General features: G+C 39.0%; 1 protein-coding gene across 3 annotated transcripts; it reads left to right on the top strand.

Annotated features, from left to right (window-relative positions):
* The first annotated feature begins 4,864 nt into the window (after positions 1 to 4,864).
* Positions 4,865 to 42,115, top strand: LOC121312966 (protein FAM83H-like). 3 transcript variants are annotated; one of them, XM_041244999.1, is made up of 6 exons: positions 4,865 to 4,953; positions 16,241 to 16,359; positions 23,666 to 24,159; positions 27,653 to 27,817; positions 31,750 to 31,874; positions 36,118 to 42,115. In XM_041244999.1, the coding sequence occupies exons 3-6, from the start codon at positions 23,707 to 23,709 to the stop codon at positions 38,918 to 38,920; spliced, it is 3,546 nt and encodes a 1,181-aa protein (XP_041100933.1). In that variant the 5' UTR covers positions 4,865 to 4,953; positions 16,241 to 16,359; positions 23,666 to 23,706; the 3' UTR covers positions 38,921 to 42,115. The 3 variants fall into 3 exon arrangements, with proteins under 3 accessions (XP_041100933.1, XP_041100934.1, XP_041100932.1); XM_041245000.1 differs by having other exon boundaries at positions 4,867 to 4,953; positions 16,202 to 16,359; XM_041244998.1 differs by lacking the exon at positions 16,241 to 16,359 and having other exon boundaries at positions 4,873 to 4,953.
* Positions 42,116 to 60,948: the final 18,833 nt, after the last annotated feature.

Raw genomic sequence — 60,948 nt, 5'->3', positions numbered from 1 at the left:
GGGGTTTCTAAGTCAGTTCAGAGGAGTCATCTATTCGGATGATGATATCATGTTTTTGAAAGCTATAGGAAAGCACACCAAGCTGATCAAAAGGACAACAAACTGGCTGTTCAGAGATTCTTGGGCACAACCTTTTTTTTTTTTTTTTTTTTTGCTGGTGGGAAATAACTTGTGCGTTCAGTGGGCAGACTACAGGGAGAGAAAGGCAGCATGACGTTAAAGAACTCACATGTTCAAACAACCAGGAGCGCAAAGAAACCCAGGCCAGTATGCTACCTTACTAATTAGATGAAATCATTTTATTCTGCATTTGCCATTCTGGATTAAGACGTGTGTACAACACAGTGCACTGAAGCTTGTTGTGGTTTCAACACTTTGTGCATTAAAATAGCGCAACACAACAATAGAAAGGGCTGTATAATGAGACGAAAGTATTTGGAAATAAAAGGATCTATTGAAATAAGTTTATATTCCCTTTCAGTTCACCACAGGTACCCTCTAAGAAACGTATGTTCATACAGAATAATTTATTATCTAGTTATTTTCACATTTGTGAAATTCATACTGTAAAAATATTTTACAAGTTTCAGAACATTTTAATTTTTTTTTTTTTTTTTTTTAAGTATACATGTTGTGTGTTTTGTTTTTTTTTTTTTTTTTTTAGCAATAATGAAATAATGAAATACAAGTGTTTCAGCTCTCCTGGTGCCAATTTCATTTCTTTATATATATTTACATTGATAGTTGAGCACTGTATGATATTTTAGTTTAAAACAATTACAAAAAAAGAACCATGTCCTCTTTCTTTAAAAAATATGAAAATATGCTGTCTTAGAGCATCCCTTTAATTTGGTAACCCCTTGTTTTTATTTCTGTATTAAATGTATCATTTATCCTGCAAAGTGTAAAGAAAATAGAGACAATGGAGTACTAATATTTAAGATTAATACTGTTGCATAAGTGTGATAGCTCTAAAAGGTATTTTATAAGAACATAAGAAAGTTTACAAACGAGAGGAGGCCATTCGGCCCATCTTGCTCGTTTGGTTGTTAGTAGCTTATTGATCCCGGAATCTCATTAAGCAGCTTCTTGAAGGATCCCAGGGTGTCAGCTTCAACAACATTACTGGGGAGTTGATTCCAGACCCTCACAATTCTCTGTGTAAAAAAGTGTCTCCTATTTTCTGTTCTGAATGCCCCTTTGTCTAATCTCCATTTGGGACCCCTGGTCCTTGTTTCTTTTTTCAGGCTGAAAAGGTCCCTTGGGTCGACACTGTCAATACCTTTTAGAATTTTGAATGCTTGAATCAGGTCGCCGCGTAGTCTTCTTTGTTCAAGACTGAACAGATTCAATTATTTTACCCTGTCTGCATATGACATGCCTTTTAAGCCCGGAATAATTCTGGTCGCTCTTCTTTGCACTCTTTCTAGAGCAGCAATATCTTTTTTATAGCGAGGTGACCAGAACTGCACACAATATTCAAGATGAGGTCTTACTAGTGCATTGTACAGTTTTAACATTACTTCCCTTGATTTAAATTCAACACTTTTCACAATGTATCCAAGCATCTTGTTAGCCTTTTTTATAGCTTCCCCACATTGTCTAGATGAAGACATTTCTGAGTCAACAAAAACTCCTAGGTCTTTTTCATAGATTCCTTCTCCAATTTCAGTATCTCCCATATGATATTTATAATGTACATTTTTATTTCCTGCGTGCAGTACCTTACACTTTTCTCTATTAAATGTCATTTGCCATGTGTCTGCCCAGTTCTGAATCTTGTCTAGATCATTTTAAATGACCTTTGCTGCTACAACAGTGTTTGCCACTCCTCCTACTTTTGTGTCATCTGCAAATGTAACAAGTTTGCTTACTATACCAGAATCTAAATCATTAATGTAGATTAGGAACAGCAGAGGACTTAATACTGATCCCTGTGGTACACCACTGGTTACCACACTCCATTCTGACTTTTTTTCCCTGCTTCTGCCTACCTGAACCTAGCTGTTCTGACCTTCTATCTCCCTGGTGGCTATCAGAAAAAGACTGAAAAAGAATGGTGTTCATGGAAGGATAGCCAGGAGGAAACCACTGCTCTCTAAAACGAACATTGCTGCCCATCTGAAGTTCGCCAAAGAGCACATAGATGATCCACAAGACTTCTGGAACAATGTTCTCTGGATAGATGAGTCAAAGGTAGAACTTTTTGGCCTCAATGAGAAACATTGTGTTTGGCGAAAACCAAACACTATGTTCGAACAAAAGAATCTCATCCCAACCATCAAGCATGACGGTGGGAGTGTGATGGTTTGGGGCTGCTTTGCTGCCTCAGGACCTGGACGGCTTGCCATCATTGACACAACCATGAATTCTGCATTGTATCAGAAGATTCTAGAGGAGAATGTCAGGCCATCTGTCCGTGAGCTGAAGCTGAACCGAAAGTGGGTCATGCAGCAAGACAATGATCCTAAACATGCAAACAGATCTAGAGAAGAATGGCTGCAGAAGAAGAAATTCCGCGTTTAAGAATGGCCTAGTCAAAGTCCGGACCTAAACCCCATCGAAATGTTGTGGCAGGACCTGAAGCGAGCTGTCCATGCAAGGAAGCCCTCAAATGTCACTGAGTTGAAGCAGTTCTGTAAGGAGGAATGGGCCAAAATTTCTCAAAACCGATGTGAGACACTGACTGTATGCTCATACTCCCCCTGTCTGGGTGCTGAATGCTTGTGCTCCACCCCTCTGGGCGCTGGATGCTCATACTCCCCCCGTCTGGGCGCTGGAGACAGCTGGACTTTGCCCCCTTTTGCACTAGAGATCCTGCTACCTGGGCTGCTGTTCTCTTTATGGCTGCCTCCAGGTAGCAGAGAACCAACTCTACACCTTCCTCCATGGTGTTTGGGATGTGTTCCCTCTCATAGGCCTCCCATCACTCCCTGTCCATCAGCCACAGAACCCTGGTGGATATGGGCATAGACTGGGCCTCCAGCCCAGCATTGTCCTGGATCCAGTCCCGCAGCCTGATGGAGTCTTCTTCCATTGCCTTTTTTTTTTTTTTTTTTTCAAAAAAAAAAAAAAAAAAAACCTTCCTTCAAAAATCCACACACAACAAACAAAACAAAAAAGTTCTTCAAAATATTCACCCACAGTACTCTTCCTGGCGTGAGTCTTGGAGGCGCTGTTATCCCAGTCCTGACACCACATGTGAACAGGCTGGCTGTAGGGTGACCTCAGGTCAGAAAGGAACACACAGACAGGCAGTACTGGCGGGTGAAACTGAGACACTGGCGCTCAGTGTTTTATTAACACACAGAAAAATCAAAGGTTGAACAAAACAGCACACTGCACTTGAGGCCAAAATAAAGTGACAGATAACCAAGACTAACAGACACTAACACACAGGGACAACACTAAACAAACAAGTACCGTGCTGGTTGTTGCTTACATGTTGCTCTGGGAAGGTCTGATAATGTATTATGTATTTTTTTTAATATCAGCACTATATGAACATGCCCCAGTAAGAGCTTACCACGGTAACTCAAAAATGTATAAAATGAAGATAACACAAAGGTTGTAGCTTACAATGAAGACGTGGCCTGTGGTCTGCAGAGACACGCTTTCTGGAATAAAAATGACAGGACTCCATGGCGAGTCGTTTTAATATTTAATCCTCAATTGCTGATATCAACAAGTCTATTTTGGATTTCAAAACTACAATTTTGGACATCAGTAATTGTGTGGCATTTTTTGATATCGGAAATAGAATTGTTGACATCAGAAATAAAATTACTGATATCAAAATTATATCGTTGATATCAGAAATGCAATTGTTTATTCGGAAATGCAATTACTGATATCAAAAATAGAACTGCTGATATCAGCAAAACATTACAGAGATCAGCATTAAAACTGCTGATATTAGCAGTTGAGGATCAAATGTTAAAACAGCTGCACGGCACCGACAATGATTCAAGTGCTTTCATTACTTAACTTTAATGCTGGTTGCGTTGTAACTTTTCAAAAACAAAGACGGTACAAGTGAATGCCAAAATTTTACACAAAAATAAAGGAAATCAGATGTCCACATTACATTAATAGTTTTAATAAAATTAAGAATAGCATGTAATTTTAATAGCATTACAGTCGTACATTTGTATATTTATTATTGAATGGCAATCAGAAATCTGTATCATTGTAAAAGGAAGTTATTTTTCATTCCTCACTGCTTTAACAACTGTATCAGACAAATGGAATTAGATTTATATATATTTTTTTAAACTTAGACATTTCTGGATAATTTAATTGTACATTAAATGTTCAATACATTTCCCCCTGGACCTGCCACACTGAATCTCATCAGATAAGAAACATCGGCGCTTGTACTGTAAATTGCGAGAATTCTTCAAAAAAAAACCAAAAAAAAAAAACCAGATAAATAAATATATGGTTATAGCATTACTTACATGTATTATTTTTTATATTAAATAAATACTTAAATGTATTTAAGCCTTAAATGTAAGTAGTGTTTTTTGTCTGGTTTCAAAAACAGAATTTAGCTACTTTTTGGCTTGTTACTTAAAAATTTTGGCGGGGCTTTGCAAAATAAATCTGGCAGCGCTAGAGGTCAGTACGTACGTAGCCTGTCTGTTCAGGAAGCTGAAAGGCTGATCCGAGTGGAAAAAAAGCACAAGGTTGCCAGGCGAGCAGGCTCTCTCGTTTCACTGGTCGGGCGAGGACAGACACACACACACACACAAAGACAAACAGGTTTCTCTGAAGTTGATCTCCGACCCACAGTCCAGTCGTGGGTGGAGTCTGCTCCGTGAGACTCAATAAGGCATGCAACTCCAACTTGACACCGGAGAGAAACGGATGTAGAACTAGAGGAAAAGGACGGAAAAAAAGGACTTATAAATGATATAAAAGAGAGGTCAGGAACGCTCACATACCTGAAAGGTAAAAAAATTTTTTATTCATATTGTTTATTAAATATAAACCTCTAGTATACATTTGCATTGTTTTACTAACACTGAAGTACCGTGTCGAAGCAACTGTTTTTTTCCGATCAAAAGTCAAACTGACACAGTCTGGCTTTGGGAGGACGGATCTTAAAGTTTACTTTCACAGTATTCTTAACTGAGTGCACGATGTCTTAAGTAAAAGCAAACTCTAAAATGACTCAACTTAACATTTAAAATATTCTGCACTTACCGGCCGTACTTTGTCAGTAGGCTTAAATTGAGCTGGATCGGCGTATGTTTCATTTATTCTGTCCAGTTTTGTCGACTGGTTGTATTAGTTTAATGGTGGGGGTGGGGGTGGGGTGAGAGTGAGTAAGTGAGGAAACCGTGCTACCTGTGTTTATAATATTAATGCGTCTCCTGATCTGCTGTCATTATTTCTGATTCGTGTGTGTGTGTGTAAATGTATAAAATGACTTTTATACATTCATATTTGTATTATGTTGTTTTTAAGAGCATTATATTTGCTGTCATTTAAATCGTGACACGTTCTGTTGTAGATATGAATGAATCTGAGTAAACATGTCTACCGCTTCTCGTACACTTGCAGCTGGTCTGTGGCGGAGAGTCTGTGCCCTACCTGTTTCCTGTCATAGCTCGTAGCGGGGCGTGTGCGGTCTGCCAGGAATTTAGATACCGTGCGTTGTAATTATAACTAGCACTATGAATCTGCTAGGATTCATTCTTTCATTTCAGTTTTTGCAATCATTGTATCATTAAAGTGATTAAAAACAAAAGCAGCTGTTGTAGTAGTACTACTAATAATGAAATATGTTTGTTACAAATTACTTAACTCTGTGCACCCTATCAATAGGAATATATCATTTTTTTTTTAAAACATTTTTTTAGACATGTTGAAGCCATACCCACATGCCGTCCTAATGACCAGCTGTTTGATTAGAACACTGCAGTGTAGTTCAACTGTGCTATGAAAATGGATAATCCTCTTTGAATGGTAGAATGGGTTCCCTTTTCAGGTACACTTGTACCCATTTAAAGACACAGTGCTCCGCTATCATGTTCAGTTTTAGACCACGTGTATATTGTGTACAGGATTGTTCTGTAATTTTCCCATTTTTACACTTCACAGTAAGACTGATTGTGTCCAGCACACACACACACAGAGGCTTCCACCATTTAACTTTAATGGCAGGATTTACCCCTGTACCTTCCGCAAAGCACACAGACAATCGTAATGCTAAACAACCTCCTGAAATATGCCTGTGTGGAATGTAGGTTTGGTTGAGATGTTGAAAGTGGCAGGAAAACACAGGTAGTGTTGTGCAAAGCAAACCGGTTCATAAATACCTTAGAGCAGCTGGAGTGGAACCAGGGAATTTACATTGCAGTCTACCCATTCCAGGTTTTAATACAAGCTGGGTTAGCCACAATGTATATGTAACAAGCTCTGGTGTGTCTTATTAAACTCATAGTAAAACCAGGAATGGATGTAACTGGTATGTAGTGGGAATCTTATGCCCCTTTCATACTAGTACTTTTAGACCCGGGTTCTGGCTATTCAGGTCACAATCCCACATAGTGTTAAACCAAGTACCCAGGTCAACAGCTGCACACCTCAGGACATGCTTTGACCCAGGTTGAGCGAGACACAGTGCCCGATGGGCACACTACTAGGCTACTTGGCTAATGCCAATTTCCATCAGACAGCGTCAGTATGGGTAGCTGTAAAAACCAATAACCAGTTATTCCCTATTTACACTGCCTAAACAATGCGTGCCTCTACTTGTTGAGAGTGAGACTGTGAATGGCAATCGCGTGTTGATCAAACTTTTTTTTTATTGTGAATTTGGTCATTAGCCATCCAACTACTGCCACACATTACCTGTTTTAAATAAGTCTGCAAGTAATTAACTCATTCATTATTTAGCCCACCCAGCCCTGCTGTATTTATTTTAAGCGGTTGATAGAATCTCGCAATCTCAGTTGTGTCGACCAACAATAAGGATATTTTCAACACTTGCATATATGTAGTGCTGGGATGAACACGCGATTTTCATGTTTGGATAGTCGCTCATAATTTAAATATTTGTTTTCAAAAAGTAATAAACGCCATCATCATAGTACTCAGTGACAGCATAGCAATAGGGGCGGGGGCGGGGGTGTGGCCTCTCTGTGTGTGTGCCTTTATTTTACAGCAATAAAACTTTACAATGTAACACGTTAAAATAGAAAAATATATAAAATAATACGTTGTCTAGGCCTTACTTTACCCCAGTGAAATAACTACAAATAGCCGTTCAAGTTAAACGTTGTTTTGTTTATTCCCGAAATAAATAGTACATAAAATTTGAAACCATATTTTATTAATTTTTTTAAATTCCTTGCCTTTGCCGTTTCTTCACAGTAAACAGTGGTCATCTACACGTTTTCATGAAGCAATAACATGAGGTTTACTTGTGCCTTTTTATAGCTGAACAAGCAAACAAAATCTGAAATTAAACTTTTCTTCAAATAAAACAAACATGGAAATGGCTTCGTAAAATGGAGGGGGAAAAACTCACCGTTTTGGTTCTCGTATATTACAGTCCACATAACAAAGTTGCAACAAAAAATATATTGATAATATATACAATCTATGTAAAAATCTCGACACAACATTTCCAGCAAGTTGGGCACTGTTTAAGCAAGGCATTTCAGAATGACGCACTTGCCTATTTCTGCCCCATGAGATTCTGATTCGCTCTAAAGCAGCACAATGTTTTTTTTTTTTTTTTTTTTTTTTTTACCAATGGCCTTCCATTAGAGATCACTGTGCGAGCATGTACGTAATCTGGTTTATTTACTTTTTGCTTTCTAAAACTTTTAAATAGAGGCTCGAAAGATCTGTGTTGATCCTGTGTTTTTTTAGAGAGTGTGTGTGTGTGTGATATATATATATATATATATATATATATATATATATATATATATATATATATATATATATATATTATATATATATATGTGTGTATATGTATATAGTATATGTGTATATATATATATATATATATATATATATATATATGTGTATGTATATACACACACACACACACACTATACACACACATATATATATATATATATATATATATATATATATATATATATATATATATATATATATATATATATATATATATATATATATATATATATAATATATAAAACCAGAGTTCTCCCCAGGAATTCTGTACAACAGGACTTAACAACATTTATAGCTGGGAGCACTTAACGGAAAAATAAACTTGCCTTACTTCAGTATGTAATACGACATAGTATTTGAATAATGTGTTGTCTTTCATTGACTGTATCTGTTTGCGCTTTTTTATATTCTACATTTTCTTTTTCATGGCTGTTTTTTGTTATGGTAAATGACCGTGCTTATTTAGGCACTCTACGATTTGACTGGGGAAAGATAACGTAGGGTCATTGGAGCCCCCCCCCCCCCCCCACACACACACAAAAAAAAAAAAAAAAAAAAAAAAATAAAAAACAAAACTGTAACCTTTTCACTTCCTTTTAGCTTAATTATTGAGCTTATTGCTTCATTCAAATTGCTTTCTTTATGTTAAGTTTTCAAGGCATTTTGTTAATGCACGCCTATTAGTTTTTTACTGTTCTACATTTTTTTTAAATGCAACTTTTCATTTTAACATTTTTTTTTTTTTTTAACACAACAGTACATACGTTTGTTCCCCGTCATAACTGTTGCATGAAACCGGAGTGTAATAATCCATCACCTCTGCTCTTAAGCATTTGTATGTCAGTTGACAAGAGTTCTGCTGATATCGCATTGCACCTTTCTTCTTAAAGGCGTACAGCCTATTTTCCTTTTTTTTTTGTTCATATGTTTAGTTATTATCAACTCTATGACTGGTTAAATGTTGTGTCAAGACGTAACACATCTGTCATGTGGTTCCAAGATTTTTTTACCCATTCAAGATTTTACCGAAGGTCCAAACTGGAAAATAGAGTCAGCAACTTTAGGAGGGTTTTAGAAGACGTTAATAATAAAATCTAAATCCTTTTTCTATCGGTTTAAAGAACCATTGGATTATTGCAGTTTCATGACAGCTAGTATTTTCCTGAATACAGTACAGTATGTCTATTTTCCTGCATACAGTATCTTTATTTTCCCGTATACAGTATGGCACAGATATTTGAAAGGTTTGTGCACTGCGCAGAGGATTATGGGCGTCGTGAATGGCCATTATGCACAAAATGTGCCATGTTCAAAACTACTTTTTGCATGCCACAATCCGTTTTGCACTGTGCACAAATACAATGTACCCATGGCGCAATTTGGCAGGAGTGGCTGATAATTTGCGAGAACCTGCCATGTTCGAAATTGTCCCAAGCACAAAACCAGTTTTGCGAGGCACAAAATAACGCTTTTAAAAAGCAAGCCTTAACTCCACGCACATCACTCCAGCACTCACTCACCCAATCACTGAAGTGAAATGCAGGTGCTTTCCGGGGTACTACAACAATGGAAAACACCCAGCGATCATACAAGGTTGAATATAATGACTATATTCAAAAGAACGATCGTGATAGCAGCATCACTATTTTAAATACATGTTTTAAAAAATAAACAGGGAAGCTGCAGTCATGATCGTTCTTTCAGACCAAAAGAAAACTAATCACTTTCCCAAGCACGCTGTCTTGGTGCTGAAAGAATAACTCCCAAAACAGAATCACGAGCACAGCACGGTATCATAGAACATACCATCGGTGTGTAACATAGACCGAGCCGGCAGATACTAAACAACTACCTGTATAATGCAGGGACGCTTTACTTTAATAGACACATACAGCAGTATATCAACCCTAGAGCGATCAAGCAGCAGTTTGCACCTCCTTACCTTGCATTCAGATAGATTTCAATGTCACAGACATTGATAATACAGTAGTAGGCTAGGCTACTGATTACTATTGGTAAATTTTGTCTGAGTTTAGAATGTAAAGTTAATGTACAAAGTGTGCTCCTTTCTTATTTTACTGACCGTTTATTTAAGTTGAATTAATTGCGCCCCAGGTTTGTCAATCAAGTTTTATATATATATATATATTTATTTTAATAGGCTATAAAAAATAAAAACAGGTGATTCCAGCTGGATTTATTAATGTTAGTAATTATTATTGTTGTTAATGTACATATGTATGTGTGTATTTTCTTAAGACGCCCTTATCCAGGGCAACTTACAGTTCTTACAAAATAACACATTACAAAAATAAAATCAGTCTAGACAGGGAGCAATAGCAGTTTGATAAGCGTGATCACTGCTAATACTGAGAGGAAAAACAACAAAAAAAATGGTTCTACTGAAACAAAAAAACAAAGTAAAAAAAAAAAATGTAATATATTAGAAAAGGTAACGTACTCATATATTTGTGTGACGCCTGTCAAAATTATGGAGACAGATGTGGAGAAATCATAAACCCAATTCCCAGCAAACAGCACAGCACAGCATAGATGAATCTGTTTGAATTCTGTAGAGTCTGTGGTGGCTCTTTAAGTATTTAGCTTATTAGCCATGCTAATGCCTGTGATAATGATAAACATTAGATTTAAATGTATGCATGTGCGCAAATTTCATATGCTTAAGCACGAAAATATTTGAATTGCTCTGAAGGCCAAATTTGAATAAAAATGGCTACGTTTTGCGATAAGCCTGCCAGGCTTGCAATGCGCAGAATGTTTCTGTTGCATGCGTTTAGTTGAGTGGGGGGCAGTTGGAAGGGGCTTTCAGCAGGAGTAAGAGTAAGGGATACACATGTGCAGACTACATCCACAGGCAGCGTTCTTGGCCGGCTTCATGCTGAGATTCCCTTCTTCGAGGCTTCTGAATAGAGTAGTGTTTTCAGCATTGTGGGTTTGGTTTACAGTCCACACTTCTGTAAATATGTTTATGTCCAGTGTAAGGAGTTCGGGTCGGAGCTACTCAGATCAGCGGCTGATGGCGTTGATGCTACAGAGATATTTTGTCCATCGCCTTCATGTTGACACTTATCCAGTTGGCAAGCTGCTACAATATATTTGTTATATGTTGAATAGCCTACATTATCCTGTGGTCCATTGTTTCATTTCTCCCTTTAGTAGCTTATTTATATATTTGTGGGGGTTGGCATGCAACTTCGGGGGTGCCAATGCTACCGATGTGTGTTGATCTTGGATTCTGCATTCCATTTGCAGGTTACATTTGAGTGTAGACTCATCTGAGGAATATTGGTATGTACTGTACCCCTGGATTAGCTGCTTGGCAGGGTACTGTTAACAGTCCATTGTCGTGTAGTATTCTAATTCTGCGCATTCACGCATTGGTCTTGTGCATTTCTGCCAGGTTTCTCCCCAGTGCTTTTTCACCCTTGTTAAAGACGGTGACATACCGACCCGGCAAAGTGGCTGTTGCTGCCCGGCTGAAAAAACCCGATTCATGCAACAGTTATGATGGTGACCAAATGTGTGTGAGTACAGTGTTAAAAAAAAAAAAAAAAAAAAAAAAAAAAAGGTTAAAATGAATAGTTGCTGTTGGAGAAACATGCACTTTTAAGATTATTTTTGTAGCTTTACCCTGTCGCGGTAGGACCCCACCCCTCATTTCTAAAAGTGGCGTATGTTGGAAAGAAGTTTAAATGCAAGATACACGTGTTTGCAGGTTGGTGCGCTCTGTTAGTTTTAAAAGGAGATTATCAGAGGAGGTATAGTAACTGGTAAATGCGAGATTGCATTTCATTGCACTGACGACGACCATCTGACTGCTGGAATAAACACAATCGCACATTGCTGGAGGAACTGATGCGCTCAAGAGAACACAGGTTAAGCACAAAGATCAAAGGGCCGCACCATCTTAGGCAGTGTGAGCCAGAAACGGTTTTCTTTACGACACGTACATGAGACTCTCCACAGGGAGTTGCCCAGGGTGATTAAACCCACAAAGAGAAGAAAGGAGGGTGGGGCTGAGGTCAGTGGCTACTTAATCAAGGTCTAACAAGATGTAACTTAATCACTTCTCTCTTTCATTAAGACTAGTATTGGAGACTTGTCGATCAAGAAGTCCTGGAGGATCAAACCTACAGTATTACATTCTATTATTTTGTACCGTGGGATTCCTTTATTTTCATGGGCTGTAGACTCGTTCTGAATATATTGCCACCTCGGCTCTCGTGCACTTTGTCATCTTGTGGGTGAAGTTTTAATATCATGCAACAAAGAAAGGATCTCTTTAATTTGTGTATTTTTATTAGATTTTTTTTTGTACTTGGCAGCAATCAGAGAGGCAGCAGAACAATAAGTATGAGGGGAAGCCCAGACAGAACAAAAGGTATTGTCTGCTCTGGGTGTTTAAGGAACTCTCTGCTTTCAAAGTTCGCCACCCCTGTTCCCTTACCATTTACAGGTTCCACATTCCAGTTTAGCATGGGGGGATTGATATATACAGTATCTATAGCCAGACTTCCGAACGCCCTGGGTATCTGTAGGCTATGCAGTAACTTGTCCCTCCAGTTAATCCTTGAATTCCTGGAGTGAAATAAATTCCAGTGGTCCACCCCATCCATTTTCTAGAAAAAAATTACCCTCCAACAAGAAGAATATTGGATGAAATCACTCAAAGCCGTTGAGCCGTGAGGTGTACAGGTTTAGAAGGGTGGGGAAGGGGGGGGTGGGATGGACTGCACTACAGTCTTTGCTTCTCAGCTGTGTAGTACAGTTTGTAAAGAAACTGCTTTGATATTTTTCATCTGTGGATGAATAAGGCTGTAAATGTGTTTCATCCATTCATTCGTAAGCTTGCTTGGTACTGTTGCTTTATGAGTAGTATACAGTAACATAAAATACGAAATCACTAGGACTATAGGTGTGGGGTGGGGCAGAGGTGGGGTTCATTGTTTCACTATCAAAGCCAGGCTTTCCAACCGCATGGTTACCCGTGTCCACACTGTACACAGTGTTTCAGTGCTGGTTTTGGTGTGTGTCTTGGTGCAGTATTCTAGAATCTAGAGGACAGGTGTTTGCTGATGAGATTCCCTAATCTGCTGCACTGTGTAAACCCAGCCCAGGAGAGACAAGGTCCTGTCTGCAAAGGGGAGTGTTTGCTGTGATCAAGTTTGTTCTAGCAGATAACTGTGTGGGGGGAGGAGCAGCTGTTCTCGTATAAATAATGGTGTCTCTCCTCCCTGCCAAACATTGTATGGAAACACTAAAGTGTTTTTGTTCGATTTTGTGAGTTCACCTGGGCAGGGGAGAGGGGGTAGTCTTTAATATCTTTTTATAATCTGACTCACTGGCTAAACAAACATCTTGAAGCACAGGTGGCATCTCCTAAAAATGGGGTTTCTAAAAGGCACACTATGTAGCCATATCTGTCAAGGTCCCAGGACACCTGACCAGGAAATTTTTGTAAGGGATAGTGTTAAGCAAGCAAAGTGGCACAGGGGGGGAGGGTGTTAACCCCTTTCAGCAGGGAGGGGACCGTGATTTATTTATTTATTTTTTAAACATAGATGCTCAGAATCTAAACTAGAATACAGTCCTTTTAGTAGGGTAGTCAAATGTAATTTTTGATTTTATCAAAAAAAGATCAAAAATTGATTTTTGTAATTGGTTTTCATATGTTAAATTTTTTAAACATGTAAACAAAACCCCTTTTTACGTACCAAATGTAGCTTCTTTATTTATCAGGCAGCCATCTTGGATTTATTTGTACTTCCCTGCCAACCTGTTAAGCTTTCGTTATTTAAATTGGCACTATATTTGTACAAAATGAATAACACGTTTTAAGAAAGAATGTTACCCTAAGCTAAATTACCTCTTTAAATTGGATGATTGATGTTTTATGTGTACAAACAAGTCTCTTGAAAACCGCACATCTCACTATGGGCAGAGGGTGATAAAGGTGTGGCACAGACACTGCTGATCTGTCGTTGCAAAACTGCATTGATGCCATTGTCTCAGAGAATAGAGTTAAACTTTGGCAAACCTGAATGTGCATCACTTAATCAAACCCACATATCTTAACCAGTTATGTATCTTGCGAGTTTGGAATTTGGAATTTGGTTTTGTTTTTGAAATACCGGCACAAAAAATGTAAACAATTTTTTTTTGTAATGTTCCGACTGTCGGAATAATGTGAAAACAGGGATTCGGAAAGATTAGAATGTACTAAGTTTATTTTAAAGGAGTTTGTATGTGTAAAATAATGAAGTCGGTGTGTAAAAGTCAAAAAATAGGTCAACTGAAACGGCATCACGGCTAAGTCTGGAGATTCCATTGGCCAGTTCTCTTAAAATCAAACTGTTATACAATAAAATCAACTTAGAAATGTTTTTTTATTTATGCTGAATATAATCTAGGTGAATTGTACAATTGGGAGATTGCTTTCGAAACGACAGGGTCCTGGTCAAAATTGGTCCTGGTCCCATAGATTCCTAAGCGGAATCTTACATCTCAGGATGCAGGGCTCTTGTTTATTCCAAAGGTAAATACTAATAGTATGGGAGGAAGGGCCTTTTCTTATAAGGCTCCTACATTATGGAATGCTCTGCCTTTTTTTTTTGTCAGAGAAGCTAGGAGTCTGTAAGTCAAGATTGAAGACTTATTTATATACACAGGCCTTTTTATTATTACTGTTTTTTTTATTATGATTAGAAATGTTTTTACTTTTATTTGAAATAGTCTCTTTTTTTATCTTTATGCTATTTGAATGTTTTATTATGCTGTGTGTATTATGTTTTCTGTAAAGCACCTTGGGGTCTATGACGAAAGGTGACATATAAATGAAATAAATAAATAAAACAGGAGACTGGCAGGCAGCGTAGTTCAAAGGGCAGTATAAGATCTCTAGAATAGAATAAGTTTAATATGCACTACAATTATACTGTAATTACAGTTTACAGAGCAGCTTGCCTACAATGAACCACATGTCTGGATCTTTCTCATAAAGCAAACAGAGCCATGCAATGTTAAGTCAGAGCTCATACTAGGACTAAGACTGTGTTTTACACAGAACAGGGAGCAGAGCGTGCCAATTTTATCTGGAGTAGAGTGTGGATTGGATGTTTCCGGACCACTCTTTCACAGCACTGAGAAGAGCTAGCACGGTTTTATTGTTTAGCCATGGAGTTTGCACAAGTTAAAAAAAAAAAAAAAAAAAAAAAAAAAGTGACAAATACAGATGCACTATGACTGAGGAAGAACTTGAGGAATACAATGAAGCCAAGGTAAAAAGTGGGCTGCAAAAAAAATATTAATCTGTCATTCACTACAGACTGGTCTGTCAGTCCTGTTGTTAGACTCGTAGTCATGGGTTGCTTTGAGCTTCCTATGAGATATTCAGATAGAAACAAGCCCAAAAGCTAATTGGATACGAATCCCATGGAAAGTTTGAAATGGGTGAGTACACCGTACACGATATCATAGGAACCTGTTAAAAACCTGTATTGCAAGATGATATTCCTAACTTATGAAGTCTATTTTCAGTTTACACATTTTTTCAGTACAGATCAATAATAATGAGAAAGCTTCTTTGAATTCGATAACTTCTCTGAGCACTGTATGTTGTCTTTTTTTTTTTTTTTTTTCTTTGCTGATCATAGCTGGGGATTGATTTTTTTTTTTTTACTTGTTTCAAGTAAAAAGGAAGATTAAATAGCATTCCCTTCTGAATGTACTTTTCAGTCCTTTCATCTCCAGTCGGCAACACAGTGGAGGGGAAAAAATGTCTAGTTTTAATTTTGTGGAGCTGGGAAGTTGAGCGGGAATCTCAAGGAGTGGAGCAGAATGGAAGAAATAGTGGAGCAGAGGGTATTGTGAGCGAATTATGTCTCCGCTTTGCTCACATTCTCTGGTTTTACTACGTTTTCTCAATAATTTTGTATTCGGAGGCCATCAGGTGAAAAGGCTAGTGAATTAGCCTGTTGCTTCACTTGCCCCTCTTTCAATCTTTAGTTAAATTTTTTAAATTGATGTTTTAAAGGGTTTCTGGCTAATTGCACAAATCCATAAGTCATACATGTCTCTAAGTAGGTTTCACCCGTGCATGTGTTTTTATTAAAAAAAAAAAAGTTTATCAAGTACCAGTACTGTACATACAGTACATGCATGCAGTTTTGAAAGCGTATCTTGTAAAAAACAAACCACATACTATATTATACAAATGTCCACTCACATTTCTTTCATCTAGTCTTGCACTTCCTAGTTGTCGTTGTCCCCATCCCTTCAGGGCCTCCTTTCCTGTCATTAACCAACCAGCCACTTCACCTAGTGACTGACGTGACCCTGAAGACACTGCTGAGGGGAAATGATATTGGAAGTGCAAGAGTGAAAAAACCTGAAAATAAGGTATGCATGCAGAGAACTTTCTTTAACGTAGTTACTACACGTGAGACCTACAAAGTGAAAAAGTGGACGACAAATAATGCGTATGCAATTTCATTATTTAACATGTTTTACATACAGTATGTTCCCCACGCTTTACTTGCTGTACCTTTCTAGCTGTGTTTGTAATTTTCTTCTGAGAATGTAAGAAGGACCAGCAGGGAATTCAGAGATTGAAAAAGACAGTTGTTTATGATTTGAATTTATTTTATGGAAACCACACTTACATGCTACTTCTCACTTGAGTGGGTCAAGTTAATAACTGCCTGTATTGAGAAAGCATATTTAAGTGATTCTGAATCAGGCTAATAATATAGATTGATGATTGACATACTGTATTCAGCCTTATTTAGGAGTCAGTTTTGCACATTTCTTGAAATGTATTTACAAAACCAAAAGCATCTCGTTTGTAGCTGCATAGCAGATCATATTGGATTTGTTACTGAATCTCAAATAACTATTTAGATGAGCAGCTCAGCCAGCTTCAAAACAGGGGAGCAAAACTGGCCCGCATTAATGTTGGTATGGTCACTGCATGTTGACTGGCCGAGATTCAATTCTGATCAGTTTTTTTCTGTCACAAATCTCCACCCATTTTGCTTTGTGTCAGTGCTCATTGGCTGAGAAAAGACTTTAGTAGAGCAATGTAAAAAAGCAGCGTGGAGTAATATTATTTTCTTTAGTGCAGAGAAACGATCTGAATATTCAAACTAACATTGCTGCACATGAATTAAGTTAAATCTGACAAGTTTTCACTTTCATGTACAGCTAAAAATAAATGAATAAATAAACCTCAGTAATGCTATTACTCTATGAAAAATGTCTTTTTCCACTTTGTTTGTGGTGAAGAAAATGCAATGACAGGGATTTAATAACAAAATAAAACAGAAAAAACACCTGAAGTGATGTCTAATTTTGTATGGTTTCTGTATAAAATACACACAAGTAAAATGCATAACTTTAACTACACTGTGACAGGCAAAGGAAGGCCTTCACAACCTATTCAGGAATATTAGGGTTACATATAATTTTATGATATAACAGCATCACAAATCATACTTTTGTTAGGGTTAACCAGGAATTGTGCAGCATGTGATTGGAACTTGGACAGTAAAAGTAGTTTTTGTATTTATTTAACTTCAGTATGTTACTAATGTACTTTAGCTTGGGTTTTGTATTCATTTATATAATTGATTACCATACTAAGTTTGAGCTGTTGCTGTAATATAACAAAAAAAAATATTATAGAAATAATTGGGGAAAAAAAAGTAGAAGTGCATATTGTAAGGTTTGAATTTGAGGTTTATCAAACTCTCAAGACAAGACAAGGCATGCATGTAGCTAGTTCTAATCCGCATGAATTTGGCACATGCCCTGGAATGCATCACAGGTCATAAAATTGGGTTGTGAGTATAGAAGGGGGGTAGATGGCTGGTTAAATGAAGTCACACACAGCTTGTAAAGTAGATAATGAGGAGGGTGGAGGAGAGGACTATGAGTAAACGTGATTTTAAATGCTTCTCTTTTTATGAGAGCTAAGATAGGAGAAAAGGCTTTTCTTTATGGTTTTGGGTGTAACTGTTCCATGGTTCTCTGCACGTAGGCTTGCAATGGGGTTGTAAAGTTGGCATTTATTTTGTATGTTGCTGTGACTGCTCAGAAAACTTCAATTGCTGAAGCCACTTTGCAGCTCAGCTTAACACCAGCTGAGACCTGAGGAAATGCCCTTAATTTTTTGTATGAAAACTATTTTGTTCTCTGCTGTTCCACAATAAAGCAGGGATGGTCAATTTCGGAAAAACAAGAAAAATCCTTGTTGTCCAAGGGACAAAATGCTAGGAAAATCTGCTTGTCCTTCTTAAAGATCTGCTTGTCCTTAAAAAATACCTCTCCCTGTCAGACAAAGCATACACAAAAAGTAGACTATAACTTGTAAGATTTTGGTTTAATTTAACAGTGAACACTATCAGTCAGTTGGTGATTAACAGGGGGGGGTCTAGCCTTTACAAAAGGTTCCCTGTGACCCGACCTCACCTCAACAAATTTATAACATGCTTTAAGGAAATGTTTCTTTCAGTGCAGTTTGGAACACATTTGCTAGTACATTTTAAGTATCGTACTAAGAGTACAACTATAATAAGCAATACTTGGGAGTTATTCAAATATAAAAATAGCTTCTGCTTTGTGGAATTCTGATTTTTCTGAATACCCTGTTGTTATTATTATTATTATTATTATTATTTTTGGGAAGGCAACATTCTTTCCCTGCACTGCTCTCACCGAAAAATAAATACATTAATTAACACAAACACATTGCCATTTCATTTCTATCATTGTAAATGTTTGTCAATCTCCATGTTTTAATAATTTCACAAATTAATGGATTGTGCACGGCCAGTAAATAACTAATATACCACTTCTGTTCAAATATAATAATAAAAAAAGGTAGTGTTTTAAATAATAAAAAAAGTCAATATGGTAAATAGCAAACTAAGTTAGCAACACCTAAAATCAAGAGAACTATTTTTACCAGGGAAAGTTTGTCTTTCCAACAAGTACATTGACCACAAAGTGTTATAAATTGTAGAACACGTTTTTCTCTAATCGTTAATACCTTAACCACTGGTGATTTTTAAAATGTTTTTCTTTACTAGATAGCTGCATTTAAATGTCAGGTTGATGTATTAAGAAAGCAGTACCACTTATTTGCTAATTTACAGAAAACGTAAATAACACCTTTCTGAATGTATTATTCAGTATTTCTTCATTCTATTCCATGTAGCCTGATACACATTAATATTGCAGTCATTTATTTTAAACTATATTGGAGGAGTTCTTGTTATGAGCATTGAACTTTTAGAAATGAAACAGAGTGGAAAATCCCTACTTGGGCCTGTCAGTGGATAGACATTGATGGGTTCTGCACTATAACAAATGTTACAATTCATGGAATGGCCCTGATATTGCTATGTACATTTTTGGCATTTGAACATAAATATAACGTTGAAAGTTCAAATAAGTAAATGAACAAATATTACTGCAATTGTTTTATTAATGCCAAGACTTTTAATCAGACTCTTGTTGCTGTAATACAGTCTCCATCTCTTAGAACGGGTGTGTTTGTGTTCACGTGATTCACCCACAGTAAGCGATGGACAGTATAAACTCCCACACAATAAGGTGACACTCAAACTGTCCCCCAATCACCAGTACAGTAATCAAAACAAACAAGCAGGTATGCGGTTAAAAACGTTTATTAAAACACTCATTACATTAAAATTAAAACCTATGAAATTAATGAAGTAAGTGCAAAAAAGTAATGCCAGTGCAGAAATGTACAGAACAGGCAGGCTGCATTGTTAGCAAATTGTTTCCAGCGAAGAACTCATGATACTCAAAGACCATCCTGCAAACTTTGTCAGTTTTCAAAAAAATCCTAAAATGATTCTGCCTTATTATTTGCAAAATCCAGACAGAATGTCTTTAGGAAACACGTGGTGTGTAGTGTAGTGTAGTGACTACATCCTTTACACCAGGGGTTCGCAACCAGGGGTCTGCGCCATCTAGGGGTCCTCCAAAAATAAATCACAGAATGTGTTCTTTTCCCTGCATTCTTATGACACTCTGAAACCTATTCGCTTAGCATGTCTTAAGCACGCGCAGAAATGAACGTGTTCTCAGGTTACGGAACACGTTCTGCATGGTGTAATGGAGCGCTTCCAGTGGAAGCATGACAGATTACAAAGCAATAAAGCAATAAAGCAATTAAGTAAAAGCAATTTCTTTTAAGGAATGTATGACTAGAAAAACAGTTTCTTCATCGTCCTATAATATAATTTCATTAACAGTCGTGGTTTAACATTGCTAATTATAGCTTTATAAAATGCAGTTAGGGTGGAAGGAAACATGGTAAACAATAATTAAAAATGCAATCACTTTAGCTTACTTTGGTAAAGCCACACCTTGAGCGCAGGACCTTGGGTCTAAGTTGTTGCTGTCTTTTTTTGCTTTCTTGTTCTCTGTGTTTACGACTGGCAATATGATCTTAATGGTATTGACGTCAAAATGTGCAGAATAGGACCCCACCATCCTCCATATAGATAATCAGAATTAGCTCTGTCTTTTGCTGAAACATTGCATTTTGTTTTCTTCAATGGTGCAGCCACCATGCTGAGCATCAGCAGAGACACGTGAGTGAAGGCACATGATGAATTAATTCAACTTGGCTGGGTATAGTGCAAAAAACCCCAGAAAACTGGAGTTGAGGGAAGAAAGAGTAAACTTCAAAACTCCGTTCCTAATGCCAAAATCTGTTCCCAATTCCTCATTCCGTGATACCGCAATCACGGAAATCAGTATCCTTACACATCAAAGCCCTCATTTAAATATTGTGGTGGTTTATTTTTTGGTTGGTAACTTTATCGGGTGTGTTTTTACTATCTGAAGAAATTGTTCTAATGACGATTTAGAGTAAATCTGGCCGTACGCCCTTTTGAAAAGTAGTCATTACACCTGGGGATATTTTGAATTCTGTTCAGAATCTGAAGCGCTTTCTGCCCTTACAAAGATATATACTGCACTTTTTAACTCCATTTTAGTCAAAGTAGGGTGTGTTTTAGTCCCCATTAGGTGTAATGGTATCGCGTTTGAACTGAAAACTCACTGTATCAGACTGGAATGCCTACCTGAAACACTGCATTCCATTTGTTACATAGCATTAATCAAGGCAGACATCGTGGAAGTGCATAGCATTCGTTCGATAGGTGTGAATGAATGCACATTAAGGTACATGTCTTTTCTTTCTCTAACAGGATGATCTTAATTCCTTGAGCATTTATTGCACACACTGACTCGTGGCCTGTTTAGAACAGCAGTGCCCAAGCCTTGTTCTTTTTGCAGTTATATTGCATGTTGTAAAAAGTTGTATCAATAAATGAGCAATAAATTTACATATGGAATTGAATTTAAGCAATTAAGCCAACACATTATTTGAACAGGAGCAATAAAATAAAATAGTTAGCAAAATGCCAAGACTTTTAATCAGACTCTTGTTGCTGTAATACAGTCTCCACCTCTTAGAACGGGTGTGTTTGTGTTCACGTGATTCACCCACAGTAAGCGATGGACGGTATAAACTCCCACACAATAAACTGACGCAATAAATTAAATATGGAATTGAATTTAAGCAATTAAGCCAACGCATTATTTGAACAGGAGCAATAAAATAGTTAGCAAAATTGTTTTAAAAACCTGAGTTAACCAATCCACTTTTCAAATAGCTGAAAGTGTAAACCAATATTCTAATGTGTCCCCTTTCAATATTCCACTGCCAGTGGTCTGCATATAGCTTTTAAACACACTTGAAGAATTAGTTGTTACTTTGCCCCTGTTGGAAACTGGGTCACATATTTGAAAACAAGACTAAAAGCTGAGCTGTTTTGCTGGTCATTTCAAAATTAGGTCCGGAGCGCTGCCTTTTTCTTGGTATTTAAACTTTGTCCTTGTGCTCAGATGTGTGCAGCTGGGAGCATAACAGGAGACCTGTTGCTAGGCAACCAATTGAGCAGGTAGGCTCGCCGGGGCTGAGCTGATCGGAAGGTCCGGATTGGCTGGAGGGCAAGCCCAGGGAGGCTTCACACAGCTCAAAAGGCACCTGAGGAGAGCATCCGCTTTGCAGGATAACTACCAAGGAACCCTTCAACTGCAAGACTGTGCCTGTGAAGGCTCTGCTCAGCCAGGACCGTTGCAACGACCCGCAGTCGCTGGGAGGCTGGGACTTTGGGAGCAACAGCAGTAGGGAATGTTGATCCCAACCAATATAGAGAGGGGTTAGTGTAGTAGCGTCCTGGAGCGGGACGTCTCTTTTAGTGAGGCTAGCGCTTGCCTTGTGTGGCAAACTTTTATTTTTAGCTTTGTTTTGTTTTCTTTATTAAATCTGACACTAGGGCTAACATTGCTGGTACCCTAGTGGCAGTACTTGTGTTGAATAAAATTTGTGCGCCTGTGCAGTGTGTCAACACCTAATGCTGTGTGTCTGCCTCATTATTATTATTTTTATTCAGTGATGACTGTCGTCCTTAAAGATTATAGGCCTGTAGCTGTTTGCAGTCTTCCTGATTGGTTCATACTCGAGTTGTGTTGCTCTAATATTAGGATTTATATTGCTTTTCTCTTTTACCCACTCTAACTGGCTTCAGTGATGCAGGTGCTCAAGAAAAAATCTAAACCACACAGGCTTGAAAGCAAAAGGACAGCCAGTTAGAGGACTTACAGCAAAAAAACAAACAAAAAAACTCAAAATGGGTGTAAACATGATAATCATATTGACTAAAATTGACATTCTAGAAATTTAAAAACCAGCAATAGTTTCATAGAAATTGATTAAATCTGCAGAAAAATATGATATCTAACAAAGTAAAGACGCTGGTTGAAATTGGGAAGAGTTGATGGGTTATTTGGAAAATAATACCAGATTTGAAATCTGACTGAAATTCACTGAACTGAACTTTAATGTAGGTGGGCATTGGTTCAAGGGCTTCGTTCTTCATTATCAGTTCTGGAGATACGAACGCCTGTTCCTGGATGCCAGTATGTTGTGAGGGCATTACACAGTGAAATGAGATATAATGCTACAGGCTAAAGCTTTGAATAAACACTAATATTAGCCAACAGCCTTTTATCTGAAGTAGACTGACTTGATGTAATTTTTGATGTGCTCTTTTATGAGTCTCTTGATACTGAGCGTGGACAGCTTGTCAAGTCTGCAATAAGATTGTTCTACTGTGTTTTATCTGCAGCAGCATACCATTTAAAAACATGTAGTAAAAGTTGGGGAACCTGTTAGTGTTGAACATGTATTGGTAATAATGTCTATCTGTGAACTGCAAGAAATTGTTTCTGTTTGTCACAATATATATTAGTGCTTCACAATAGATGAAGTGGGTTTTTCATGTTTGAATATTGTTTCAATATTTAAAGGAATATTCAAATATTCTTAATTTTTTTAATTGGATAATTTTTTTTTTAATTATACAAAAGTATAATTTATACCAAATTACATTATTACAGTAAAAAAACACAGGTACAGTAGAATATGTATTTATTTCAGACCTCATTGATGGATTGGTTTCCTTTGTGTCTGAATGACTATGAACATGGTAGTTTTTGCCACTGCATACTTGTCCCAGCACTGCAGTACACAACAGACCATGAATAGTTTCACTTTTAGCTTTGACAAAAAATAACTCTCTTTCTGTCTCCTGTTTGACAGGTTCCCTCCCCCCTCTTCCTCCTCCTCCTCCCTGTCCCACCATGGCCCGCCCCTCCCAGTGCTCATCGCAGGGGGACAACCCCTTGGACCCGAACTACCTCGAGCCTCACTATCGCGAGGAGTACCGCCTGGCCATCGACGCACTGGCGGAGGATGACCTGGCGGGCTACTACCACTTCCTGCAGAATCAGGGCATGCCGGACTTCCTGGCCGAGCCGGAGATCAAACACATCCAGCAGACACTGCAGGTGCCCCACATGGCTGTGCAGTCAGACTGCCTGTACCTGGAAGGAGGCTTCGAGGACCCGGACAGCTCCTCGGGAACCTACTGGCCCATGCACTCAGACCTGGACGCCCCCGGGCTGGATATGGGTTGGCCCAACTTGCGTAGCTTCGTCGGCCCAACCGAGGTCACCACTCTGGTCAACCCCCCCAACCCCAACACGCCCAGCATCAAGGAGCAGGCGCGCCGGCTCATCAAGTCTGCGCAGCAGGTGAGTCACAGACAGACACACGCACAGTATTCTGTGGCTATCACTATGCAGTGCTGGCATTGAATTTACAAATTCTACTATTCAAGCAAATACTTAAAAATTATTCTAGTGGAGGCCCAGTACTCATGACGTCAGTTTATAATTAGTTACCTTGTTTGCAAGTTTGAATATTGATAGTCATACATGCACACACACCCTAAATTAATAAATATATACAGGGTGTTTTAATTAAAACTTTATTGTTCCAATTGAGCTCCACAATTGGCCTGGCACATGGTAATTCAGTAGAACAAAATACGGTGAAGTTTTGGTTTTAAAAACCGTTTTGACATATTTAAGATGCTGCTGTAGTCCCTTCGTGAAAATATCAGCGTGGTAGGTGTTCTCTGCAAAATCAGTTGGGGAAACCCTTATTTAAATGCCTGGTGTTTATTTTCATCCTGACCTAATAGATAGTTTTACATACGTTATTTATAAACTGCTGTTGCTAGTAGTAGCGTATTCATACTTTTTATGGCTCTCGCAGTGACGGTACAAGGTTTCAGAAAGGGAGGGTTCTTGTGTTGACTCATTGTCAACATGCACCAACAGGCCATACAGTTCCATTAAAAGTGAGATTAATGAAATTATTACCAAAGTGAAGACTTAAATATTAAAATGTATGCAGTCTGCTTTACCCACACTGGACTGCAGTGCCTTACAGCCTGTCTGGTCTAGTCACTACCCGCACTGCCTGCATTGTATCCCAGTGCCTTAGCTCAAACTGCTTGGTAACACTGCATGCCAGCCAATCTCTCAAATCTGACAGTAAATCATTCCTTAATGCATGTCTTTCTATTTTAATCATTTTTATATCCAGCATGTCTCACATAAGGTCTCGGATGGTGCATTTTTCATTCAAAGCGTGTGACTGTATGTGTGCGGTGGCTGTGAAGTATGATGGCAGAGCTGATACTCCCTCAAGGACAATGGAAAGATGAGAGACAGAACAGGTGTTTTCTTTGAAATTGAAAAGAATAGGGCCAGTGTCATTACCATTTATCTACTATACATACACTCCCAGTTACAGTATTTAAACACACAAACACATCTCTGCCAACAGAATACTATAGAAAGAAAAAGCGATGTCACTCTTGCATGGCTTGAAGTGCATGCTAGGGTTTCATAAATACATTAAATGAAATTGAAATTATGAGGAGTCGGGAGTTTGATGTTAAATAAATGCCCCCCACCTTTATAGTAGCACGACTAACTCCTATAAGGTGTAACTATTTCATGCTGTGATGAGATGTAATCAGATCAGAGCAGATTTAAGAGGGGTCTGGTTGTTCAATCTCCTGCAACTTGGTCATTTCAATAAAATAACAAGGGGAGTTCTGAAACCCAGGACTGGCCCTCTCCACATCTCCAAATGTCAGTACAGGTACAAGGCCAGCCTGTGATAACACACTGGATAGCTTTCTGCAGGGCAAAGTTGTATGTTCTACTTTTAAACAGCCCTCTTTAGAAAAACAAATGCTAATCAAATTCCTACCTACGCTATGATTTAGGAGTGCATACTGCCCCACTGAGTTTTGCAAAACCGGATTCCTAACAGTAGCCCTTGTTTCTCAGCATTCTGAACCAAGGAATATGTCACAGTCAGACCATAGATGGTTGTCAATTGGTTTTATTTGGAGCCCTGAAAAAATGGGACCACTTATGTACTGATTATGTCTGTCCATCTGAATCACTGTATGGTGAACATAACTGCCTGAATTTGGAAGCAAACATTCCACATGGCATGTGGCACTCTTCAAAAAAGTTTTAACCTGTACAACCCATTCATATTTTGAACTTTGCAGTTATGAGGAGCCTCTACGTGTGCCTGCACTGTTGTGTTTTTTTTATTTTATTTTTATTATTGTTCACATATATGGAAACATGAATTACTAGTGATACAATACTGAAAAGGCTAGAGAAAGTATCGGTTTGTTCTGCGCTAGTTAGCTTTGAGTGAAAGTGCTTTCCTCAAGCTAATTCACGGTGATCCACAGCTCTCATACCTGGAGACAGTGGTTTGAATCTAGCTTTGATCCCTCCTGCTGTAACCTAGCGGTACCCGGTGTGCTGTAGTTTACATCTGTTCAGAGGATAGACAAGGCACTTCATTGTACAGGGCTGGAGGCCCGTCCCTTGCATGAGCAATGAATCCAGCACCAAACCTCCCTGCAGTCAGACAGGAGGAATTTAGTTCCAAATGTGACAGTATCTGAAGTTTCACTGTTAGAGTGCCTGGCTTGAAGCTGTCTACATTACAGGCCTTCAGTGTTCCTCTCACACGGGTTTAGCAGTTTGAAGATTGCATGTCACTTTACAAAACTAGAAACAAAGAGATTGATTCACAAAAGTTTAAAGTGGTGTGTTTGTGGTTTTTTTTTTTTTTTTTAAACGTTTTTAAAAAAACCTAAATTTAACTTCTGGCCTTCACTAAGACAACCAAAAATGGTTTTGTGACCCACACGCAACCACCTTCTTTTTTTTTTTTTTTTTTTAAACAAAAATGACTTAACAGAACGTTTTTTTAAAACAACCCTTCTCTGAGTAAGGCCCTAGGGCTTTAAGTCCTTGGTTATTTTAAAGATCATTTTTTATTATTATTTGATTTAATAAAATAAATATAAAATCAGGTACTGTACGCCTGCGCTCCTGGCATGTCCATTTGGAAAAAACACCCAGAGGTGGAAAAGAATGTAATTTAACCTTATTTTAAATGGTTAAAAGCAAATTACATTATTTGTTACACAGTAACGTGAGTGCAGTTGTGTGTAATATTGTTTGTTGTGCCTGACCTGTGTCAGTTTGTAAACTGGCCTATTTATCTCCAAGTTAAAGATATTTGTAACAAGCTATAGGAAAAAGTGTTTTATTCAAGGAAACTGTCTAAGTAAAAACATGTCCAAAAAGGCCCGTTCATAATTGATGTACATAACCGATGTTCAATGCTGTCATGCCTGCAGTTAGATTGAATTCCTTTCATACCCACTTCTAAGCAGTAGAATTCTGAGACTGTTGGGACAATTAAAAGAATGTAAAATAACAATAGAGTACCGGCACACTGAGAACCGATATGAAGCGTAAACACACAGGACACAAGCGCGCTTACTGTAAGTCTTGCACTAAACTTTCCGCAAAGATGTAACAAATATTTGGAATGATTTTACAGAACACAGTTATGTAAGAAATGTATACAGATTATCGTGATTTATACAGCTTTCAACCGGATCTCACCAACAAGGAATCTATAACAGCACTTCATCTCGCAACACTGCTTGTTTCACAAGGGACTGAATTTTGATGTCCTTAATGTAATGGGTTTGGTAGCGAGTGTCCTGTGAACTCAGTCAGCTAACGGAGAGCCTGTGAATGAACCCAGGGGACACCTCCCTCGAGCTTGCTGGTGTAGGATTCCCTGTCTCCCTCTCTCTGACCTGCTTGTCTGTCTGTTCTCCAGGTCATTGCCGTGGTGATGGATGTGTTCACCGATGTGGATCTGTTTGCTGATATCTTGGACGCTGCGTCTCGCCGCGTGGCGGTTTACATCCTGCTCGACGAGCTCAACGCACACCACTTCGTAGCCATGGTCACCCACTGCAAAGTCAATCTGGAGCTGGTCAATGTAAGCTACACTGTCAATCTTTTTGACCATTAAATCTCGTGATTTTTCTGTTTAGTCTCCTACAGCTATGGCCAAAAGTTTTGCATCACCTAGAATTTTTTAGGATTGAGGCATAATTAAAAAAAAAAAAACAACAACAACAAAAAAAAACACAAAAAAAACAAAAAAAAAAAAAACTATATGAACATAATTTAGATATTTTTTGTTTTAATAGCATTAAAGAAACTACAAAATGATATCGCAAAAGTTGCATACCAGAAGCCATAATAGTAGTATGGTATTTCATGTTAGAGTTCAAAATTAGTTTTTCAATTTGTTAGTTTTTTATTCAGTATATGGAAAATTACAAAGCGGTATGTAATTCAGTTAACATAACATTATTCAGCAGGTTTCATTTGACTTTAGGGGCAGAATGACTACTAATTTGACAGAGTCGAATAGTTCAGGTAAAGATATGAATGGGTCGCAAGTCTACAATTTGAAGTCCCTTTGCTGTTTGTGCACTGTATTTTAAACAGTGTATTTATTAATGTTCTAAAATGTAATTTATATGTCAATGGATTATAACCAAACTGTTGTTCTGTCCATCTGAAACTACGTGCTTCACAATGACTTCACTTTCTGGCCTAGTCTATTTCCTGTTTTGAGTGTTCTTCACCACTTGCTGTGTTTATTTCTAACTCAATCGTTGTTTATCTGCCAGGCTTACTAACTGCTTTTTCAACCACAGGGTATGCTTCTGGAAAGACATTCTAAAGTGAGGCAGTTTGAAAAATTATCACCAGGGGTGTGCATCCTGAAATTTCTGTCTCCCTTTGAAACTTTGATATAGTAAAGAGTAGGGGTGAGTTCGAGTACTCGAAACAAAAATCAATGAAGAAAAAAAAGCAATGTTTCAGTAAGACAGAGCTAAAAGAAATCTGATTTATCTACATTAGAATGGTGCGATAGTATTCTTAAAGTTTTGCTATAACTTGTGTGATCGTGTACAAGTCAATACCATTAAATATAATAATGCGAGTCGTAAGAAACTGCGCTCAAGGCGGAGCTTTCCGGAAGTAAGTAAGCTAAATTAATTGCGTATTTCATTATTGTTTAGTTTATTTCCTTCCACGCTACCTGCCTTTAATGAAGCTACAATTAGCAATTTTAAACCATGGCCGTTTCTTAATTGAATTTTATTTGACAACGAAGAAATGAGCTCAAAACTATTTTTTTAGCTATACAATCCTTAAAGGAAATTGATCACTTTACTGTGTAAAGGATGTAGTCACTAAACTACACACCGTTGGTTTCATAAAGACATTCTATCTGGAGATAAGCCTCTTTAAATCTTGCAAATAACACTGCAGAGTTAGGAAAGAAACCATTGAGAGGATTAATTATAGTTTTACATTAAAGGGGGCGCTATTTAAATTACAATCGGGTAATACATAGCAGTGAACCTGTTTTATAGCAACGAGTCAGTCAACACGCCTTTATCAGGGTTTCATATTTTATCCTGGTTATTATTATAATGCCAGTAAAACGCTAAACTTAAGTTGTGGAGTACTGGACATAGGATTACTGTCACGTGACATTGCTGGACTGTTACTAAACTTTCATATGTTTTATTGTTAATATAAATGCCAGCAATAAGCTAAACTGGTCTTTTCAAAACACCTTTATTTGCAGTGTTAGTGGAAGATGTAAATATAATTCTCCCAACTGTGCTCGACATTTTAGTTTTCTGAACTGTTGTAATATAATTGTTAGGTTTTTCTGCTTATTTTAATGCCAGCAATGAGCCAAGTAATGTCTATAAACATAATGACAGATTTGAAGTGCCTTCAGGTCCTTCACTTACTATTACAGCAACAAGTATGATATGAAAAAAAAAAGAATTGTGGAAATATTTATTAAATGGGATCAAATGGAATTGGCCATTTTTGAAAAACGGAATTTGGTATTCCCAAGAATGGTACAATTAGTCGCCCTAAAGATGGTTAGAATTGAAGGCAGTGCAGGCAGAGTATTGTCTGGTGTTGGGTTAGAGTACTCAAGCAATATATTTCTCAAAAGTCCCACCCTTAGCAAAGATATTCTTCCATTTACTATCTCGCTGTTGACACAGTTGCAAACCCCTTGTGGCCATTTCTAACAATTAGGAATCTGAAGAGAATCCCTGTCGTTGAAAGAGGACATTTAGTTAGTAAGCCTGGTCTAAGCATGACCTAAGTGGGAAAAATCATGATCAAAGCAGAAATGGTAAAAGAGAATTCTGCTGAACGCCACATTTGATATGACACTGGTAATAAGGTTAACAATGCTTAAAATGTAGATGGTGTAGTTGAATCCCTTTAGTTCTAGGTTGACAGTTTTTAATAGACACTGGTATTGGCTGAGTAGAGGAGCTGGCTTTGTGGTTTGTCCGGTCACATTCCGGTGGTTTTTTGGAAGGAGCGGCCTCTCTGGGCTGTATCTTCCTGATCCTCCTCCGATAATGACATGTACAGGCTGCCTGAGCAGCTGTTCAACCAGAAATCTGCAAGCTAATATCACTCGTGCTTCAATATTGTGGATCAGGGGACCTGGCTATCTTGTTTCATCCAGTCCATTCCATTGCAGGACTTTGTTCCAACCATTTCCTAGCCCTGCTGCGGAAGATCAGTTGGTTGGAAATGTCCTGCAATAGATTAGAAGAGCCAAGGTTGACAGCCTCTGTTGTAGAGGAAACCTGAAGTGGAACAAAATTCACAGCAGGTGATGGTCAAGACAAAGGAGTTGGATTCACGTTCGAGAAAAGCACTTGTAGCAAAGGAAATAGATACAGAACAGTATCAAAGAAATGTGGAATACCATAATCCACAATCGGAGCAAGAATCAAGAAGTACCACAGAATAAATTATACTAAAATGCTTGAAAGAAGACGTGGACGTCCAAAGAAAATAACGAGTACAGCAGGTAGGAGACTCAACCAAGCAGCAAAAAAAAAACAAGATTAAAAGCCAAGGACTTAAAGAAAGATTTAGAAGGTTGCATACATGTAGAGACCTCGTTGCAAAATAAAAAATAAAAAAGATCATAAAACAAACCGAAATCTGAAGCATTCTTCAGCAAAAATCCTCTTGTCCAGTGAGTCTTCAATATGGAGATTTTTCGTTCATGATACAGGAATGTTTTAGCAGTTCAGGGACTGGAGACATTGATGCGATTTGAAGTTTGAATGAATGCAGCCATGTATAAAAACATTCTACAAAGTACAATGATACCATCTGCTCGTAGGCTGATTGGAAGACTGTATTTCTTCCAGCACGACAAGGACCCAAAGCTTATGACTAAGTCAAGTCTGGAATTCTTGAAGAAAATGAAGATACATTTTTTTGAACGGCCTTCGTAATGACTAGAAATGCTTTGCACTGTGTAGCCAATCTGTCTGAGTGAAGGGAATATGCAAGATTTTACCAACAAGATGTAACATACCAGTTAAGAATTATCATAAATGTTTGGAAGCTATAATACAATCAGCTACTGAAGCAGGGGTGCCAGTACTTCTGTCATGAACATTGAAATTGTTAGTGTTGTGTTGTTTTTTATTTTAATTTTAAGGAATATTTGTTAAACTGCTAGAAATTGTGTATTTTGGCCTTTTGCCATGTTAAATTGTGGATAATGTTCGCTAAATGCTTGTATTTAACCCATTTTCTTGAATTAACTTTATATTGAGTGTAGGGTGCAACCTGTATAAATAGAGCAGAACATATCTTGCTCATATCTCAATATATTGAGGAATAAACTACCTAGTAACCCCAAACACTTAACAGTGATGCAACAATGCTGCTGTTGTTTCTTCATGTTGCATGGTGTTTGCTGAAGTGGACTGTGTCTTGCTGCTGCATAAGATCAGCCCTGTGCCTGTATTTCATTAGACTTGATGTCTGTCTTTGTTTCAGTTCATGCGGGTGCGGACGGTGGCAGGCATCACCTATTTCTGCCGCACTGGGAAGTCATTCAAGGGCCAGGTGATGGAGCGATTCCTGCTGGTGGACTGCAGGGCTGTGCTCAGCGGAAACTACAGGTAGGGGGTGAACTTCTGTTAGTTCTGTGTTTTTTTTTTTTTTTTTTTTTTTTTTTTTTTGTAAATAGATTTTCCATTTACCAGCTCACAGTTGCTACATTTTTACACCTCTAACCTTCATTTCAAAACCAGGAGTCTTTTCAGAAGCAGTTCCCCATGCTTGAAGGACTTTGGTAATCCTGGTAAATTTATGATCTATGCAGAAACAGCAAAAGAGCATTTTACTATACACACATGATTGGATATTAAACAGGAAAGGAATAGAATCCCTTTTAAAATAATGTGATTTGGTCATACGAGCAAGGAGTTGTACTTCACTCTTTTAGCCAGGCTTCAACATTACTGTGATCTTAGTGCAGTAGGACAAATAAATAAAAAAGGGTAAACAAAATATATACAACATAGTTGAATAGTTACCTGGCTTGGTCTTAATCAAGGCTATTTATTAACAGAAACGCTATATTGACTTAAGTGGGTACAACACAATAATAATAATACAGGGATGGAAATAAGACTCCTATTGCATGTCAGTCAAACTCATTCCAGGTTTTTCTACGAGCGTGATTAGCCACAGTATATAGGTAACAAGTTTAGGTTTGTCTTTATTAAACTCGTAGTAAAACCAGGATCAAACTACTATGCAATGTGAGTTTTATTTGCATCCCTGATAAGTTTCAATTACAATGCAAGAAAACCACACCTAACTCTTAACACTGCTGTATGAAGTTAGTGGAAATGATCACATGCACCTCTCTGCATCACTGCTTGATCTCAGTAACAAAAAACAGCTCAGTTAATTTTCGCACTTCTTTGGATCTAAAGCCAGATGCTTCCTTCACGGAGGGGCAAAGAGGTTTCTTTGTGAGGATTCGTTGTGGTGCTGCTGCACTGGACCTGGTATGTTACACACAGCGTTTTTAAAATAAGAACTTTTCACCCAAAAGAAACGTCTGGCTTAGGACCCGAGGAAGGACAAGAACCACCTGAGCTGGTTTTTGTTGCAGAACTTAGTTCAATCAGTGATCCCGCGTGGTGCATGTAACCATTATCACCAACCTTATATTGCAACGTTAAGGATTAGGTGTAGTTAACTTGCATTGTAACTGAAACCATTGTTATCGTGTTGTATTCACTTCACTGAATACATCAATGCACTTCTGTAAGGATATTATGCATTATCATATGCAACAGTGTGTTTGTTTTCCCTTGTGTTAATAAATAGCTTGATTAGGAAATCCTGTTTGATCTGTGAACTGAGAGAGTATTCTTATGGTGAAAGATACAGGCCTTACCAAGGCAGGTAAACTATACAAGTCTAGCTCCTGTATTTTTTGATTCCCTTTTCAATGAATTTGCCCTACAGTGCCATGGTTCTCGCTCTTGTGCTCTCGTCTTCTGGACAGACTTTTTCACTATTTCTGCAGTTTATACATTTGTTAACACTATTGTGGTGTGCTACATATTGAGCAAGACTTTTAAATAGCATTTTAAACTCCAGTGTTGCACTTTCAACATCTCAATCTGAAACCAGACTCTGTGTGTGTATGTCTGGTAACTCAGTAATTTTTCTGTTTAGAAATATATATGTTCATCATACACACCTTGAAAATCCTGGTACATAATTTAAAAAATAAATACATTCCTGATTTGAGAGTAGCTGTTATTTACTTCATGCTATTATTACTCTGCTTTTGCCAAGATAAGAGTGGTGGGGACCAACCAAGACGTAGCTTTGATGTAATATATGAGCCTTTAGTGCTTTTCCTCCAGGGAATGTCGACTTCCTTTTGGCCTGACGTTAATGGCTTAATTGCAATGCTGGCTCCAGGGATCAGCCAAAGCACAGCCTCCCTAGCGCCTCACTATGGCAACTGTCAGGAATGGGCTGGGCGGGGCACTTCACAGGGTCGTCAGGTGGGCACCTCCCATCTTCGGTGTTTCATCGACTAGCCTGCGGCACCTCAGGAAGCCTCGACAGTGATGCTGGAGTCCCAGCACCACTCTCTTCCATACCTTACCCAGCTCAGCCCAGTTTAATTACCTTAGCCATCCATTCCTTTTCATTAATGTTAACTGTCACTTCTCTTTTGAGGCCCCCAATTGGCCTCTTTCCTCCTCAACCAGAGCTAGTTGCTACTTCTCTCTGCCTCCTTGGATGGAGCCTTTTACTATACATCACAATTCCTGTCCACTGAATCATATACTCTGAGAAGCTGGGCATGAAGTGCACAAAAAATCCATGACAACCCACCTCTACTGGATAAACCCAGATTCTCCACCCCTGTTTTTCCACCTCAGTAGCTATACCAGGGTTTCTTACTGTTGTATGCCTCATCCACGGAATCCTCCCATAGCACTGTTAGTTCCAACAGAAGAACAAGGCGTGCTGAGACCACCGGACAATGTCAGGTCGAAAGGTAGTTGATCAACATGCTCTTGTATTCTCCAATCTCTAGCAGCCTCTAAATGTCCCAGGCAGATCTTGGTTCTAATAATCTTTCCTGTTTGTTGCTCTCCTGTCGTTCTTTGTGTGCCAGCTATTGCTGATACTGGTAGCAAGCTTTTGATCTTATTACACCATTCATCCACTGCTAATACCAAGCATTGCAGCACCTGGTCATGACACCAAGTAAAGCGACCCTGATTCAGAGCCACCTTGCATCCTGTAAGAGTGTGCTTCAGGGTAGCCGATGATGAACACAAACAACATGCAGAGTTCTTTCCTACCCAGATTCTGTGGTGATGGAAGAGAATCATATGTGGACCCTTGGTCCTTCTCCTTTTTTGCAGACCTGAATCTGTTGCCAGATCATGCTGACATGCTCCAAGCATCCTAGAAAGCCTGGAATACCAGCTTATAGTTCTCCAGTAGATAAGTTAACAACCTTTGTGCCACTATGCTGTAGAATATCTTACCCTCCATGTTCAACAGGGAAATTGGATGGAATTGGCCAATGCTGGTAGATTTATATTTCTTTGGGGATAAAGACCCCTCCTGATCTGTGCCGTGCCCTTGGGACTACCTTTTTTACCGAAGCTATCTTCATCAACCCCCACAAGATTTTTAAAACCACAGGTGTACTCTTGTAAACTCGTTATGGTACACTATTGGGCCCAGGCCATGTTGAAGCTCTTGTTTTCTTCATGGCTTCTTCCACGTCCTTCCACTTAGAAGCAGAGTCCTCCATTGGGTATTCTGGTGAATTTTTAATGTGGAATATCAGAGGGAATCGACATAGGCCCTCCTCTTCATGGATCAGCTTATTTCTCTTCAAGATAATGCTCCAACTGTGGCTTAGTAGTTGTAAGTATGCCTTTCTTTTTGCTGGTACATAAGTTTCACAATCTTGAATTGATCTTTTATGAAAGCTGGTTCTTTTACATTCCTCCTTTTTACAGCGCTTTTGGAAGCGCACCGCTCTGCAACTTCAAAACTTATGTTTTAGGTCATTTTTCAGAAGACTAAGGGCCTCCTGACTTTCTTCAGCCCTCCTCTACTGCTTTCTCAGTTGCCTCCTTTCTCTAACCAGATGTTCAATCATCAGCTGCCATCTAGACTTTCCTGGAATCATAGTTATTTGTTGCTTTCTATCTTCTACTCCAAACTTCTTATTACCATGTACATAGATGGTATCCCCAAACTTATCCAGCTTCCTTTCTACTGTTCCACTTAACTTCATCAAAAAGCAGAGGTCCATGTCAACAGTGTGCCAAGCCATTTTCTCAGGATGTTAGCCTCTTAGCCCTTGGTTTGCGGCCTTTAAAGTTCCTTTCTCCTAGGCTGGCTCAAATGACTAGGCTCACCAGGATCAATGGTTTCATCACCCAAGCTGTACTGCTATTGGAACTACACCTAGTCTATAATAGGTGCTGATATCCCGTGGCATGTACCTTGTTGCTAGATTCACTTGTCTTATTTAACCGGCTTCATAAGAAGTACTGATCAATGAAAGGCCACTGCCCCTTCTCTCTAAAGCATCTTTCTCCCTTGATGATTCTTGAGACCCTTGACTGCTGTCACCTTGGTCCAGCCACAGGTACAAACCTGGAGTTCCACATCTTGTCCCAGAGCTTTAACTGCAGATCAATTAATAAATGGATTTGTGGTTTAAAAGCAGATGGACAGAGAGGTAGTTTCCACTTTGTCACTCAATTACTTGTCTGTGCTTAACGGATTCTAAAACATATTTTGCTCTTGATTTCTTACTTATTCAAAATGCTCAATTCTTCTCTCTCTCTGCAGCTTCATGTGGTCGTTTGAGAAGATCCACCGCTGCATCGCACACGTGTTCCTGGGGGAGCTGGTGGCCACGTTCGACGAGGAGTTCCGCATCCTGTTTGCCCAGTCCCAACCTTTGGTTCTGAACAACGCAATGGTGCCGATGCCTGGGGAGAGGGCCTACGGCTCTACCCAGCACAGAAGCCATATGATTGCTCCACCTATCATGAAGTCTATGCATTACCTCCACACGGAGGGATCCCTGGCCTCCCAACACTCCTCTTACTCCTTTGACAGGATGGACCTTGATCGGGACCTGCCACTGCACTTAAGACGGGAAGACCCATTCCACAACACCATGGAAGGGTCCGCCATGCAGATATTCAACAGGAAGTTCAAGATGGAGCACTCCTTAATGGAGCCCGGCAGATCAATGATGACCAAGAAGATGGAACTGGAGGCGTACAAGAGGCACAGCTTTGCAGAGGGGACACGCGAGAGCTACTCCTCCTCCAAGCAGTTCATGAAGCAGAGGGTAATGAACAATGTTGAAGAGATGGAGACCCAAAGCAGCCTCTTCCACAAACAACAGGTCTACCAGATCGACAGGCCTTTAGATCACAACAGGCAAGAGGAGCCAGGCTCGGGACACGGCATCTTTGAGAAAATCAGGAGCAGCCGCATGGGGTACCAGCAAATGGAAGACTTCCCCGATGACTCCAGGTTCAGGGTGGAATCGCAGAATGTGGTTGGCTACCAAGCCCTGCTGGATTACGTTCCTTCCAGTGCTTCCAGGGAGGTTAAGCATGGCTCTGGGAATCGACTCGTTTCAGGGGAAGGGTGGCAAGGGAAGGCCACTCAGAGGAGCCAAAACATAGGACACACTTACGCCTGCCAGATGTCCCCAACACAAAAGCAGCCCTCTGATCAGAACCAGCTGTTCCATGAGTCCAGCTTGGACAGGCAACCACAAGATTCCTCTGTTAAGAAGGGGCTGAGAAAGTGGAGGATCTCCTCTTACCTCAGTGCATACCAAGACTCCAAAGAAGAGGGTGCACAGCAGCCTATAACAGAGCTGGAAGCCTTCGATGACAGCTCCCAACCTTCGGAAGAGCTGTTTACTGGTCCAGAGCCATCTGTCCCCAGATTTCCCACAAGAGAGGCTCCAAAGATGCCCTCTTTTAAGCCTAGCGAGCCCCCACGTTTCACAAGGATGATTGCTCCACAGATTGTGAAAGATTCTCCAGCTTCAGGGTCAACATCAGAAATTGCTGATGAAACAGACAGCAAGGAACTAGGGGAGGTCGCCCTTTCAAAGCATGAATCCATAAGGCATAGATTGAACCCTATGCTTCAGAGGAGCTCCAGGTTAAGATCTTCACTGATCTTCAGTTCATCCAAGCAAGAGCAGCACAGTTCATCATTGCTTACCCAGAGAGAGCAGTCAATAGGCGAGTCAAAGGAGGAAAACGACCCCTTTAAACCATCAATGATTATTTCTGAGATTCTTGACAAGAGGAGATCCATCACCCGGGCGCCTTTTGATTTCCATTTGACTGACAAGAGTAAGGCTAGCATTAAGGCTTCTCCTCTAGTTGAACTGCAAAAGGTTCCTCCACCAGAGGAACCACAAAAGGTTTCTCCACCGGAAGAACCGAGTGAAGTTCCTAGTGCAGCACCAACAAAGAGCATGGACATGGTCAACATGAATGATCCCAATGTCAGACTTTCTGTTTTCAAAGAGTTAGCTGCCAAACGTAAAGCAGCTAAAACAACTGTTGACTCAAATAGCAAAGTGCCGGAGCCTGCCAACAAAAAGCCTGCAGTTATAAACAATGTACCTAAGCCAGCTAAAACACCAGAGCCACAGCCTTCCACACACAAGGAGGTCAAGCAGCCTTCCACACAAAACAAGGTCAAACCTGCTGCTGAAGTCTTTAATACAGAGCACCAAGCCCTGCCTGCAAAGTTAACTGAGCCTCCTCTTCATAAGGTGTCCTCGCAGAACATAGTCATTACTGATGCTACTGACTCCGAGAAGAGGGAGCTGAAAAGGTCCTGCAGCCAGAGTAGTTCATCCTTGGCTCGGGGGGAGTCGGTGGAGAAACTGAACAAGGTCCACGGCTCCAACACCTCACTAAATCTCCTGGACGAGAAGGGAAAGCAGGATCCGAAGGCCATAGAATTCCTTAAGAAGGGATCCCAAAAGCTCAAAGAGTTCCTCGGACAGAAGGGAGATAAGAAGATTGGTGAGGAAGTTGCGGAAGTGTCCGAGGAACAGAGTTCCACAGACACTAAGGTGGAGAGTCCAGAAGCAGTGGAGAACAAAGAGGACAAGACCCGCAAGTCCTCTCAGTCAGCCCCACCCAAGAGCAACCAGAACAGGTTCATATCCTCCACCTCCAACGTGCTCTACAGTAGCAACCTCCGAGATGACACCAAGGTCATCCTGGAGCAGATCTCCGCCAACAGCCAGAACAGGATAGAAATGGCCAAGCAGGCTTCCAACAACAAAATAGAGTCCAGCGATGGTTCTACCTTAGAGAACAATGCTCAGTCTGTCAGCAGGCCTGAAATCTCTCTGACCAAGAGCCGGTTTCAGAAGCCACAGACCAACCCGGAGGAGCGGGACAAGCTCATCAAGAAGATGGACAGCATGCGCAGAGAGAAGAGGGTCTACAGCCGGTTTGAGGTCTTCTACAAGAACAAAGAGGAAGCGCCCAAATCGGAGATGGACCATGACCCTGAGGAGGACGGGAAAACGGACAGCAGCAAGGAATCGATGATAGATAAACTCAAGCTGGGACTTTTCAAAAACAAAAAATAATGCTGCAGTTCTGAGTACACAATACTGACAAACACCAATTCGAGCTACGGAAATGTTGACCATAATAATAGCAATAACACAGCAATAGTGATTTACAAAGAAACTTGCAGAAAGCTCCAGAGTGGCCCTATAGCTTGGAGATCTCTGGTTCGAATCCAAGCTATGCCTCTGTTGACCATGGATGGGAGTTTCCAGGGGGCGGTGCACAATTGGCCAAGCGCTGCCCAGGTGGAGTGGGGGCTAGGTCGGCTGGAGAGTCCTTGGCTCACCGCACACCAGCGACCCCTGTGGCAGGCTGGTTGCCTGCAGGCTGGCCTGTACGCAATTCAGAACAGCATGGTGGCGGGCTTGAATAGCGGAAAAAAGCGGACGGCTGACGTGTGCTCGTCCTCGTCTCTCAGAGTTAGTTCGATGGTTACAGCTGTGAGCCAGGGTGAATAATAATTGGACATTCCAAAAAATTGTGAGAAAAAAATTGGAAAATGAATAAAAATAATTGTTAAAAGAAAAAAAAAGAAACTTACAGAATGATCTGTGTCTTTTTTTAAATGCCTGAATGTGCTTATACTGCTCACAGCTGAAGGAAGCTACAGAACCAAATGACCAACTACTTTTTAATTTACTATTTCAACTGAATAATACCTGAAAAACAAACTGACCTAATACCTGTGGACAGGTATGATTCATGCTGGTTTTAGCCTAGATGCTACAGTACTCCATATGCAGAGATCGATAATTCCAGTAATGCTGTAGTGCTGCTTGGAGAGGTTAAGGATCATGGATTTCCCGTTTGATTTGGGAATTGCGTCAATATGTCTTTAGCCATTTGTACAGTACAGAACTGAATGTGAGGTGATTACACTGAACACTAATTTCTTGCACTAAACTAGGGCTTGAATCATACCCCTTGGCAGGGTCCAAAAAACAAGGAACACAGGACCAGAATTTGAATGCTTTTACTCCACTGTTCCAGAGGTTGCATAATTTTTCAATCAATTTAATTCTTTCCAAAAGCTTACTAAACCTAGTGCAACATGTTTTTATATCTATTATTATTATTATTATTATTATTATTATTATTACATTTCTAATGATTTCATGGCTCTGAACTGTTACCAGATAGGATTACTGCATCTATGTATCATTTTCATAGAAATAGTGGATGTAGATTTTCCGAGGTACTAAAAGTAAGTTAGGTCAAGAAGAGCACATCAGTCTGTTACAGGTGCCATAAAAACGGTGTATTACATTCATTTTAAAACAAAAAAAGCCATTAAATCTTTGTCAAAGTACTGAGGGGGAATTCCACGATTGGTTCAGTTTAGTTTGATTCCTTGTCTGTTGGTTGAGTTTGATGTAAAACATTTAGACTATTTTTCACAGTGGGCAAATTGCACACATCATGCATTTACTCTGGAGTGGGCAACTTGTCATGGAAGTCTAAGACCAGCAATCTTATTGTAACCCATGCTAGACGTAAAAATTGTTTGCAGAATAATTATTAAATAGATTTAAAATGACAAGATGAACCAGAAGATTCTGTATCCAAGTTGAATGATGTTTACAGCAGGGAGTACTGCACGCTAATGTGCTTGTTAGTTGTTTACTACTGTATGTTTTTCCTTGAATGAGGAATGATACAGAAGTGTATCTTGTACTGTGCTCTGTATGTCTGCTACACGTCTTGCAAGAAGTGCCTACATTGTAATGCTAATGAGAAGTGCCAATTATGTTTGTAGTATTTTATTCTTGTATTGTATGCAGCATATACAGTAGTATTTTGGATAAGCAGTTTTGTAGTTATATGTTAATCCAGTGGTTTTCCAACTTTTTAGGCCCTGTACCCCCTTCCAAATAATCTAGTCTACCACATAGCCCCATCTGATTTAGAGTAATAATTAGAGGTGTACCTAATTCGGGATTTCACGGAAATCGGGAAACTGGGGTCACTGCGAAATTCACCTCGAAAAAGAAAAAAAAAAAGACCCAATTTAAATGGACTACTGTACAACGCAAGCAACGCAAACTACATATCTTCATTCTGTAGAGAGGTGCTTTTATTTTTTTTGCCATCCTGTATGCATTGCACTTTGTGTGGAGGGAAAAAAGCAAACAAAAACCATCCTTAGACAAATAAAAAAAAAAACCAAAAAAAAAAAAACCTTTGTTTACTGACAACAATATTTTAATCAGCCTATCTATCAGTGTATCTGTACTGGCCTGTACACTAGGAGGTGGGAAAAAGTCTGTTGCATTGCTATTTTGATTTAGGTTGCAAAAATCTAGTTTTCAGCATTAGAGGTAAAACGCCAAAAACGGACGATAATGCTGAGGGTCGTGTCAAAACATTTCCCAAAGAAACTTTTTACATGCAGATGGAGGTAAATTGTTTTGCACATCTTGCAATGTGACTTTGAAGATGATACGATCAATTGCTATTTCGCTTCAGAATCGCACATCAAACGAACAGCTACTACAAAGTCTGCTAAACAGAATGTAAAAATAACATCAGCTTTCAGAAAAGAAGCTTGAATCTCAGAGCAGACCAGAAGTATTCCTATTGGTTGTAGGCAAGTTAAATCAGTACTGCAGGTATGATCTAGCACAGCCACCTTGCTTCACTTTTTTAATGCAGTTAGAATTTTCAAGCTGAATTAGCACGTTTTCTTTATTTTGACTGAATGTATGGGCCAATCTTCACACCACAGCACAATGTTTTAGTAAGGAAGCAAATGTCACTATTTATAGGTTTTTATAGTGCTCTGAAATATTATCAACTTAGGTTTATTTAATGTTTAAATGGGTCCTAACCTACCTGGGAAAAATGTGTAAATTCTCAGCTATTTAAGTAGACCCGTAGTCCATAATATACCTATGAAAACAGGACAAAAATAATGGTCTTTTCTAATTTCTAGATTAAGTACTGTAAATGGAAAACTGCTAACAAAATAATATTGTGTTTTATTTGGTGCAAATGCACCAACTGAAAAAGCTACGTAAAGTTATTCCACTAAGTCTCCAAGAAGTATGCTGAAAGGAGTCCAAATTAGAGTCCAAAAACAGGGTATGCTTCTGAAAAACAAAACTAAACTACACTGAACTAGTTATACTACTAACACTAAACATTTAAACTCCAGAAAGTAAACCTATCCAGTAAATACTACACATTTTTAAAAGAAGCAACATCATACAATCTTTTGAGGGTTTTTTTTAGCCCACAGACTGCAGTCACTGCAGTTTTGTTTTAAAGGAGATTCAACATTGTTGATTTGATTTCTGAGTCAAAAGTACCACAACATGATTTAAAAAAAATAATATTAACAATAATAATTTGTCAGCCATTACAGGATTTTTCCTACGCATACCCCAGTTTGAAAACCACTGTGTTAGTACATATTAAAGAACAGTGAGACAGTGTTCTGAAGAACTGTACGAGCGATCAAAGTACATCAAATCTACCCTTAAAATGAGCCCCAGGATTTATTTACATACAGTAAGTAACCCAATCTAGCCAAACGGTGATTCACTAGGAAATCTAATCAATTGAATCCCCTATAAAGGTATTTTTGTTATTTTTATCAGTTAAATTTGATATTCCTGAAATGCTTGCAAAATGTAATTGTCTCTTTAACAGACGAAATTGAAAAAAAAAAAAATTAATCTTTTCATTTACGTTGAGTTTTTATTCAAAATAACCGGATAATGCCTTATTGGCCATTCATATATATATCTATATATATATATATATATAATATATATATAATATATATATATATATATATATATATATATATAAGGTCCAGGAGGTGTTATGCTCAATAGTGGATCAGTATTTTTTTAAATATCAGATTCATTGCAATATAAAACTTCAGGATGGATTGAATTGAAGTAAGAGTCGGCACTCGCAAAGCTATGGCCAAAAGTTTTGCTTCACCATATAGAATTAACACATTTTGCTTCATAAAGTTGAATGAAACCCGAATAATGCTACATTAACATACTGAATTACATAGGGCTTTGTAGTTTCATATGTTTAACAAAAAACTGACAAAATTGAAAAGTACTTGAAATACCAATACTATTGTGGCTTCCAGTAGATTTGTGCAATATCATTGTGTAGTTTATTTGATTACATGATGTTAAATAAGATATCTAAATTATGTTCTTACAGTGTTTTTTTTTTTTTTTTTTTTTAAATTGTCTTGAATCTTAAATTTCGTGGTGATGGAAAACTTGTGGCCATATCTGTAGTGTCATGGTGATTGACTTGCAGTAAGAAGGGGACATTCTCTATTCTCTGTTTTTGTTTTGCACTGAATTTAGCAGCAAGTTTAGAACATTTTGAAATAATGCAGTTATTTGGGCCAAAGTCTCTCATTGTGATTCTAGTGGTGCTGTACACCAGGTAAATCTGTTTACATATTAGTTTGACGACATGCTGATCTGGGATCTAAATGCCCCAGAATATTTTGAAATAAAGCCACTTAGCTTTTAATCTTCTTTTTCAACCATATCAGTTGTATTTTTCATTTATTAAATATATATTGTGGAAAAAAAAAATTGCTATCTGGTGTGTTTTTCTGGGGGTTTCTTTTGGATTAGGTTAGTTATTTTGAGTGCCTGTTTCACACTTCCCACAGAGGCAGATGTACAACTATGGCCAAGAGTTTTGCATCACCCTATAGAATTAGTTAATTTTGCTTCATAAAGCCGAATGAAACCTGCTGAATACTTTTACGTTAACATATTGAATTACATAACTCTGTGGTTTTTTCCATATACCGTACTTAATGAAAAACTGACAAATTAAAAAATGTGACATTTGGAAATCTAACAAATACTGTAGTACTATTTGGCTTCCAGTAGACTTTTTAAAATGTATTTATTTATTTATTGTTAATTTGGTAGTCGCCAATTGATTATACCATTTCTCCCAATTTTAAATATTCAGTAATTTTTTTAGGCTCAGCTCACAGCTACCACCCCTGTGCTGACTCTGGAGTGGTGAAGATGAACACACGATGTCCTCTGAAACATGTGCTGTCAGCCCGACTGCTTCTTTTCAGTCTGCAGGCCTGCCATGCAGCCAACCCAGAGCTACAGCGTCAGAGGACAATGCAGCTTACAGGCAAGCCTGCAGGCGCCTGGCCAGTCTACAGGGGTCACTGGTGCATGGTGAGCAGAGTACACCAATTGTGCACCGCCTGCTGGGAACTCCTGTCCATGGTCGGCAGTGGAATAGCCTGGACTTGAACCAGCGACCAGCCTGCACTCCATGTGGAGTGCCTTTTCCTGGATGCGCCACTCGAGAGCCTTGGCTTCTGGTAGACTTTTGCGGTATCATGTTGTAGTTTCTTTGATTACATGATGATGATAAAATATCTAAATTATGCTCATAGTGTTGTGTGTTTTGTTGTTTTTTGTTTTTAATTGTTTAATCCTAAAATTCTAGGTGACGCAAAACTTTTGGCCATAGCTGTATTCAACTGCGCAATTATGCGTATGAAAAGTGAAACTGGTCCAACAGCTTATTAAAGGGATGACAATTTAAGTTTTGTGTATCAAAAGTAAATCAAGAAAAATGTACCAGGATTAGGTATTGGAGTGGAGGAATTGAAGCACCATATACTACATCTATATACTATATTATTATGCTGATCTTCATATGTTTTCTCTGTTTGTTTTCAAACACACTTTCCCTTGACAAAATTATTGCAAATGTACAGGAATGCTGTGAAATTGGCTCTTTTGAGCAAAAAACACAAATTGGTGATGGGGGGCCCGAATCAGTGCATCTTTCATGGAGTCAAAATTGTCTGCACGCTGCACGGATCATAGGAAGGGTTGATTTTTGTGGAGTAACTGGTGGAGGGGGCGGCAAAACTCAGGAACCCTCGCACCTTGGTCTGATGGAGGAGGCCACTTCTGGATGGCCTTGATCTTCCCGGGATCGGTGTTGATCCCGTCCCTCCCTACACGATGTCCCAAGAATGCTACTTCATTTTGCATCAGTCGGCACTTATCAGGATACAGCTTGAGTCCAGTGGTCTTGAGGCACTGTAACATGGTCCGCAGGATAGCCAGAGCTTCATCGAAGGTGGTGGCATGGACCAGCAAGACATCTACGTAGACTAGGCAGTGCTGAGGGGGGATTCCCATCAGCACCCGCTCCATGAGTCTTTCAAAGGTGGCAGGTGCGTTGCACAGGCCAAATATGAGGACCTTGAACTGTCACAATCCTCTCACCGTGGAGAAGGTGGTCTTGGGGTGGGCTTCAGCATCGAGCTCGACTTGCCAGTACCCGCTGTGAAGGTCCAGGGAAGGAGACTTTTTTTGTGGACTCGTTGAGACGGTGGTAATCCCTCTCCAGTCCTTCCCACCACGACTGTCTCTGGGGGATGGTAAGGGGTGGCAAGAGGGTTGAGCTGCTGAGTCCGTAAGTCCCCTCCTACACGGGCCCAGTCCCATTTCCTTTCGGTCTTGGGGGACGGTCACTGAATTAGCTTCCAATTGGCAGCAGTTAGGCGTCAAGTGTCTGGGCTGCCCGCATCTCCAACATATCCTTTCTGTCCGCTTCGGTTGGGAGCAGTGGCTCTCGCTCTGGAGTAGGGGCATGTTCTAGTTCTTCTCCTTCGTCAAGGTGGGTCTGATAGGCAGGGTGGTTCAGTCTGTGGCGTGATGGGAACCCTTCATCCTGTAGCACTGCCTCAATGGCTAAAGCTTGGCTCAATTTCCTCCATGGTGCGTGGGTTGACAATGTGGACTTGGTGACGCAGTGGTGCTGGCTATAAACTGCCGACGAAGGTATTGAGAGTGATGCGACAACTGAAGCTGTTGGGTTCATTGCTGTAAGCCTGTCTTGCTAAACGTGCAATGCCGGCAGCCTGTGGTAGGTGTCATTTCTCTTCTTCCCTGGTTGTCTTGTGCTGCAGCCCCCATCGAGGGTTTGGGTAGTGGTTACACTGTAGCAGGTGGTGTCTTGTTCCTACTTGAGCTGTCACTTGCTTCAGCCCTTGATAGGGGGATGGGGGTGGTGGGTGACGACTCAGGTAGCTCTAAGTGGATTCTTCGTGGAAGAAGGGGGCAGTGTGGTTGTGGGGTTGACGGGTCTGGGTTCCAAGTGGCGGGGGGTCGCAACGTCTGGATCTGCCGCCCGGCAGTTCTTCCCTCTCGGTCCTCCAGAGTGTTCCAATCACTGGTGTCGCCAAGACAAGCCAAGACAGCGCCTGCTGTCTGCTCCCAAGTGGGGCCTAAGACTCTGGGTCTGCTCCCTCCTCTGGAACTCATCCAGTGTCTTCCGTGGTCTCCATTTAGATCCCACTTTACTCCTGACACCAGTGTAGCGCTCTGCCTTACGCGGGTTCGTAGTGGGAATAAATGAAACACCGGAGACGGTGTATAATCCAAAGCAGTTATAACTAAAGAGATCTGATGCTCTTTCAGTGCACTCTCCTATTCTTTTTAATTCTCACCTTTCATTCTCATTCCGACTACTCATGCTCACTCCCCTGCTGGCAGCGCAGTGACCATTTTTATATCTCTTTCTTTTCCCCCTGTCTCACACCTTTGGTCCATTCAACACACAATATGCAAATGAGCTTTGGTGATTGGTTCTTTCTCCCATTCGCTGACGTGCCACTCTGCCCCCATTCACAAAATTAGAGAGGAGAGCGGGCCAATGGAGGCGGCACCCATGTAAAAGAAAGAGAGAGAGAGCAGCACACACTTGCCACACATTCTGGTAGGGACACACACTCGCATTTATGCAGGGCATTTTACAGAACAGTCCCATCCCTCTCTCCAGTCTCTGATACAGTCCATATTGTCTGTGCCTGGGCATGGCTGCCCCACTGCTACAATATCATTATGCACAGTTGTACTAAAATGGATAACTAGCTGCAGTAATCATGTGGAAAAGAGTGGATTAAAAAGGGGTCAAGTATCAAAGCAATTACAATGCAATTTTTGTCACCTAAAACGCAGGTGGGGACAAAATAATTGCTATTGAACGCTAACTCAGAGGAAATTGTTTTGCGGTCTGTGGGTTGTCATTCTTAATTTCCTTGTTTTCCTAACCAGTAAGTAAGTTACAGTATTTCAGTTACATTACTATTTTTGACAGAAACTTACAGTCATAATATCGGCACTCACTTTTAAAATGATCTAGAGACTTTAATAATTGTGTGTGCATCATCACAATACAAAACATGTAAATAGTTGTTATGGCATTACCATATTGGAATATAAACCTGTATTTCTTGATTACAAACAACTATCCGAACTTTACTGCATCAGAAAATTTGTACCACTGACGTAATGGTGAGTAAAGAAATGTTTATTTTAGCATATTCATTGCTGAAGTTGTATTATCTGCTTTATATAATGCCATCTTATCAATCCTTATCATTATTGTAATGTTTGTAATTTATCGTCTTTGAAAAGATTTCACAGCATCACTGTCGGTGGTCTGCTGTTCTGTGACAGTCTGTGGCCTGTGACCACGAACAAAATGACAAAAGTAGGTATTATATGCCATAACAAACAATCACTAAACTAATATAAACTAATTACACCATGCAGTGTTGCTAATCTGCCACAGATTTTGGAGGATCCACAACTCTATTTCTTGTCGATCCCCATTTAGTCGCTGCCTCTGTTGATCAATGGGATCCCGCTGCCTCGCCGCTGGTTAAAAAATGCAGGGTTGTGGCCCATGTTTCCTAAAATTAATTGGGCCTTCAACTTCATCTTCGATGTTTTCAGTTGCTATGTGTGTTTAGCGTTTCGTACGTAACTTCCGGTTTTATTCCGGCCATCATGATCTTTGAGTGGGCACACAACAAAGAGCGCTACAAGTTAAAAACTGAACAACAAATGAACAGTAACAATCCCTGGTGGGACCCTACTGCTGTACCCTTGAGCAAGGCAGTGTACTTTACTCACATTGCTCCAGTAAAATTAACCCAACACACACACACACACACAGATGTATGCTTAGTTTACTGTATGACTTTAATATTAAAGGTTTCATAAAATGAAAACATTAGATTTTTTGGGGTTAAATCCAAGCTATTATTATTATTATTATTATTATGACCCAGAAATTGTCCAGCAGGTTGTATAGGCATTGCTTTAAATCTGCAACACCTAATTTTAGTTTGTATATTTATTTATTTTTTGTCTTGTAGGTTGTCAACATAATTGGCCATGTCCACCAGCTGTATGTTACACAGCTTGACAACGGTTTGTTTTCAGTGGCTACCGGTTGCTATGCAGAAGTCACTTGACTCTGCGCAAACGTATATCAATATTTTATTTTACAATGTCTGCTACTCAAATACAAAAGCAATAGCGGGCAATGAGCTACTCAGCAAAATGCCTAAACTGAGCGTACTTTTTAGTCAACCGGTAAAACACAGTGACCTTGGAATATTTTCACCTTCATTTGCCTTGAGCTTCTACTGATCTGTTGGGTACCCTTCTGCAGAGGAATGACATTCTAAGAAAATATTCCGGAACATTTTTTAACTAAAAAACAAGGATGAAGCACATATAAAGAGAAAAACAATGTATTTTTATTCACAAAATCATTTATGTTTTACTTTTCTGTTTTAGCTTTTCAACCCCCTACTCTTAAACTGTGTACAAGCGGATTGAGTTTAAATTTGATTTACAGTTGGTGCTGAGATGTTCTAACGGGCATCTACTGCTCATGACGCTAATGCTGGAAGCCGATTGGCTGACAATACCGAATAGTTTTCTAATTTGAATTTGTTGTACAAAATTATATCAATAGTTATCATTATCACTATCCTTATCATTAGTATTTATTCAGTTTCTGTCTTGGTCCAGGCAGGATGTAAGATATTTTACACGATAGGCAGTAAGTAGCAAATAAACAAGTAAATTGTATGTTTGTTTCAGCAGGTACATAGCACTTACAGGGAACATCCACTTATTTTTGTGTGTGTGGTACGTGTTCCTATATAACGCACACAAAAAAAAACAGTGGATGTCCCCTTTAAATAAACAGTCAGCCGGCTGGCTTCTTCTCAAATCTCACCAAGAATGTAAAGTAAGCATTGAAGTTGTTCTTTTATTTTAATAAATGTAGTCATCGCCAATTTTTTACCCTGGTTTTCTCCCCAATTTAGTATGCCCAATTATTAACTGTAAACCATGGATTCCTGTCAACCTAAGCCCTCCCTACCTGAGCCACCCCCTGGGAACTCCCAGTCATGGTCAGCTGTGACATAACCTGGACTCGAACCTGCGATCTCCAGGCTATAGGGCGCATCCTACATTCCATGCTGAGCGCCTTTATCGGATATGCTACTAAGGAGCCCCGCATTTTAAAATGTTTTATATTTTTATTTATATATCTATTCATATATATCTCCTAAAGTAGTACAGTTTAAGGCAAATTAATTAATTTGGGTTAATAGTGTGTAAAATGTTGTAAACAAAAAAAATTAATTGGCTACTTTTGGGCTATATTTTGCAGATTTTGGTTGAGCTTTTGGCTACAAACATCATACAGATCAGGCAACCCTGGGCACAGGGCCTCAGAATAGGTTAATCTGGGCCTGGGTGTGACCATACACCACACAAAATCCATCATATCTTTGTTGTTTATTAATATTTTTTTAACTGAATAAAAACTATTTGATTTCTATTGATTTAAATCTATACAGAAATGTATTCGTGTGTTTGACTTTAAAGTTGCTGGATGAATTTAAAGATTAACAATATGTAACAGATACCCTCGATAAAAGAAACTGATCGGCAAGTTGTGAATTTTTTTAAGATAGTTCTCGATGCTAATGCAAAAACGTTCGATTCTGAGGCCAAGGCTGTAAATAATGTTAGTTTTGATACGTTTTTGGGTGACAAGATGACCAGTTTAAATAGACGTGTGCATCTGTGGGTTTGCTCTACATAACTGTTTGAATTCTGTTGCTGTGAATTGTAATCAGAACATCAAGAAATGGAATATGGGAGTCTTCAATGGTATGATTACATGTACATTTGATAGTGGGGTGAACGGTGTTGATAGATCGTTGATGCTCGTAAACAGTTCTACTCCCTCCCTTTTGTCCTAATCAGATATAACCAGTGTATCTTGACCAAACCAAGGATTTATGTATTGATAAGAAGGATGTGATTTTCTAGTTTTCCCATGAATGAGTTTGCATAGGATAGAGCCATGTGGGTACTCATTGCTGTTCCTTTTATCTGAGGGTAGTGTTTCTCACAAAAAAGTGAAATTGTTACAAGTGAGAACATGAGAAACCAGTGCTATAAGGATTCTCCTTGGATATAGAGCAGTTTGCTGTTTTAGAATTCTCTCTCATCACAGTTTTTGTAACCTGTTCTGTGACCTGCATTCCAGGATTGGGGTCTTCAAACCATAGTTGTCCAAGTGTGGGCATTGAGAAAATGATAGTGGGACAGTAATGTGGGAGTTATGCCTTTATTGGGGAATACAGACTGTGACTCGGATAAAATCATAATTTGCAACAAAGACCTGGAACTACTAACAGGTAAAAATAAATGCTGTCTTTTAACACAGTGTCCCTGTATAAAATTAACACTGTCTTGAACTATGCTTAATACATGTCCTTAAAACAACAAGGTCCTGTTTACTAGGATTTATACCGTCTTGTCTTTCTTATATACTTTCTAATAATTCTTTATCATTCTTCTCTTTTTACATGCTTTTATTTTAATTTGCTATCATGAAATACGTACAGTATACTACATTAAATGTATGTATGCTGTTTCTTTCCTATCTGAGATTACTGAAGCAAAACCTGCATTATATTATATCTACAGCTATGGCCAAAAGTGTTGCATCATTAGGATTGAGACATCATTAAAAAAAAAACATAATTTTGATATTTTATTTAACATCTTTATCTTTGTTCTAACCCTGTGAATCAGTGCTTGTACAATTAAAGTGATTTAGTCAAGAAACTTATAACAGCCACCTCTCAGTGCAGCTGCTTTTCTGTCAGTTTTGTGTTCACACAGAATGAATCTGTTTCCTGGTGCTCTACTCCTTGGAATTTTAACCCTATGCAACTCGGAGCAATGCAGCTGCCCTGAAGGTAAGCAAGTTCTACATTAAAACTAGTAGACACAAGTTTGAGCTAATGCCTTCACCATGGTTGGAATTTGAATAATTCATCCACCCTGATTGCCTGAGCTCATTCACTGAGAGGGTGTGTGTAGCCAGACTAGCCAATGAAGGTATTGCACCTTCAGAATTTAGTTTTAATGTACTGTAACAGTAACAGTTTATTACTGTAACAGTTTATTTACAAAAAAAATCTCCTTATCAATCAGTTACTGGTTATAGTTAGGGGTCTACCTAAATCGCAATTTCGCGGAAATCGTGAAATTGAGGGGTCGCCTTGAAATTCACCTCTTTTCGGGGCCGATGCATAGAAACAAGTAGGGCGAGGAAAAAAAAAAAAAAACTTGTTTAAATGAAATACTGCACAACGCAAGCGACGCAAACGACGCAAACTACGTATCTTCCTTCTGTAGATAGGCTTTTTTAAAAAATGTATTTATTCGCCGTCCTGTGTGCACTTAAGCAAAAAACAAACAAAAAACGTGGACAAATAATATTTACAAAGAAAATTCTCCAAAGCGGTTAACGTTCTTGTTTACTATTCAAATGACAATGACGTTTTTATCAGCCTATCAGTACGTGTTTCCTGCTTTTCTGTGACCTGCCCTGTGCAGTAGGGGGTGGGATAAAGTTGGTGCTGCGTTTAGGTTGCTCAGATCTGGTTTTCAGCATTGGAGGTAAAATATTAGAAATGGACGACAAAAAAATCAAAATATATTAAGGCTTATGATCGGTTCAAGATATTTCCCAGAGAAATTGTACATTAAGTTTGAGGTAATTGAGGTACTACAGAGGCAGCCGAACAGAAGATAAAATAAACAGCGTTCAGAAACCAAACTGGAAAGTCAGCACAGTATTCATGTCTAAGTTACTACAAAAAAGATACTACACCATCTAGTACAGCCACCTCGCTTCAACCTGCTGCTTACTTTTTCGCAGTTGGAATTTCAGAGCCACGTTTTCTTTGTTTTGACTCGGTACTAATAAAATGAATTATTGGATGGGACAAATAACACGGCAACGAACGTGCTGGATACATGCCTTTTATTAAAGTATGCCAGATGCTCTTGGGTAACCGAGTTTTGTGGCTGTTTCTAATCGATTTCCACATCTGTATAATTTAGCAAAATTTTACATTAACTTCCAATCAATTCAGTGGATGCAGATGTATGGGCAAATTTCAATGTATGGGCAAATCAACTGCAGGGGGATGCTGTATGATTGCCTTTAACAAATAACAGCACTATGTTTTAGTAAGGAAGCAAGTATCACTATTTTTAGGCTTTATAGTGTTCTGAAATACTGTCTACTGTCCTAATTTTATTCCGCAACCTACCCGTAAAAATACGTAAATTTACCGCGATTTAAGTAGACCCCTAGTTACAGTCTATGCATCAAGTGTACAAAACTTGGAACTAGCAGGCAGTTCTATTCCATAGACAAGAATGGTAGACTAATACAGTACAAAGAAACAGATGAAAGGGAAACTTTTACAGCCACATTCAGTTAAATGAAGGCAAGTTATTGACGGTTATTTCAGAACAGCAACCATTAATAACTAAATAAATGGCTCTCAGCCAATAAACTAGAATTTTTTTTTTATATAAAGTGCAATTGCTCAATCAAATATTCTATTAGCAGCAATAAGGTAATTAAAGATAGTTACAATTAGTAGCAATGGTGTAACAAATATAGGGTTTAGTACAAAGGAGTAACAATTATCAGCAGTAATATAGTTGAATATAGAGTTCAGCACTGAAGAGTTCTAACTGGACACAATTCATGGAGTCAGAATAGTGGTGAAACAAATATTACACTACAAAAGCCATTACATATTAAACTACAAACCAATTAATTAGCTCTAAACCAAGCAAATATCATATTTCAAACACACACTTCATAATAATAAAAAAAGTAAATTCAACCCAAGTACAAGTGTTTCACAAAAGGAAAAGAAAAACACAGCAAAGCAAATCACTCTTCAGTAAACATGTCCGCAGTATTATCATTCAATGAGTGTGTTTTTCTATTTTAACCTAATACAGTATTATAGTAAGCACTGGATTACTCGGGCTCACTTTAACACAACAATTGAATCATAATCAATCCCCTTCTAGTAATCTAAACTAAACAGGCACATTTTTCCTTAAGAGCAGCAGGCGAGGCTTTGGGAATATAGACACACACAAACCCGACTCGAGACAAAAAGTTTATAAGCTTAACTTCACCCATGGTCTCCCAACTATAGTTTAGTTGGTTTACAAACGCCCGTTGGCCGTGTTAGATAGCACGTTACCTCAAGCCCTTCACACAGCATGTATGCATTGATTACAGGCCCAGACAGCTTAACAGCGTGTACAATGCTTTAAGCGAACTACTCAAAAGATCAAAAACAATTCTACTACCCCCATCAACTGGGCATAAGAAGAGGGTGTGTGTCCGGGATTCCCGTAGCCTCAGTTATCTGTCTCTGTCTACACTGCTCCCTCAGCTCCTCTCCTTTCCCATTTTAAAGCCAGGTAATTCGCGCACGACCCTTGCCCTTGCATTCCGCATGTGTATAATGGTGCCTTCTGTAATAGGTGTCTACATATACATAACAGTGAGCTAATGTACAGCTGGTTATAAATGACAGTCTCATCCCACCCCTCTTGTTATCTTCAAATCTGATATTGCTAAACTCTTTTCTACACTACATATTTTAAGTAGGGTTTACTCGCTGCAATTTTATCGCAAATAGATAGGGGGCTGAGCAATGAGGAACAGCTTCCCTTGCGTGTCTTCAATAAACAATGATGGAAGAAAATATATTTCTTGCAGTGTCAGAATACCCAGAGCTGTACAATAAAGGACACCAAAATTATAGACAGGGCAATGAGGGAGAACATCTGGCAGTCCATTTCCTGGGACCTGGATATAGCTGGTGTGTGTGATTTCATTTATCTTTACTGAAATAAGTATTCTGAAAAGCTATTATGTATTCTGCATTTGCAATTGAACCAGCATAAGTGTGATATTTTTTCCAGCTGATGACACAATCGGAGGAGAGTCGCCTATCACATTGGCCGCGCTTGTCTCCACTGGTGTAAAAGGTAGCGTCGCAGCGAAAGTATAATTTTATCACAGGACAAATCGCATCGCGTCCAGCATTAAATGCACAACACACTTTTTAACCCAGCAGTATTGAGAAAAAGGAGGGTTATCCCTTCTCCCCTTAATGAAATGTTCAAATTCAAAAGAGCCAGGTGTGAACCCTCCCAACCCATAAAACACCACAAACAGCAATTAAAAACAAAGTTCATATTTTAAATTACTCACTTTAAATCTATTACATTGTAAGCAAATATCAAAACCTTCTGTAAAATTTCAAACTCGGACATTCTGTGTCTTTGCTACAGTGTGAATCGACCATGTCAGAGTTATATTTGATTTGATACAGCATTTCGGTGGGATTCGCCTCAACGCAACACAAGACTTTACAATAAATCATAATGTAATATTAAAATTGATACGATCTGTCCTGAGATTCTACAGTTCAGTAAAACTCAATGATTGGGCTAACCGGAGATCCGGGGGTAAAAAAATGGGATGCTTTGATGGTGCATTTGAAGGTATGTCTGGAAATACAGATCACTCAAGAGATCAAATGGTTATTCTAGCTTTTGGAAAAGTGCCTTCTCTCCTCTGGTTTTCTTGATGAAAACAAATCCACTTCTGGTCGATTACTAGAAGTCCTCTGCTTTTGACCAACTGTGGGGACACCTGACCTTTAGTCCCATGTGAATCATGCTTTACTTAGTGTTACAACATCCTTTTGTCTCTCAACACATTTTTTTAACCCTTTTTAAAGAATTTGCAGTACAGCCAAAACAATACTTATAGCGTTATGAGTATCAATGTAAATTGTAATCCTCTTACACGTTTTATAGGCTGTCCTACCTGCAATCTATCTCCATATTCAGTTATCCCTCCTCTTAGACCCAACAATCCTAGCCATTTTTATCAACAAGGTAATAATCTGTTACCACCTCACCCCCACCCCCAAAAATAACAAGACACAATATTTGCACATGCATGTTATATTATAATTCAAACAAACAAAAATGTAATTGGTAGAAAAAAAGCTAATTTCTATTTTTACAAAATAGTTTTCCATTTAAAATAAAATATATTTAAAAAAAAAAAAAAACAGAAAATGCTATTTTCTATTTTAAAATAGGCATTTTGAAAATATCCCTTACTTTCCTGTCCCACTAATATTTTCAAAATGCCCAAAATTGGAAAACTATGATTATAAAAATTGGAATGTATGTGGCTGTAAGGCAGCTATCACTGAACCAAAGTGTCTCTGCCTCTATCTATTTCACTTTACCTCAATACAAACTTTCACTAACTTCTAACACTAAAACTAACTTTGCTCTTGTCCTTCTCTCCAACTGTAATGCTGTAACATCCTCTCCCTCTCTCCCAGTTGAGAATGTGGCTCTGAGAGGTAGGTCTACTCAGTCTCAGGTGCTCCCAGGTGAGAGTGGTTACCTGGCTGTTTCCTCCAATGCTATTGATGGGAATCACAATCCAAATGTTATGCAAGGATCTTGCAGTCACACAGCTAGTCACAGCTCCCCCTGGTGGAGGGTGGACCTGCTAACACCCCACAGAGTGAACCTGGTTGTTATCACAAACCGAGGAGACTGCTGTGTGTTTATTGAACAGCCCCTACTGTATGTAAGCCTAACTTACAGATAAAAAGGACTGAAGATCCTTGGCCATCTGATCCCACTGTTAAGCCAAACACTTCTTTTTACCCACCAAACCTGAACTCAGTAGAGGCATGCCGAATAACAAGTTTAAATGAGTATCCCTAATGAGTACAGTGGTTTTTTTCATGTATAAGCAATTACCTTTAAAGATGGAATAAACAGGGTGTACACAATTAAATAATTCTCTCACCCACTTGTCATTCATGTTATTGCGTTTAGTTTTTTATTAGATACTTAAAATATATATTTTTTAAAAGTTTTAACTCTATGATTCCGAGCAATATAATCTACAAAAGATTCAACAAGTTGCTTCTAGTTAGTTCACCACAAGGGCTTTTTGCATCATCAGTGTGAGACTGAAGATAAGAGAGTGAGACTTATTTGATTATTAGTCTCACCTTCAACACCTGTGTGAACTTCTTTGTAATGAAAAAAACTCTCACTGCATCTTGTAAGCCAGTCAGGCAGTGTAGAAGGTGAGTATAATAATCCAATATTGTGAATAATACCTGGGTGACAACATTATTACATTTTTATACATCTGTAACAAAGTGCTCCCTTCTGGTAGCATGACAGGGTCCGCTCTGCCACAGGTTATTGACTTCACGAATGGACAAAACAGTGAGCCGAACTGGCTTCAGCACTCTTACACACTTTTTAGATGAAAACAAAACATTTTTACATACAAAAGACAAAAATATTGCTCTTATTAGAGCCACAGCTAAGTGTTACCTTGTGATACTTCCATATTTCCTACAAGGGAAGGGACACTATATTTAACAGGGGTTACTCAAACTCCTGGTTACTGAAGCATTAAATACTGATACGGCTTTAGGACTAGTGTGAGTTTCTAATCCTACATTTACTTCAACCTACTGTCTTTATATTAAACAGTAGCTCAGTTAATTTAAACATTTTAACTCTTGAATTTGCAGGTTTATTTACCTTTTCAATGTTTTGCTTTCCATCAATGCTTCACTTACATCTTATTGGCACAGCGCTTACCTTCTACATGTTAATTGCTCATCTAAGCAGGAATAATAAAATTTAAAAAAAAAAAGGTAAAACACAAAAATGATCAGTGTTTTTTTTTTATTTCGTTGTTCTTAGTTCACAGCTTTGGTGCCAGTATGAAATCCTATCCTTGTTATAGTTATCCTGAGGGTGGAAATACTTAACGAATTAGGTGATAATGAGATGCACTGTTAGCGACTATAAAAGTCTTGGCCTGAGGTGATACAGAGCACGGGGTCTCAATACTGGAATCCTTGGGATGTGTGTCAGTTTATTATTTTAACATTTAGATGGATAATTCATAGACAAACCCTAGAAGAATTGTTTGTTGGGAGAGCAGGTCCGACATTACAATTTTGACTTTCCAGTCATCAAAAGACGTAACGCACAGGTCTCCAGCCATTTTTTCTCTGGAAAAAAGCTGAAAAAAACTTTAAATGGCTGAGTGAGACCGATAGGGGCCGAATGAAGCCGAAAAACATGCACCACAGAGACAACACAGACATAAACAAAGGAGGTAGCTGCTTCTGCATCCAGCGCTCAAAGAATATGACACTTGCAGAGCTTTTTGAGATGTTACAGTAATAAAATAGTGACTAGGATTGCATTATTGAGGAATTTGGTGACAAAACAAGTGATCAGGAGAGGATTTATCAGTATACACATCTATAAAGAGGTATGTGAAAAATACCGCGAACAAGAGGTGGGACTTGGCTGGAAATTCAGTATTGAGTGTACTTTTGCCATTCAGTGCCTTTTAAACCGTTTTTACTCAAAAAAAATAAATAAAATGAAAGCGCATGTAAAATAAAAAGCGCGTGTGAAAATAAATTGGACCTGACGTGCCTAACAAGCGCTGAATAAATGGACCGCTAAGGGTTAAAGGAGTTTGTAGGACAGTCACAATTTAGCCAGAAATGGTCACAAAACCACCACACAGTTCTACATAGTTAGGCCCTCTCTGCAGGTGTTGAGGTCAGCACTGAGGCCTGGATTAAATCAAATATATGGCAGCGCCATAGCCATTACTAAGCCATTGAGGCAGCCATCTCAGTAAAAATCATCTAGGTACAGGTACAAATTATATATATATATATAATGTCCACTTTCATTTTTAAGAGTGGCATAATCGACACATTTTTTATTATTTTTTATTTGCCATTTATTCGTAATAGTACTGTGCTCTCAGGCTGTATACACATTTGACAGCTGGGGTATTGGATCATGATTATGGATCAGTGGAGCCTGATCTGCTTACTTTACTATAACACTTTCTTATGATCCGACTCCAGTGATCCCAGATCTGATCCCATTTTTTGTTCTCGTGGAGCAGTGGGTAATCCAATATATTATTTAGTGGATGGTTCGGTATTGCACATACTCAAAAGATGAAATGAAGAAACCAATCTATAATGCATTTCTTTCAGAAGAAGCCAACTCTAGGAAATAATTTTTTACATTATCTTACATTAATATTGTTTAAGTGCTGACAGTCCTGTGGAATCTAATGTTTAGCTGCCATACGTTTTGATAAAATCGATGTGATGGCTGTACAATGGCAATGCCCACCCCCCTCCCCTGATATAACGATTCATAGCTGTTCATTTTTAAAACTTTTCACGTATTGTATTTTTGTGCAATGGCCCCGATACCATAGGATAGAAGAATTGGAGGCAATTCTATCCTTAAATTCCCTTGCACTTTTTTTTACCAAAGTATTCCAACAACTTATGGTTTTCAAACCAGTGGTACTGAAAGAAACGCTTCTTCAACCTGCATTGTTGTTGAGGATACAGATAAAACTTAGGCTGCATGGGTCCATTTTCGATGACCTAACCCTGAAGCTTCATCACTGTCAGAACTCAATGCCTTTGTCCCCATTTCTTTACTGGAACCTGACTCTACTTCACTTGTTTTGAGCATATCTGCACTGCCTGTAAACTCATCTGGTCACTCTGTTCTGTGTGCAAAAAATTATCTGATATCCATTCCCTATCGCACAGTATCCTATGAAAAGGAAAATACTCTGTAAAACAACAGGCATTTTGACGACTCTTTTCCTCTAACAAGTTTTTTATTCAAATTCTGGCACTTTTTATACTTAGCAGTTGTTCAGTTTAAAACACTATAAACTGATTTCAACACACTTGACTCTGATGCCAGTCGATCCCAAGAAGGGTCCTCCATAAAATCAGGGAATGGTGGGAAGGGCTGCGCTTTGGGAGCCACTGCCTGCGTCTGAAACACGGACCAGCGGGGCTCTGCCGGTGTCGCCAAGGGGATCTGCAAAAAGTTTGCATCGCGCCGGCATGGAGCTGGGCAATGGTGGCAAACTAGTCTCCAAGGCAATCGTTTTGTGATTCCAACATCAGAAAAAACCTCCCAATACAACTTTATTTCAACCAATATACAACACCACTGCAACCAACATGCCCTCTGAAAAGTATGTTTAAATATATCAGTTACATTAAATTAGAAAAAAAATTATACTGCACATAAACTGGCTGCAAAAAAAAAAAAAAAAAAAAAAAACTATGGGGTCACCTGGAAATCTTACTGAAATACCTTGTGAAAGGTAAATATAGATAAATGATCATATTTTATCTCCCTCTTTGGAGTCACAAGGTGGCTCTCCTATAAGAGGTATGTTCATTGGAGTAACAGTTTTCTCTTCCTAGGATTTCTAAGATTTCTAGGTGACACCTTAATTGAGTGTGAATTTGTAATTTGAGCTGATAGCTTCACCCAAGACACAAGGCAACAGTGGTACGTAACTAGCAACACAAATATGCGTAAATAGAAACACTATTAGTGATTAGTTTAATTATCACAGACAGAATGTGTAAAAATATACAGATATAAGCAACAATGTACTTATCTGAACAAGGCTCTCCCTTCAGAAAAATGATGCCGAGATCTGTGAGCGCAGTCCTTTTGCGCGGGGCCATGACTGTGTCACAGCTCTGGTATACAGTTTTCAGGATTCGGGTCTTTAGGAGGTAAATACCCATTCAGTAAAGGTTACTTCGTGCTTGAAAGGGAACAACAATATTAATTTCTTTACAGACCAAAGCGAAGATGGGTTAGGGAGAAGGATCTCTGAAGATATTCCAGTTAGAAAATGACCTGATGATGATGATGACACATGTGGTAAAGGTAGTGCAGGGAAAACAAATCCCCTCTGGTAAAAAAAATGTATAATATTCTGCAAGTGTTCTTCGGAGTTGATGACCTGCAAATGTTGAGCATTGAGGATTAAGAGATAAAAATAACTGTGACGATGAATGGTATCCTGCAGGGGTTCTGGGACCACGTAGGTAGAAGATACCTTGCAGGGAAAAGAGGCAGCAAGTACCCTGAGGGTACTGAACAACGATTACCTAGAGACAAGATGGGCAGTTAGTCAAGACAGGTAGGTGACACTCTGGAGATAATGATAGTAGGGGGTAAAGTAAAGAGTGCAGTAAGGAGGGAATCCAAAGACAGGGCGAATAGCAGGTAACCCAAAGACTGGGCAGAAATGGGATACCCTAAAGAAAAGGGTAGTTGATGGCTACTCTGAAGACAGGGAAAGAAGGGGGTATCATAAAGACCAGCAAGGTTGAGGGTAATCGTGTAGGTTGAGTACCCTTAAGATGATCCAGGTAGAGAGGGTACTCTACTATACCAGAAACTAAAGACCCCAAACACCATAGACAGAAGATATTCTGAAATGACAGAGAAACTACACTGCACAGATTACAAGCATATGAGATGAAGATACTGCAGTCAGTAGATACCCAACCCATGTCCAAGCACAAAGATTACCCAAGGCAGAGATCAGGAGTTGACTTGGAAGATGTTCCAGGGGGACGATACTCTGCTGATTTTCCAAGACGACCATACCAAGCAGGGGGGTTCTCTCCAGGGGAAGAGAATGAGGACAGAATGGAGGGACTCTGGAGCTCACCATGCTGCACACCGTGAACCTAGGTAAGGCTGGCATAAATAATTTGGCTTTAGTTTAGTTTTTGTTCATCTATTTGCCCATGTCATTTTAATGATTCTAATATTAACCCTTTGCAGTCCATTTATTCAGCGCTTGTCAGGCGCGTCAGGTCCAAATTATTTTCACA

Source organism: Polyodon spathula, chromosome 3, assembly GCF_017654505.1.
Source record: "Polyodon spathula isolate WHYD16114869_AA chromosome 3, ASM1765450v1, whole genome shotgun sequence".
Classification (NCBI taxonomy): Eukaryota; Metazoa; Chordata; class Actinopteri; order Acipenseriformes; family Polyodontidae; genus Polyodon; species Polyodon spathula.
This window is presented reverse-complemented; position numbering and strand designations above follow the sequence as displayed.

Bases quoted from the DNA above. Each gene is read 5' to 3' on its own strand.
- LOC121312966 (XM_041244999.1), top strand. From the start codon at position 23,707: ATGGCCCGCCCCTCCCAGTGCTCATCGCAGGGGGACAACCCCTTGGAC. The intron at 27,818-31,749 runs GTAAGCTACACT...TCTTTGTTTCAG, and splicing joins TCAATCTGGAGCTGGTCAAT to TTCATGCGGGTGCGGACGGT. The intron at 31,875-36,117 runs GTAGGGGGTGAA...CTCTCTCTGCAG, and splicing joins GTGCTCAGCGGAAACTACAG to CTTCATGTGGTCGTTTGAGA.